This window comes from Astatotilapia calliptera, chromosome 2, assembly GCF_964374335.1.
Source record: "Astatotilapia calliptera chromosome 2, fAstCal68.1, whole genome shotgun sequence".
Taxonomy (NCBI): Eukaryota; Metazoa; Chordata; class Actinopteri; order Cichliformes; family Cichlidae; genus Astatotilapia; species Astatotilapia calliptera.
This window is the reverse complement of record NC_137423.1, coordinates 17,157,093-17,229,181: the sequence shown is the minus strand read 5'-3', so window position 1 is coordinate 17,229,181 and position 72,089 is coordinate 17,157,093. Positions and strand designations below refer to the sequence as shown.

At 40.9% G+C, this 72,089-nt stretch overlaps 1 protein-coding gene, 2 long non-coding RNA genes and 1 other non-coding gene across 6 annotated transcripts; 2 read left to right on the top strand and 2 right to left on the bottom strand.

Moving 5' to 3' along the window:
• Nucleotides 1-33,382: 33,382 nt before the first annotated feature.
• On the bottom strand, nucleotides 33,383-37,704 carry LOC145430527 (uncharacterized). 2 transcript variants are annotated; one of them, XR_013911108.1, is made up of 3 exons: nucleotides 36,996-37,704; nucleotides 36,792-36,909; nucleotides 33,383-36,666 (listed from the first exon to the last, which is right to left on the bottom strand). It is a non-coding gene; the product is annotated as an uncharacterized LOC145430527 (long non-coding RNA). The 2 variants fall into 2 exon arrangements; XR_013911106.1 differs by having other exon boundaries at nucleotides 36,792-37,704.
• A 264-nt stretch (nucleotides 37,705-37,968) lies between these two features.
• Nucleotides 37,969-59,105, top strand: hspa9 (heat shock protein 9). 2 transcript variants are annotated; one of them, XM_026185620.2, is made up of 16 exons: nucleotides 37,969-38,323; nucleotides 39,072-39,130; nucleotides 39,409-39,496; nucleotides 40,042-40,223; nucleotides 40,668-40,792; nucleotides 40,875-40,948; nucleotides 51,650-51,756; nucleotides 51,905-52,067; nucleotides 52,145-52,237; nucleotides 52,666-52,875; nucleotides 56,016-56,243; nucleotides 56,321-56,543; nucleotides 56,884-56,978; nucleotides 57,359-57,451; nucleotides 57,549-57,689; nucleotides 58,021-59,105. In XM_026185620.2, the coding sequence occupies exons 1-16, from the start codon at nucleotides 38,243-38,245 to the stop codon at nucleotides 58,090-58,092; spliced, it is 2,034 nt and encodes a 677-aa protein (XP_026041405.1). In that variant the 5' UTR covers nucleotides 37,969-38,242; the 3' UTR covers nucleotides 58,093-59,105. The 2 variants fall into 2 exon arrangements, with proteins under 2 accessions (XP_026041405.1, XP_080165512.1); XM_080309386.1 differs by lacking the exons at nucleotides 37,969-38,323; nucleotides 39,072-39,130 and having other exon boundaries at nucleotides 39,495-39,614.
• On the top strand, nucleotides 52,389-52,592 carry LOC113009624 (small nucleolar RNA SNORA74). Its single transcript, XR_003270217.1, has one exon. It is a non-coding gene; the product is annotated as a small nucleolar RNA SNORA74 (small nucleolar RNA).
• Nucleotides 59,106-63,222: 4,117 nt separating the features above from the next.
• On the bottom strand, nucleotides 63,223-68,639 carry LOC145430520 (uncharacterized). Its single transcript, XR_013911104.1, has 2 exons — nucleotides 67,637-68,639; nucleotides 63,223-63,482 (listed from the first exon to the last, which is right to left on the bottom strand). It is a non-coding gene; the product is annotated as an uncharacterized LOC145430520 (long non-coding RNA).
• Between the last annotated feature and the right edge of the window lie 3,450 nt (nucleotides 68,640-72,089).

Genomic DNA, 72,089 nt, shown 5'->3' with positions numbered 1-72,089 from the left:
AAAATTATTCACATAATGAAAACCTATACTTTGTTTCAGGCGAGTTTCCCATTCAAATGCATGTAACAGTGAGAAACGCATTGTCTTGGCGAAATAAAGCGTTTTTGAACAACTTCATATAAATCGCTGTAACTTTTGATAGAAGACTCAGACAAACATGTTTATGGCTTTATCTTATAGAACTCAATATCCCCGTGCTGGGCAAACAGGTTTTGCAGCCGTTTGAGCTAAGATTTTAAAATTATTCACATAATGAAAACCTATACTTTGTCTCGGGTGAGTTTCCCATTCAAATGCATGTAACAGTGAGAAATACACTGTCTTGGCGAAATAAAGCGTTTTTCAACCACTTCATATAAATCGCTGTAACTTTTGATAGAAGACTCAGACAAACATGTTTATGGCTTTATCTTATAGAACTCAATATCCCCGTGCTGGGCAAACAGGTTTTGCAGCCGTTTGAGCTAAGATTTTAAAATTATTCACATAATGAAAACCTATACTTTGTTTCAGGCGAGTTTCCCATTCAAATGCATGTAACAGTGAGAAACGCATTGTCTTGGCGAAATAAAGCGTTTTTGAACAACTTCATATAAATCGCTGTAACTTTTGATAGAAGACTCAGACAAACATGTTTATGGCTTTATCTTATAGAACTCAATATCCCCGTGCTGGGCAAACAGAACAGGTTTTGCAGCCGTTTGAGCTAAGATTTTAAAATTATTCACATAATGAAAACCTATACTTTGTTTCAGGCGAGTTTCCCATTCAAATGCATGTAACAGTGAGAAACGCATTGTCTTGGCGAAATAAAGCCTTTTTGAACAACTTCATATAAATCGCTGTAACTTTTGATAGAAGACTCAGACAAACATGTTTATGGCTTTATCTTATAGAACTCAATATCCCCGTGCTGGGCAAACAGGTTTTGCAGCCGTTTGAGCTAAGATTTTAAAATTATTCACATAATGAAAACCTATACTTTGTTTCAGGCGAGTTTCCCATTCAAATGCATGTAACAGTGAGAAACGCATTGTCTTGGCGAAATAAAGCGTTTTTGTACAACTTCATATAAATCGCTGTAACTTTTGATAGAAGACTCAGACAAACATGTTTATGGCTTTATCTTATAGAACTCAATATCCCCGTGCTGGGCAAACAGAACAGGTTTTGCAGCCGTTTGAGCAAAGATTTTAAAATTATTCACATAATGAAAACCTATACTTTGTCTCGGGTGAGTTTCCCATTCAAATGCATGTAACAGTGAGAAATACACTGTCTTGGCGAAATAAAGCGTTTTTCAACCACTTCATATAAATCGCTGTAACTTTTGATAGAAGACTCAGACAAACATGTTTATGGCTTTATCTTATAGAACTCAATATCCCCGTGCTGGGCAAACAGAACAGGTTTTGCAGCCGTTTGAGCAAAGATTTTAAAATTATTCACATAATGAAAACCTATAGTTTGTCTCGGGTGAGTTTCCCATTCAAATGCATGTAACAGTGAGAAATACACTGTCTTGGCGAAATAAAGCGTTTTTCAACCACTTCATATAAATCGCTGTAACTTTTGATAGAAGACTCAGACAAACATGTTTATGGCTTTATCTTATAGAACTCAATATCCCCGTGCTGGGCAAACAGGTTTTGCAGCCGTTTGAGCTAAGATTTTAAAATTATTCACATAATGAAAACCTATACTTTGTCTCGGGTGAGTTTCCCATTCAAATGCATGTAACAGTGAGAAACACACTGTCTTGGCGAAATAAAGCGTTTTTGTACAACTTCATATAAATCGCTGTAACTTTTGATAGAAGACTCAGACAAACATGTTTATGGCTTTATCTTATAGAACTCAATATCCCCGTGCTGGGCAAACAGAACAGGTTTTGCAGCCGTTTGAGCAAAGATTTTAAAATTATTCACATAATGAAAACCTATACTTTGTTTCAGGCGAGTTTCCCATTCAAATGCATGTAACAGTGAGAAACGCATTGTCTTGGCGAAATAAAGCGTTTTTGAACAACTTCATATAAATCGCTGTAACTTTTGATAGAAGACTCAGACAAACATGTTTATGGCTTTATCTTATAGAACTCAATATCCCGTGCTGGGCAAACAGGTTTTGCAGCCGTTTGAGCTAAGATTTTAAAATTATTCACATAATGAAAACCTATACTTTGTTTCAGGCGAGTTTCCCATTCAAATGCATGTAACAGTGAGAAACGCATTGTCTTGGCGAAATAAAGCGTTTTTGTACAACTTCATATAAATCGCTGTAACTTTTGATAGAAGACTCAGACAAACATGTTTATGGCTTTATCTTATAGAACTCAATATCCCCGTGCTGGGCAAACAGGTTTTGCAGCCGTTTGAGCTAAGATTTTAAAATTATTCACATAATGAAAACCTATACTTTGTTTCAGGTGAGTTTCCCATTCAAATGCATGTAACAGTGAGAAACACACTGTCTTGGCGAAATAAAGCGTTTTTGTACAACTTCATATAAATCGCTGTAACTTTTGATAGAAGACTCAGACAAACATGTTTATGGCTTTATCTTATAGAACTCAAAACCCCCGTGCTGGGCAAACAGAACAGGTTTTGCAGCCGTTTGAGCTAAGATTTTAAAATTATTCACATAATGAAAACCTATACTTTGTTTCAGGCGAGTTTCCCATTCAAATGCATGTAACAGTGAGAAACGCATTGTCTTGGCGAAATAAAGCGTTTTTGAACAACTTCATATAAATCGCTGTAACTTTTGATAGAAGACTCAGACAAAGATGTTTATGGCTTTATCTTATAGAACCCAATATCCCCGTGCTGGGCAAACAGGTTTTGCAGCCGTTTGAGCTAAGATTTTAAAATTATTCACATAATGAAAACCTATACTTTGTCTCGGGTGAGTTTCCCATTCAAATGCATGTAACAGTGAGAAATACACTGTCTTGGCGAAATAAAGCGTTTTTCAACCACTTCATATAAATCGCTGTAACTTTTGATAGAAGACTCAGACAAACATGTTTATGTGTTTATCTTATAGAACTCAATATCCCCGTGCTGGGCAAACAGGTTTTGCAGCCGTTTGAGCTAAGATTTTAAAATTATTCACATAATGAAAACCTATACTTTGTCTCGGGTGAGTTTCCCATTCAAATGCATGTAACAGTGAGAAACACACTGTCTTGGCGAAATAAAGCGTTTTTGTACAACTTCATATAAATCGCTATAACTTTTGATAGAAGACTCAGACAAACATGTTTATGGCTTTATCTTATAGAACTCAATATCCCCGTGCTGGGCAAACAGAACAGGTTTTGCAGCCGTTTGAGCAAAGATTTTAAAATTATTCACATAATGAAAACCTATACTTTGTTTCAGGTGAGTTTCCCATTCAAATGCATGTAACAGTGAGAAACACACTGTCTTGGCGAAATAAAGCGTTTTTGTACAACTTCATATAAATCGCTGTAACTTTTGATAGAAGACTCAGACAAACATGTTTATGGCTTTATCTTATAGAACTCAAAACCCCCGTGCTGGGCAAACAGAACAGGTTTTGCAGCCGTTTGAGCTAAGATTTTAAAATTATTCACATAATGAAAACCTATACTTTGTTTCAGGCGAGTTTCCCATTCAAATGCATGTAACAGTGAGAAACGCATTGTCTTGGCGAAATAAAGCGTTTTTGAACAACTTCATATAAATCGCTGTAACTTTTGATAGAAGACTCAGACAAACATGTTTATGGCTTTATCTTATAGAACTCAATATCCCCGTGCTGGGCAAACAGGTTTTGCAGCCGTTTGAGCTAAGATTTTAAAATTATTCACATAATGAAAACCTATACTTTGTCTCGGGTGAGTTTCCCATTCAAATGCATGTAACAGTGAGAAATACACTGTCTTGGCGAAATAAAGCGTTTTTCAACCACTTCATATAAATCGCTGTAACTTTTGATAGAAGACTCAGACAAACATGTTAATGGCTTTATCTTATAGAACTCAATATCCCCGTGCTGGGCAAACAGGTTTTGCAGCCGTTTGAGCTAAGATTTTAAAATTATTCACATAATGAAAACCTATACTTTGTTTCAGGCGAGTTTCCCATTCAAATGCATGTAACAGTGAGAAACGCATTGTCTTGGCGAAATAAAGCGTTTTTGAACAACTTCATATAAATCGCTGTAACTTTTGATAGAAGACTCAGACAAACATGTTTATGGCTTTATCTTATAGAACTCAATATCCCCGTGCTGGGCAAACAGAACAGGTTTTGCAGCCGTTTGAGCTAAGATTTTAAAATTATTCACATAATGAAAACCTATACTTTGTTTCAGGCGAGTTTCCCATTCAAATGCATGTAACAGTGAGAAACGCATTGTCTTGGCGAAATAAAGCGTTTTTGTACAACTTCATATAAATCGCTGTAACTTTTGATAGAAGACTCAGACAAACATGTTTATGGCTTTATCTTATAGAACTCAATATCCCCGTGCTGGGCAAACAGAACAGGTTTTGCAGCCGTTTGAGCAAAGATTTTAAAATTATTCACATAATGAAAACCTATACTTTGTCTCGGGTGAGTTTCCCATTCAAATGCATGTAACAGTGAGAAATACACTGTCTTGGCGAAATAAAGCGTTTTTCAACCACTTCATATAAATCGCTGTAACTTTTGATAGAAGACTCAGACAAACATGTTTATGGCTTTATCTTATAGAACTCAATATCCCCGTGCTGGGCAAACAGAACAGGTTTTGCAGCCGTTTGAGCAAAGATTTTAAAATTATTCACATAATGAAAACCTATACTTTGTTTCAGGCGAGTTTCCCATTCAAATGCATGTAACAGTGAGAAACGCATTGTCTTGGCGAAATAAAGCGTTTTTGAACAACTTCATATAAATCGCTGTAACTTTTGATAGAAGACTCAGACAAACATGTTTATGGCTTTATCTTATAGAACTCAATATCCCGTGCTGGGCAAACAGGTTTTGCAGCCGTTTGAGCTAAGATTTTAAAATTATTCACATAATGAAAACCTATACTTTGTTTCAGGCGAGTTTCCCATTCAAATGCATGTAACAGTGAGAAACGCATTGTCTTGGCGAAATAAAGCCTTTTTGAACAACTTCATATAAATCGCTGTAACTTTTGATAGAAGACTCAGACAAACATGTTTATGGCTTTATCTTATAGAACTCAATATCCCCGTGCTGGGCAAACAGGTTTTGCAGCCGTTTGAGCTAAGATTTTAAAATTATTCACATAATGAAAACCTATACTTTGTTTCAGGCGAGTTTCCCATTCAAATGCATGTAACAGTGAGAAACGCATTGTCTTGGCGAAATAAAGCGTTTTTGTACAACTTCATATAAATCGCTGTAACTTTTGATAGAAGACTCAGACAAACATGTTTATGGCTTTATCTTATAGAACTCAATATCCCCGTGCTGGGCAAACAGAACAGGTTTTGCAGCCGTTTGAGCAAAGATTTTAAAATTATTCACATAATGAAAACCTATACTTTGTCTCGGGTGAGTTTCCCATTCAAATGCATGTAACAGTGAGAAATACACTGTCTTGGCGAAATAAAGCGTTTTTCAACCACTTCATATAAATCGCTGTAACTTTTGATAGAAGACTCAGACAAACATGTTTATGGCTTTATCTTATAGAACTCAATATCCCCGTGCTGGGCAAACAGAACAGGTTTTGCAGCCGTTTGAGCAAAGATTTTAAAATTATTCACATAATGAAAACCTATACTTTGTTTCAGGCGAGTTTCCCATTCAAATGCATGTAACAGTGAGAAACGCATTGTCTTGGCGAAATAAAGCGTTTTTGAACAACTTCATATAAATCGCTGTAACTTTTGATAGAAGACTCAGACAAACATGTTTATGGCTTTATCTTATAGAACTCAATATCCCGTGCTGGGCAAACAGGTTTTGCAGCCGTTTGAGCTAAGATTTTAAAATTATTCACATAATGAAAACCTATACTTTGTCTCGGGTGATTTTCCCATTCAAATGCATGTAACAGTGAGAAACACACTGTCTTGGCGAAATAAAGCGTTTTTGTACAACTTCATATAAATCGCTGTAACTTTTGATAGAAGACTCAGACAAACATGTTTATGGCTTTATCTTATAGAACTCAATATCCCCGTGCTGGGCAAACAGAACAGGTTTTGCAGCCGTTTGAGCTAAGATTTTAAAATTATTCACATAATGAAAACCTATACTTTGTCTCGGGTGAGTTTCCCATTCAAATGCATGTAACAGTGAGAAATACACTGTCTTGGCGAAATAAAGCGTTTTTCAACCACTTCATATAAATCGCTGTAACTTTTGATAGAAGACTCAGACAAACATGTTTATGGCTTTATCTTATAGAACTCAATATCCCGTGCTGGGCAAACAGGTTTTGCAGCCGTTTGAGCTAAGATTTTAAAATTATTCACATAATGAAAACCTATACTTTGTCTCGGGTGAGTTTCCCATTCAAATGCATGTAACAGTGAGAAACACACTGTCTTGGCGAAATAAAGCGTTTTTGTACAACTTCATATAAATCGCTGTAACTTTTGATAGAAGACTCAGACAAACATGTTTATGGCTTTATCTTATAGAACTCAATATCCCCGTGCTGGGCAAACAGGTTTTGCAGCCGTTTGAGCTAAGATTTTAAAATTATTCACATAATGAAAACCTATACTTTGTTTCAGGCGAGTTTCCCATTCAAATGCATGTAACAGTGAGAAACGCATTGTCTTGGCGAAATAAAGCGTTTTTGAACAACTTCATATAAATCGCTGTAACTTTTGATAGAAGACTCAGACAAACATGTTTATGGCTTTATCTTATAGAACTCAATATCCCCGTGCTGGGCAAACAGGTTTTGCAGCCGTTTGAGCTAAGATTTTAAAATTATTCACATAATGAAAACCTATACTTTGTTTCAGGCGAGTTTCCCATTCAAATGCATGTAACAGTGAGAAACGCATTGTCTTGGCGAAATAAAGCGTTTTTGTACAACTTCATATAAATCGCTGTAACTTTTGATAGAAGACTCAGACAAACATGTTTATGGCTTTATCTTATAGAACTCAATATCCCCGTGCTGGGCAAACAGAACAGGTTTTGCAGCCGTTTGAGCAAAGATTTTAAAATTATTCACATAATGAAAACCTATACTTTGTCTCGGGTGAGTTTCCCATTCAAATGCATGTAACAGTGAGAAATACACTGTCTTGGCGAAATAAAGCGTTTTTCAACCACTTCATATAAATCGCTGTAACTTTTGATAGAAGACTCAGACAAACATGTTTATGGCTTTATCTTATAGAACTCAATATCCCTGTGCTGGGCAAACAGGTTTTGCAGCCGTTTGAGCTAAGATTTTAAAATTATTCACATAATGAAAACCTATACTTTGTCTCGGGTGAGTTTCCCATTCAAATGCATGTAACAGTGAGAAACACACTGTCTTGGCGAAATAAAGCGTTTTTGTACAACTTCATATAAATCGCTGTAACTTTTGATAGAAGACTCAGACAAACATGTTTATGGCTTTATCTTATAGAACTCAATATCCCCGTGCTGGGCAAACAGAACAGGTTTTGCAGCCGTTTGAGCAAAGATTTTAAAATTATTCACATAATGAAAACCTATACTTTGTTTCAGGCGAGTTTCCCATTCAAATGCATGTAACAGTGAGAAACGCACTGTCTTGGCGAAATAAAGCGTTTTTGAACAACTTCATATAAATCGCTGTAACTTTTGATAGAAGACTCAGACAAACATGTTTATGGCTTTATCTTATAGAACTCAATATCCCGTGCTGGGCAAACAGGTTTTGAAGCCGTTTGAGCTAAGATTTTAAAATTATTCACATAATGAAAACCTATACTTTGTCTCGGGCGAGTTTCCCATTCAAATGCATGTAACAGTGAGAAACACACTGTCTTGGCGAAATAAAGCGTTTTTGTACAACTTCATATAAATCGCTGTAACTTTTGATAGAAGACTCAGACAAACATGTTTATGGCTTTATCTTATAGAACTCAATATCCCCGTGCTGGGCAAACAGAACAGGTTTTGCAGCCGTTTGAGCAAAGATTTTAAAATTATTCACATAATGAAAACCTATACTTTGTTTCAGGCGAGTTTCCCATTCAAATGCATGTAACAGTGAGAAACGCATTGTCTTGGCGAAATAAAGCGTTTTTGAACAACTTCATATAAATCGCTGTAACTTTTGATAGAAGACTCAGACAAACATGTTTATGGCTTTATCTTATAGAACTCAAAACCCCCGTGCTGGGCAAACAGAACAGGTTTTGCAGCCGTTTGAGCTAAGATTTTAAAATTATTCACATAATGAAAACCTATACTTTGTTTCAGGCGAGTTTCCCATTCAAATGCATGTAACAGTGAGAAACGCATTGTCTTGGCGAAATAAAGCGTTTTTGAACAACTTCATATAAATCGCTGTAACTTTTGATAGAAGACTCAGACAAACATGTTTATGGCTTTATCTTATAGAACTCAAAACCCCCGTGCTGGGCAAACAGAACAGGTTTTGCAGCCGTTTGAGCTAAGATTTTAAAATTATTCACATAATGAAAACCTATACTTTGTCTCGGGTGAGTTTCCCATTCAAATGCATGTAACAGTGAGAAATACACTGTCTTGGCGAAATAAAGCGTTTTTCAACCACTTCATATAAATCGCTGTAACTTTTGATAGAAGACTCAGACAAACATGTTTATGGCTTTATCTTATAGAACTCAATATCCCCGTGCTGGGCAAACAGGTTTTGCAGCCGTTTGAGCTAAGATTTTAAAATTATTCACATAATGAAAACCTATACTTTGTTTCAGGCGAGTTTCCCATTCAAATGCATGTAACAGTGAGAAACGCACTGTCTTGGCGAAAGAAAGCGTTTTTGTACAACTTCATATAAATAGCTGTAACTTTTGATAGACGATTCAGATATACGTATTCCTGGATTTATCGTATAGAATTCAATATCACCGTGCTGGGCAAACAGGTTTTGCAGCTGTTTGAGCTAAGATTTTCAAGTTATTCACATAATGAAAACCTATACTTTGTTTCGGTCGAGTTCCCCATTCAAATGCATGTAACAGTGAGAAACGCACTGTCTTGGCGAAAGAAAGCGTTTTTGTACAACTTCATATAAATAGCTGTAACTTTTGATAGACGATTCAGATATACATATTCCTGGATTTATCGTATAGAATTCAATATCACCGTGCTGGGCAAACAGGTTTTGCAGCCGTTTGAGCTAAGATTTTAAAATTATTCACATAATGAAAACCTATACTTTGTTTCAGGCGAGTTTCCCATTCAAATGCATGTAACAGTGAGAAACGCACTAACTGGTGAAATAAAGCGTTTTAATGGTCTTCATAAAAACAGCTGTAACTTTTGATAGAAGACTCAGAAATATATATTTATGGCTTTATCTTATAGAATTCAATATCCCCGTGCTGGGCAAACAGGTTTTGCAGCTGTTTGAGCTAAGATTTTCAAGTTATTCACATAATGAAAACCTATACTTTGTTTCGTGCGAGAACTCCATTCAAATGCATGTAATAGCGAGACGCACTAACTGGTGAAATAAAGCGTTTTTAATGATCTTCATAAAGACAGCTGTAACTTTTGATAGAAGACTCAGAAATACATATTTTTGGCTTTATCTTATAGAATTCAATATCCCCGTGCTGGGCAAACGGGTTTTGCAGCCGTGTGAGCTAAGATTTCCAAGTTATTCACATAATGAAAACCTATACTTTGTTTCGGTCGAGTTCCCCTTTCAAATGCATGTAACAGTGAGAAATACACTGTCTTGGCGAAAGAAAGCGTTTTTGTACAACTTCATATAAATAGCTGTAACTTTTGATAGACGATTCAGATATACGTATTCCTGGATTTATCGTATAGAATTCAATATCACCGTGCTGGGCAAACAGGTTTTGCAGCTGTTTGAGCTAAGATTTTCAAGTTATTCACATAATGAAAACCTATACTTTGTTTCGGTCGAGTTCCCCATTCAAATGCATGTAACAGTGAGAAACGCACTGTCTTGGCGAAAGAAAGCGTTTTTGTACAACTTCATATAAATAGCTGTAACTTTTGATAGACGATTCAGATATACATATTCCTGGATTTATCGTATAGAATTCAATATCACCGTGCTGGGCAAACAGGTTTTGCAGCCGTTTGAGCTAAGATTTTAAAATTATTCACATAATGAAAACCTATACTTTGTTTCAGGCGAGTTTCCCATTCAAATGCATGTAACAGTGAGAAACGCACTAACTGGTGAAATAAAGCGTTTTAATGGTCTTCATAAAAACAGCTGTAACTTTTGATAGAAGACTCAGAAATATATATTTATGGCTTTATCTTATAGAATTCAATATCCCCGTGCTGGGCAAACAGGTTTTGCAGCTGTTGGAGCTAAGATTTTCAAGTTATTCACATAATGAAAACCTATACTTTGTTTCGTGCAAGAACTCCATTCAAATGCATGTAATAGCGAGAAACGCACTAACTGGTGAAATAAAGCGTTTTAATGGTCTTCATAAAAACAGCTGTAACTTTTGATAGAAGACTCAGAAATACATATTTATGGCTTTATCTTATAGAATTCAATATCCCCGTGCTGGGCAAACGGGTTTTGCAGCTGTGTGAGCTAAGATTTCCAAGTTATTCACATAATGAAAACCTATACTTTGTTTCGGTCGAGTTCCCCTTTCAAATGCATGTAACAGTGAGAAACGCACTGTCTTGGCGAAAGAAAGCGTTTTTGTACAACTTCATATAAATAGCTGTAACTTTTGATAGACGATTCAGATATACGTATTCCTGGATTTATCGTATAGAATTCAATATCACCGTGCTGGGCAAACAGGTTTTGCAGCTGTTTGAGCTAAGATTTTCAAGTTATTCACATAATGAAAACCTATACTTTGTTTCGGTCGAGTTCCCCATTCAAATGCATGTAACAGTGAGAAACGCACTGTCTTGGCGAAAGAAAGCGTTTTTGTACAACTTCATATAAATAGCTGTAACTTTTGATAGACGATTCAGATATACATATTCCTGGATTTATCGTATAGAATTCAATATCACCGTGCTGGGCAAACAGGTTTTGCAGCCGTTTGAGCTAAGATTTTAAAATTATTCACATAATGAAAACCTATACTTTGTTTCAGGCGAGTTTCCCATTCAAATGCATGTAACAGTGAGAAACGCACTAACTGGTGAAATAAAGCGTTTTAATGGTCTTCATAAAAACAGCTGTAACTTTTGATAGAAGACTCAGAAATATATATTTATGGCTTTATCTTATAGAATTCAATATCCCCGTGCTGGGCAAACAGGTTTTGCAGCTGTTTGAGCTAAGATTTTCAAGTTATTCACATAATGAAAACCTATACTTTGTTTCGTGCGAGAACTCCATTCAAATGCATGTAATAGCGAGAAACGCACTAACTGGTGAAATAAAGCGTTTTAATGGTCTTCATAAAAACAGCTGTAACTTTTGATAGAAGACTCAGAAATACATATTTATGGCTTTATCTTATAGAATTCAATATCCCCGTGCTGGGCAAACGGGTTTTGCAGCTGTGTGAGCTAAGATTTCCAAGTTATTCACATAATGAAAACCTGTACTTTGTTTCGGTCGAGTTCCCCTTTCAAATGCATGTAACAGTGAGAAACGCACTGTCTTGGCGAAATAAAGCGTTTTTGTACAACTTCATATAAATAGCTGTAACTTTTGATAGACGATTCAGATATACGTATTCCTGGATTTATCGTATAGAATTCAATATCACCGTGCTGGGCAAACAGGTTTTGCAGCTGTTTGAGCTAAGATTTTCAAGTTATTCACATAATGAAAACCTATACTTTGTTTCGGTCGAGTTCCCCATTCAAATGCATGTAACAGTGAGAAACGCACTGTCTTGGCGAAAGAAAGCGTTTTTGTACAACTTCATATAAATAGCTGTAACTTTTGATAGACGATTCAGATATACGTATTCCTGGATTTATCGTATAGAATTCAATATCACCGTGCTGGGCAAACAGGTTTTGCAGCTGTGTGAGCTAAGATTTTCAAGTTATTCACATAATGAAAACCTATACTTTGTTTCGTGCGAGAACTCCATTCAAATGCATGTAATAGCGAGAAACGCACTAACTGGTGAAATAAAGCGTTTTAATGGTCTTCATAAAAACAGCTGTAACTTTTGATAGAAGACTCAGAAATACATATTTATGGCTTCATCTTATAGAATTCAATATCCCCGTGCTGGGCAAACAGAACAGGTTTTGCAGCCGTTTGAGCTAAGATTTTAAAATTATTCACATAATGAAAACCTATACTTTGTTTCAGGCGAGTTTCCCATTCAAATGCATGTAACAGTGAGAAACGCACTAACTGGTGAAATAAAGCGTTTTAATGGTCTTCATAAAAACAGCTGTAACTTTTGATAGAAGACTCAGAAATATATATTTATGGCTTTATCTTATAGAATTCAATATCCCCGTGCTGGGCAAACAGGTTTTGCAGCTGTTTGAGCTAAGATTTTCAAGTTATTCACATAATGAAAACCTATACTTTGTTTCGTGCGAGAACTCCATTCAAATGCATGTAATAGCGAGACGCACTAACTGGTGAAATAAAGCGTTTTTAATGGTCTTCATAAAGACAGCTGTAACTTTTGATAGAAGACTCAGAAATACATATTTTTGGCTTTATCTTATAGAATTCAATATCCCCGTGCTGGGCAAACGGGTTTTGCAGCTGTGTGAGCTAAGATTTCCAAGTTATTCACATAATGAAAACCTATACTTTGTTTCGGTCGAGTTCCCCTTTCAAATGCATGTAACAGTGAGAAACGCACTGTCTTGGCGAAAGAAAGCGTTTTTGTACAACTTCATATAAATAGCTGTAACTTTTGATAGACGATTCAGATATACGTATTCCTGGATTTATCGTATAGAATTCAATATCACCGTGCTGGGCAAACAGGTTTTGCAGCTGTTTGAGCTAAGATTTTCAAGTTATTCACATAATGAAAACCTATACTTTGTTTCGGTCGAGTTCCCCATTCAAATGCATGTAACAGTGAGAAACGCACTGTCTTGGCGAAAGAAAGCGTTTTTGTACAACTTCATATAAATAGCTGTAACTTTTGATAGACGATTCAGATATACGTATTCCTGGATTTATCGTATAGAATTCAATATCACCGTGCTGGGCAAACAGGTTTTGCAGCTGTGTGAGCTAAGATTTTCAAGTTATTCACATAATGAAAACCTATACTTTGTTTCGTGCGAGAACTCCATTCAAATGCATGTAATAGCGAGAAACGCACTAACTGGTGAAATAAAGCGTTTTAATGGTCTTCATAAAAACAGCTGTAACTTTTGATAGAAGACTCAGAAATACATATTTATGGCTTTATCTTATAGAATTCAATATCCCCGTGCTGGGCAAACAGGTTTTTCAGCTGTTTGAGCTAAGATTTTCAAGTTATTCACATAATGAAAACCTATACTTTGTTTTGGACGAGTTCCCCATTCAAATGCATGTAATAGTGAGAAACGCACTAACGTGGTGAAATAAAGCGTTTTTGTACACCTTCATACAAATAGCTGTAACTTTTGATAGACGCCTCAGACTCACATATTTATGGCTTTATCTTATAGAATTCAATATCCCCGTTTTGAGCAAACAGGTTTTGCAGCTGTTTGAGCTAAGATTTTCAAGTTATTCAAAAGATGAAAACTTATACTCTTTTTTTTAGTCCGAGAAAAGCACAGGCCGCGGTGTAATGTTGATGGAATCAGCCGGCAACGCAGACCCTGGTGTGGTGAAGATGGCCTCACAGGGAGCAGTGGCCCTGGTGCAATGTGGATGGCCTAAGCCAGCAACGCAGGCCCTGGTGTGGTGAAGCTGGCCTCACAGGGAGCTCTGGCCCTGGTGTAATGTTGATGGCTTCAGCCATGAACACAGGCCCTGGTGAAATGTAGATGGCCTCATTTAACAACACTGGCGCTAGTGAAATATGGATGGTATTGGTCAGCACCACACACCCTGGTGTAATGTGGATGGCATCAACGAGCAGCACAAGCCCTGGTGTGGTGATTATGGACTCCCAGGAATCAATTGCCGTGATGTAATGTGGATGGTATAAGCCAGCATCACAGGCTCTGGTGTAATGTGGATGGTAACGTTCAAAACCACAGGCCCTGGTGTAATGTACATGGCATCAACGAGTAGCACAGGCCCTGGTGAAATGTAGTTGGCCTAAACCAGAAAGACAGGGCCCTGGTGAAATGTGGATGGCCTCAGCCAGCAACGCAGGCCCTGGTGTAATGTGGATGGCATGAGCCAGCAACGCAGGCCCTGGTGAAATGTGGATGGTATCAGCCAGCAGCACAGGCCCTGGTGTGGTGTATTGAATATGGCCTCACAGGAAGCACTGGCCCTGGTGTATTGTGGATGGCATCAGCCAGCACCACAGGCCCTGGTGAAATGTAGATGGCCTTAGCCAACACCACAGGCCCTGGTGTAATGTGGATGGCCTCAGCCAACACAACTGGCCCTGGTGTGGTGAAGTTGGCCTCACAGGGAGCACTAGCCCTGCTGCAATGTGTATTACATCAGCCAGTAGCACACTCCGTTGTGTATTGTGGATGGCCTCAGCCAGCAATACAGGCCCTGATGAAATGTGGAGGGCCTAAGCTAAAACCACTGTCCCTGGTGAAAATGTGCATGATATCGGTCAGCACAACAGGCCCTATAGCAGATGGCATCAACAAGCAGCAGAGGACCTGTTGGGGTGAAGATGGCCTAACAGGAAGCCCTGTCCCTGGTGTAATGTGGATGGTAGAAGCCAGCATCACAGTCCCTGGTGAAATGTGGCCTCAGACAGCAGCACTGGCCCTGGTGTAATGTGTATGGGCTTAGCCAACAACAATGGCCCTGGTGTAATGTGGATGGCATCAGCCAGTAGCACAGGTTCTTGTGTATTGTGGATCGCATCAGCCAGTAACACAAGCCCTGGTGAAATGTGGATGTTTTCCGCCAGCACCACAGGCCCTGGTGAAATGTGGATGGAATCAGCCAGCAGCACAAGCCCTGGTCTTTTGAAGCCCTGGTGTGGTGAAGATGGCCTCCCAAGGAGTACTGGCCGTGGTGAAATACGGATGACATCAGCAAGTAGCAGAGGCCCTTGTGTATTGTAGTGTGCCTCAGGCAGCAACACAGGCCCTGGTGAAATGTAGATGGCCTCAGCCAGCAACACAGGCCTTTGTGTATTGTGGATCGCATCAGCCACCAACACAGGCCCTGGTGAAATGTAGTTGGACTCAACCGGCAACATACACCCTGGTGAAATTAATTATCCCCGTGCTGGGCAAACAGGTTTTGCAGTTGTTTAAGCTAAGATTTTCAAGTTATTCACATAATGAAAACCTTTACTTTGTTTCAGGCGAATTCCCCATTCAAATGCATGTAATCATGTCTTGACGAAATAAAGCGTTTTTGTACAACTTCATATAAATAGCTGTAACTTTTGATAGAAGACTCAGGCACACATATTTATGGCTTTATCTTATAGAATTCAATATCCCCATGCTGGGCAAACAGGTTTTGATTTTCAAGTTATTCACAAGATGAAAACTGATACTCTTTTTTTCGTGCAAGAAAAGCTGTGGCCATGGTGTATTGTTGATGGAATCAGCCAGTAACGCAGGCCCTGGTGAAATGCAGATGACCTTAGCTAGCAACATACGCCCTGGTGAAATGTAGTTGGCCTCAGCCAGTAGCACAGGCCCTGGTGTATTGTGGATCGCATCAGCCAGCAACACTGGCTCTGTTGAAATGTGCATGATATCGGTGCATGTAACAGTGAGAAACGCACTGTCTTGACGAAATAAAGCGTTTTTGTACAACTTCATATGGTGAAATGTAGTGGGCCTAAGCCATGAACACAGGCGCTGGTGAAGCTGGCATCACAGTCCCTATTGTAATGTGAATGGCCTCAGACAGCAGTACAGGCCCTGGTGAAATGTGGATGGCATCAAGCAGCAACGCAGGCCCTGGTGAAATGTAGAGGGTGTCAGCAAGCAACACAGGCCCTGGTTTGGTGAAGATGGCCTCACAGGGAGAACTGGCCCTGGTGTAATGTGGAAGGCATCAGCCAGTAGCACAGGCCCTGTTATAATGTCGATGGCCTCATCTACCAACACTGGCTCTGGTGAAATGTGCATGATATCGGTGCATGTAACAGTGAGAAACGCATTGTCTTGAATAAAGTGTTTTTGTACAACTTCATATAAATAGCTTGTGAAATGTAGTGGGACTAAGCCATGAACACAGGCGCTGGTGAGATGTAGATGGCCTCAATTGGCAACATACGCCCTGGTGAAATTCAATATCTCTGTGCTGGGCAAACAGGTTTTGCAGTTTTTTGAGTTAAGATTTTCAAGTTATTCACATAATGAAAACCTATACTTTGTGTTGGGCGAGAACTCAATTCAAATACATGGGATCGTAAGAAACGCACTGTCTTGGCGAATTAAAGTGTTTTTCATCAACTTCATAAGGATAGCTGTAACTTTTGATAGAAGACTCAGGCACACATATTTATGGCTTTGCCTTATAGAATTCAGCATCTCAGTGCTGGGTAAACAGGTTTTGCAGCTGTTTGAGCTAAGATTTTTAAGTTATTCACATAATGAAAACCTGTACCTTGTGTCAGGCGAGAACTCCATTCAAATGCATGGGATCATAACGGTGTGTTCACACCGAACGTGATAGAGTCGGCCAGAGCGTCAGGTTTACATGTAAAGTCAATGGAAAAACGTGATGACACGCGATTGCGGGAATTCGGAATTCGGAAGCAGATTTGCGTCGCGAAAACGCCAAAATGCGGGAAACGCGCGTCAGTGTACCGCGTCTGGCGGGTTTGACACGCGAAAAAAACCATGTCAGTTTTTGTGTTGCATTTTGTGCAACACAAAAAGTGACCGGCAGCCTCGCCTCTGTCAGTGCGCCCCAGGGCAGCTGTGGCTACAATGTAGCTTGCCATTGCCTGTGTGTGAATGTGTGTGTGAATGGGTGAATGACTGAATGTAGTGTAATGGCGCTTTGGGGTCCTTAGGGACTGAGTCAAGCCCTATACAAAGGCAGGCCATTTACCTTTTCTTTTTTTTTACGGGCGTTTCGGGTCTACCTCTTGAGTTGGAAAAATCTGAACTCCAGCGTCAAATCACGCCACCACAACCAATCAGGAGCGTGGTAACGTGGCTGTGACCTAGGTCAAAGGGGCAGATCCAGCTAAAGCCCTTCATTCTTCAATGGAGGGATGGCTAATCAACGCCGTGGTACGCAGTGTCTATGACTTTTATCATTTTTGAAATATTAATATTTTAGTGAAAAATCTCCCGCGCTTATGTGCCGCACAGTTTTGAGACAAGGGTTACATGTGTTATATCATTTTGTGCATCTGGGTCTGGACTAGAATGCTATGACTTTTGGTGTTTATGACTTTTATAGTTTTTTAAATATTTAGATTTTAGTGCAAATTTTGGCCCATTTCTAGGCCCATGAGAAAGATTCAACTTTTGGCCCCATAGAAACAGATTTCAAACTTCATTTGTGGTGTGTTGGCTCTCTCTAGTGGTATGTCGGGAGTGGTACGGCCTGTCTACCCGTATTTGGATTACCGTAATGACGAGAATATCAACGGCGCACACAGCGTCGCTGCTTTCAGGAACCATTGGAAGTTTTAAGGTTGCGCGAACCATTGAATAGTTACGGTAACCGCAAGGGTGTATGCTTGGTGGAAAACTCCATATCCCACAATTCATAGCACGCCTCTACAGAGTCAAACAATGGCGGCCACCACTTCGTTTTATGTCTTTTATTAGTGTTTCTAGGTCACAAAATAAACTTTTAAGATATTTTCAGGTGAGAAAGTAGGTGTGTAAACTTCAAATATATGCTCGTTTTATCAAGAACTCCCAAATTAGCAACCGTTCTCTTACGTGTTGCTGCTAGCCGGCTAGCTACCTAGCGCGGCTAGTGACCCTTCGCTAAAAAGCACATGGGCTTGGCTTTCAATGAGGCTTTCAATGAGGCAACTCCTTTCACCCCCGATCGCTCGCAAACAGTCTTTGTCTTAGCTGGACTTATTTTTCGTTTATATGGGCCGATGATGCTGGTCGATGTGGAAAAAATAATAAATAAATAAATAAATAAATTATCGCGCTAAACAACAACAGCAGCAGCAGTTTAAGCTTGATCAGCTGCTGTTAGCATTTATTTGATATTAATTTCTAGTATCAGCTGATGTTTGCTGGAGTCACAGCTGTAAAGGCGGGTGGTCGGAACCAGGAGATGTCCTTACTGAATCATTAGAGCTGAACTGGTGATGGAGAAACAGGTGACATGAATGAGTTGTAAGAAAGTTATGAACTGTTTCTGAGAGACAACTGGTAACTGTGCAGGGGCAGATCTAGCAAAGCTTTTGCCAGGGGGCCAGGTAGGGCATTAACAGGAAAAGGGGGGCACAAAGATATACTTTTCTTTCTTACTCTCATATAAAATATTTAGCTTTTATTAAATAGTTATCTGAATCTTATAACCAAAGTTTGTATAATAATACACAAGATTGGCTGTAGACCATTGTTAATCATTCAGAACACTGTGTAAAAATAACAAAAAACAAAAAGTGAATGCAAAAGTGCACAAATATTTATTTTACGTGTTTGATGTGTGTGGCAGGGCGTGGTCTGCAGTGCCGCTGCAGGGGAGGTGGACTCACCTCAGCGACATCTGCAATCACGCCTCTCAGGCGTGCTCTCGGCTGTTTTTTTTGGTATGTGTTGGGCTGTGAGATGAAAAGCTACAGCCGGCTGTGTGGGTACAGCAACCATGTGTGAAAAGTGGTCAATAAAGTAATGCTACAAAGCGTGTTCATGCAAACATTGTCGGGTCTGCCGTGGTACAATGGGACTTCTGCTCATGAAGCTCTGCGCACAGCGTCTGCAAATCGGGGCTGTAAAAAGTCACCTCATCTTTACGCAAAACTGTAAGCTGTCATCTGTGAGGCGTGAGCTGTGTTTGGTTTTACCATAGTTGAGAATGGCTGCTCTGCTGAGTTTTGCTCTCTGTAGCCGTATGAATGGCAAACTACACTGATTAGCAGCGGCATAGGCACACTTAAAATTTCTTCTGAAATTTTCACTTTCTAGTTCATCATATACTTTCTTTTTATACTTTCTTTATTTTTCCACCCCCCCCCCTTTTTTTTTTTTTTTTTTTAAAACTGTTCGAAGTTTTTGATAAGACTAATCTACCTCAGTCTCAGAGCAGTTAAGGTGATATGTAGATGTCGGATAATTAGTTTCTGTGTCCTTGTTGCTGCTCCCAGTCTGAGGATCCATTCTCAGACTGGGAGGCCCGGGTTCAAATCCCGCTTATGGCAACATTTCTTTCAGTTAACAGTTATACTTTTTAAACTCTTTTCAACACAAATTTGAGCTTTTTCACCCGTTTTCAGCAGAATTTTCTTTTTTTTTCACCACTTTTCAGCACAAATCCAAGCTTTTTCAGCTGTTTTCAGCAAAAAACCTCTTTTCAGCAGAAATTCTGCTGATTGAACTCTTTTCAGCAGATTTTTCAGAATTTTCACCTCTTTTCTGCCCAAATTCTGCTTTTTCACCTCTTCTGAAAAATTTTCAGCCTTCTCACCTCTTATCAGCACAATTCTCAGGAGCTTCTGCTCATTTCAGCAGAATTGTCAGTCTCTCCCCCTCTTCTTTGTGAGAATGAGTTTGGCTCAGTGAGATGAGTAGCCTCCTTGAGAGCAGAAGGGCCAGGTTCGAATCCTGCTCAGGGCAACATCTTTTTTCAGCAGAAATCTTCAGCGTTAAGGTATCCACACAGCATTTTCGCAGGAAATGCAAATTTTTCTAGTCTTTTCTTCATCTTCAAGTTGCTTCCGTACGTTTTTCAGCACTTAACTGCTTCCTCAGTTTTGTACAAAAGTTAAATTGTTATAGCGGTTGTGTTGTTAAGCTTTGGGCATCTGCATAGACATGTTTCTTTTATTTAAAATAACCGTAAACCAGCTTGTATCGCGGGTCCCGCGGTTCTTCATGTACAGGGAGTGCAGAATTATTAGGCAAATGAGTATTTTGTCCACATCATCCTCTTCATGCATGTTGTCTTACTCCAAGCTGTATAGGCTCGAAAGCCTACTACCAATTAAGCATATTAGGTGATGTGCATCTCTGTAATGAGAAGGGGTGTGGTCTAATGACATCAACACCCTATGTCAGGTGTGCATAATTATTAGGCAACGTCCTTTCCTTTGGCAAAATGGGTCAAAAGAAGGACTTGACAGGCTCAGAAAAGTCAAAAATAGTGAGATATCTTGCAGAGGGATGCAGCAGTCTCAAAATTGCAAAGCTTCTGAAGCGTGATCATCCAACAATCAAGCATTTCATTCAAAATAGTCAACAGGGTCGCAAGAAGCGTGTGGGAAAACCAAGGTGCAAAATAACTGCCCATGAACTGAGAAAAGTCAAGCGTGCAGCTGCCAAGATGCCACTTGCCACCAGTTTGGCCATATTTCAGAGCTGCAACATCACTGGAGTGCCCAAGAGCACAAGGTGTGCAATACTCAGAGACATGGCCAAGGTAAGAAAGGCCGAAAGACGACCACCACTGAACAAGACACACAAGCTGAAACGTCAAGACTGGGCCAAGAAATATCTCAAGACTGATTTTTCTAAGGTTTTATGGACTGATGAAATGAGAGTGAGTCTTGATGGGCCAGATGGCTGGGCCCGTGGCTGGATTGGTAAATCAGAATCAGAATCAGAATACTTTATTGATCCCTGGGGGAAATTATTTTTTGTTACAGTGCTCCATTATAAACCAACATTAAGACAAGACAGACAATATGCTAACTAAGAATAGTACAATATATACATATATATATACATACATACATACATAAGTCACTTATAAATAAATATTTGGAAAAGAAACATGTGTAGCTGTAGCAGCAAACAGTGTGTTAAGTGGATGCGTTGTACAGGGAGATGGCCACAGGCAGGAATGATTTCCTGTGTCGTTCACTGGTGCTTTTCGGTAATCTCAGTCTCTCACTGAACGAGCTCCTGTGACTGACCAGCATGTCATGGAGTGGGTGGGAGGTGTTATCCAACATTGTCTTTATCTTGGACAGCATCCGCCTCTCCGACACCACCTTGAGGGAGTCCAGCTCCATCCCCACAACATTGCTGGCCTTACTGATCAGTTTATTAAGTCTGTTGGCATCTGCGACCCTCAGCCTGCTCCCCCAGCATGCAACAGCATAGAGGATCGCACTGGCCACCACAGACTCATAGAAAATCCTCAGCATTTTCTGGCAGATGTTGAAGGACCTCAGTCGCCTCAAAAAATAGAGACGACTCTGGCCCTTCCTGTAAAGTGCTGTGGTGTTTTTAGCCCAGTCCAGTTTATTGTCAATGTGTACTCCAAGGTATTTATAGTCCTCCACAATGTCAACACTGACCCCCTGGATTGAAACAGGGGTCAAGTGTTTCCTGGTCTTCCTGAAGTCCACGATCAGTTCCTTGGTCTTTGCCACGTTGAGCTGCAGATGATTCTGCTCACACCACGTGACAAAGGAGTCGACCACAGCCCGGTACTCTGTCTCATCATCCCTGCTGATGCATCCAACCACCGCAGAGTCATCAGAAAACTTCTGAAGATGGCAGGTCTCTGTGCAGTGGCTGAAGTCTGTGGTGTAGAGGGTGAAGAGGAAGGGGGAGAGGACAGTCCCCTGTGGTGCCCCTGTGTTGCTAATCACCTTGTCAGACACACACTGTGGGAGACGTACATATTGTGGTCTTCCTGTCAGGTAATCAACAATCCAGGACACCAGAGAAGCATCCACCTGCATCGCTGCTAACTTATCACCCAGGAGGGTCGGCCTGATGGTGTTGAAAGCACTGGAAAAGTCAAAAAACATGACCCTCACAGTGCTCGCCGGCTGGTCCAGATGGGTGTAGACACGATTGAGCAGGTAGATGATGGCGTCCTCTGTTCCGAGACGAGGCTGATAAGCGAACTGAAGGGGATCCAGATGTGGTCTTACTATGGGTCGCAGCTGGTCCAGGATGAGCCTTTCCAAGGTCTTCATGATGTGGGAGGTCAGTGCCACGGGCCTGTAATCCTGGGGGCCACTGGGACGAGGCGTCTTTGGTACAGGGACGAGGCATGATGTCTTCCACATCACCGGGACCCTCTGCAGACTCAGACTCAGCATAAACAGTTTATGAAAGACTCCACACAGCTGGGGGGCACAGGCCTTGAGGACAAGGGGACTCACTCCGTCTGGTCCAGCAGACTTGCCTGAGTGAAGTCTCCTCATTTGCATCTCAACCTGGTATTGAGTGAAGGTGATGGGTGGGGGAGGGGTGTCAGGAATCTCACAGGAGGCAACATGTGAAGAGAGAGCCTGGCACAGTGGTGTGGCTCTGGATTCCAGGCTGACTGCAGGTGAGGTTGTGGGGGTGGGAGCAGACACTGTGGTGTCGAATCTATTGAAAAACAGATTCAACTCGTCGGCTCTATTCTCACCTCCCTCAGCTCCCCTGCTGTTGGTTGGCCTGAATCCAGTGATGGTCTTCATGCCCCTCCACACCTCTCTCATGCTGTTCTGCTGGAGTTTCCACTCCAGCTTCCTCCTGTAATTGTCCTTAGCCTCTCTGATCTTGTCCTTTAGTAACACCTGGACCTTCCTCACCTCCTCTTTGTTGCCCCTTCTGAAAGCCCTCTTCTTGTTGTTGAGGAGGGCTTTGATGTCCTTAGTCACCCACGGCTTGTTATTTGGGTAACAATGAACAGTCTGAGCTGGAACAATGGAGTCGGTGCAGAAAGTTATGTAGTCTGTGATACACTCAGTAAGCACTCAGTACACTCAGTAAGTAAAGGGCAGAGAGCTCCAGTCCGACTCAGACGCCAGCAAGGTGGAGGTGGAGTACTGGTTTGGGCTGGTATCATCAAAGATGAGCTTGTGGGGCCTTTTCGGGTTGAGGATGGAGTCAAGCTCAACTCCCAGTCCTACTGCCAGTTTCTGGAAGACACCTTCTTCAAGCAGTGGTACAGGAAGAAGTCTGCATCCTTCAAGAAAAACATGATTTTCATGCAGGACAATGCTCCATCACACGCGTCCAATTACTCCACAGCATGGCTGACAAGAAAGGGTATAAAAGAAGAAAAACTAATGACATGGCCACCTTGTTCACCTGATCTGAACCCCATTGAGAACCTGTGGTCCATCATCAAATGTGAGATTTACAAGCAGGGAAAACAGTACACCTCTCTGAACAGTGTCTGGGAGGCTGTGGTTGCTGCTGCACGCAATGTTGATGGTGAACAGATCAAAACACTGACAGAATCCATGGATGGCAGGCTTTTGAGCAGGGCTGCCCAATCCCAGTCCTCGAGAGCTACTATCCTGCAGCTTTTAGATGCATCCCTACTCCAACACAGCTGAATCAAATGGTTTGATTACCTCTTCAGCATGCCATCATGTTTGGCAAAGGCCTGATAACAAGCCATTCATTTGATTCAGGTGTGTGGGAACAAGGATGCATCTAAAAGCTGCAGGACGGTAGCTCTCGAGGACCGGGATTGGGCAGCCCTGCTTTTGAGTGTCCTTGCAAAGAAAGGTGGCTATATTGGTCGCTGATTTGTTTTTGTTTTGTTTTTGAATGTCAGAAATGTATATTTGTGAATGTGGAGGTGTTATATTGGTTTCACTGGTAAAAATAAATAATTGAAATGGGTATATATTTGTTTTTTGTTAAGTTGCCTAATAATTATGCACAGTAATAGTCACCTGCACACACAGATATCCCCCTAAAATAGCTAAAACTAAAAACAAACTAAAAACTACTTCCAAAAACATTAAGCTTTGATATTAATGAGTTTTTTAGGTTCATTGAGAACATGGTTGTTGTTCAATAATAAAATTATTCCTCAAAAATACAACTTGCCTAATAATTCTGCACTCCCTGTATTGCCGCTTACATACAGCTAATTTAGATTTTTTCGAATTGGTGATATGTTGCGGGGAACAAAGACCAAACGACTTAATTTATTAAAACGCAGAGAAAACGATCACCTCTTCACTGGGGTGAAGAATTGGGCCGCTACGGCCTGGATGTACAAGAATAAATAAATTTACACATCATATTCATATGAGTGCAGTCCTATTAACCCTCATGCTGTACAGCAGCAGTCCCCAACCTTTTTTGCACCACAGACATATTATGTCAGACACAGAGCGACCTTTAAGGTATCGCGGATGAATACAACCACATAAAATGATCCGACCAAGACAAAAACTGTGGTACTTTGTAAATATAATAATAAACGTGAATGTACTGTGTAATTGTGTAACTTTATTAGCAGCGTCCTCCTGAAAATGCGCCAACATTGACAGTAACATTCTCCTCTCTGCCGCTTCATGCTCTCTGGTCGCTATGGTAATGTGTAAATATTTCTTTCAAAATAAGACACACAGCTACAACAAGGGAAAAGACCCAGGGAAACCGTGTCAACAATAATAACCCAGAAAACCATAAATTTCACAGGCTCGAGCCTCAACTCTCGTGGCCCGGTACCAAACAACTCACGGACCGCTGCTGTACAGAACCTGTGATGTCCAGACGATGTTCTGCTGTAAAAACTTTTGGGTTTAGGGATTAACATAGTTGCCATGGTTTCCTTTCTTCTCTTATTTGTTGTGTGTGATCAGGACAATTCTGGAGAAGATGGGCCTGCAGGGGTAAGTCACCCCCTTGCAGGCCAGAAGACATGAGATAACTTTAAAGAATACAAAGTACGTATTAGAGATGGCACGATACCACTTTTTTATGTCCGATACCGATACCGATATCATAAATTTGGATATCTGCCGATACCGACATGAATCCGATATAGTGTGTTTTAATCAACAAAACTGTTTTTTAAATATCTTGCTGCATTTTGTATAACTTCATACTCAAGTTTAAAACAACAACTACACTTAAGCTATTCTGTTATACCTGTATGCAAAAAAAAATATTTCATAGTTCAGCAATACTGATCAATCTAATAAACTTAAACCTACACCATCCTCCCTATTCTGGTATTTTAAAGAGTACTTAGCATAAATATTAAGCAACCTAACTAATAGGGTTCCAACTCCCAGCAACAACAAAAATAAATAAATAAAAAATAGGGAACCACCCCTCACGCTCCACCTCATGATGCTTAATCGACGTAATCAACCTTAATTTGATGCAGTGTGAAAAAAAATGCACAGAAATCAATTATTTTTCAAGAAATATTAAATAGATTCAACATCTTTCTTCAACAAAATTGCAGACTGCACAGATGGTACCTTCCCAAAGGAAAAAGTACTATAGCTTACTAGGGTATATATATATATATTAGACTTAATAGTTACTATATACAGTAATGTACTTCTATTCATTTTGCATCAAATTTTGGCTGTCAGATAATTATTTATTAAAAGCTAGACATTTTAAATGAGAATAAGAAAGAAAAGTATGTCTTTGTGCCCCCTTTTCCCTGTTAATGCCCTATCGGCCCCCCTGGCTAAACTTTGCTAGATCCGCCCCTGCACAGTTACCAGCGTCAGCTACGTAGAAAAAGATCCTGCTGTAGAAAGTAATATTAAATAAATTCTAACAACAGATTATCAAGCTTCAACGTGCTGCTGTTGTTCAGCCGCTGGTTTCCTCTTTCTGGTGCAAAGTGGGCCAAAAGCAAACTAGAGACACGGACTCGCACAGAAAAGCCGATCAGCTGATCGTTAAGCAGTTTCATGATTGAAGTAGCAGCAAGAAGACGCAGTCGTTTGTTAAGCTTAACGCAGGAATGCTTTACAAACATTCAGAGATGGACTTACACACTTGCTTTACTTCTCTCGGGATAACTTTGTCAGAGATGAAATGCCGGGTTGGTAGCGAAGCTCCACATGCTATCCAGACCACCAACAGGTCCTGCATGCCACAGCCGCTCTATCACGTGATGCATACTGCTCCGACGTGCTAACGTTCTGAGGTGAGTTAAGGCGTGTTGCAAGTTTTGTGAGGTGCTTTCGTGATATTTAATGGATCGGATTACATTTTTTATTTTTCTCCGATATCCGATCCAGTAATTTAGGTCAGCATCGGACCGATACCGATACGTAATATCGGATCGGTCCATCTCTAGTACGTATGTGTGTTATCAAGAAGATAATTCTTAAGAACACAAGTTATGAAATGTGCAATTACTAAGAGTTGTTGTGGTGTTTTTATTTGCCTGCTGTCATTTTTGATTTCCTCTGCCTTTAGAATTGCAAGTATCCAGGCTCAGGAGAGGCCCTGGTTTGCCCTCATCGATGAGGTCATCGATGAGGACAGATGTCTTCCATTAAGCCTCCTGTCCTAATGTCCTCTCTCCCTGAGGACACCCCAGGGCCAAGCACAGCAGTGGGTGACCAAAACAACAGCGATGACGAAGCGGCTCAGCCACCTACGACAGGGAGAAAGAGGAAGAGACAGGGATGATGAGCTGCTAGACCTCATCAGAGAGGACATGAGGCAGCAAAGAGAGGCTGAGGAGAGGAGAGCAGGGAGAGGATGGACAGACTGTTTTCACTTCTAGAAAGATTTGTTCCAAAATGAGTTATGTATGGAGGAATTTATTTATTTGAATATATTTGTTACATTGTTATATGTGTTGCATTAGTTTAAAGGTTTTATGTTATTAATAAATTGATTCAAACAAACAGTAATTGTCACTGAACTCAATTTGATTTACAGGCATTTTTAACATGTATGAACATGACGCTAACTTTGAACAATATTACTTGTATATTTATTTGATAGCAATAAAGTAAATAACAATAACAATTAAACAAGAATATTTCAAATACACAGTATGTAAAGATGGAAAAACAATATTTTCAGTTGTTCACACAGGATTAAGCTGAGTGACCTGTTCCTGGACCGTTTCTTTTACAACTGTAATAGATTACAGGAAGTCTCTGGCAGTGTTGTTGAATCTGCCCGAGCAAAATTAGACATGGATGGGGTGCTGCAACTGAGACCTGCGGTTTGTCTTTTCTGGTTGGCGAGTGGAGAATCACACAGGGTGGTCTGCAAGGAGAGCTGTAGGATGCTTCCTCCCACTGTCCACTGCATCGTCCATCCACAGAGTTTGCAGGGCTGGCTCAATCACGGCTGCCACACCACTAAGATGTTTTCAGAAATATGCAAGCAAGAGATGGTGGATGCTATATTATATATATATATATTATATATATGTATAATACTTGTAACTCTGTAGCAGACAACCGTTTGATAAAGTGCTATGTAAAAAAACAAACGAACAAAAGATTAGATTCTATACGTTTCTAAGATATTTAGTTTATATATGTTATATGATACAGTACGTGTGTAAGAATGACTAATGTTGTGCCAAAAAATGATCGTCTGCCAAAAACTGATTTCTGGTTTTTGCCCTAAACTGATTGCTCATATTTAACCTGCTATAAATAACTTGTTGTTCTATAATACGTGAAACATGTGTCAAATGTTTCCCTCACTAATGGTATCAAGTTACTTTGAGCCACCAGCAACATTCCTGTAACAAGGTAGAAGCTGCAATCAGTTTTTGGCAGTGACTTTTGTATATCCTTTATTTATCCAGTTCAAAAACAATCTTGTTGACATTACAAATTTATTTTTTAAGAGTAATCTGGTAAAGAGGACAGCAGACATCGCAACAGATATATCAATTGTACCTACATTAGAACCAGAGTTATGAAGACACTTGAACAACAGGTAATTATTGTATATATAAAACTCCTTTGTAAACCATGTTCACCGAAGTCTATTTACCAACATACATGAAGATGTTACACACAGAAACATTGGAAATCAGTTTTGGCAGGCGAACACTTTTTGGCACAACGCTGGCAATAATTCAATTATCCATGTAATTAGCTAAGTAATTCCTAATTGCGTGTAGATTAAAGGAAATTATTTTACCTGGATATGATTGTCTCTGACGAGCCTAAGGTACAAAACGTGCAGGCGACAACGATAAGGTTTTTCTAGCTCCTCAAGAAATGAAATTGTCCACACAACGGAGCAACATTTGTGGGTCCATTTTAAAGTTTTCGCGCTGTGGCGCTAGCGACGGAAAAACATGCAAGTAAGGGCGGAGTTGAAGACTAGGAGGCTGTCCACAGCCCGTCTGTTATGTTGGATACTCATTGTTTGTTCAATAAAGTTTCTATGGTGTTGTGAAATCTGTTTATGTTGTCCTAGTAAGGCTACCATGGGGGCAGCCACTAGAGGTCGCTAGAATACTGGTGTGTATATGTGTTTTCCAGAAATAGAGGTAGGCACGTACACTGCTGCTACAATTCAATAAAAAGCGGTTCGTGCTTGAGAACCCTGCGTCTTATTGCCTCCGATCATGACATGGTGTCAGAATTGAGGACTTCATGCCAAGTTACACGAAGAAATGGTTAAATTTGGACCTCCGGAGCCGTTCGACTTTACACAGAGTGGCCGATATGGCGGCAGAGATTCTCCCGTTTTCGAGTGGCGTCCAAGCTAGGGATGGAGAGCGGCGAAGTGCAGGTGAACTCGCTTCTTTACTCCATGGGGAGAGATGCCGAACCAATATAAGGCTCATTTGTGTTTCCCACTGCTACGGAGGCCAGGCCAACTCTGCAGTTTGAGTATGATCTGGTTATACAAAAGTTCGATGAGCACTTTGTCCCAAAGAGAAACGTTACGGAGCCAGAGGGCCGGGGAGACGGTCGAGGCTTTCGTGCGGAGCCTGTACGAGCTCACGCAGCACTGCGAGTTTGCCGGCAGTAAAGACGAGCAGATCCAGGATCGTATCGTCATTGGATTAATTGACAAAGATGTTTCACAAAAACTCGAGGCGCACTTAACTCTGGATAGAGCCATTCAACTAGCACGCCAGAGTGAACAAGTCAAACAGCAAAGTGCAGACCGAGTGGAAAGCACAGTGAATGAGGTGAAACAGAGGCATTATAACAGCATGAGAAGGAGTTACTACCAACCTCATCAGGTACGTGAGCAACAACATGGTGAGAGTAAACCAAAATGCCAAAGATGCAACAGGGTGCATGACAAAAGAGAAAACTGCCCAGCCCGCAATAAAAGATGCAGAAAGTGCAATAAGTTGGGACACTTTGAAGTTGTATGCAAAACCAAAATGCTAAAAGAGGTCAGGGCTGAGGCTGTAGAGGACTCAGATGAGGATTCATTCTTCATAGGGGAGCTTTTCCTGGGAGCAGTAACTGAGCCTAAAACAACAGTCATCGAGGAGTCAGGCTCAGATGCCGACTGGGACATTGAGCTACTGGTGTAGCTGGCAGTCCAGTTGATTTCAAAATTGATACAGGCGCAGACACCACTGTAATGACAGAAGCGACCCTTAATAAGCTACAGCAGAGACCCAAACTTATCCAGTGTAAGCCAACTGTGTACAGCCCTGGTGGAAAAGTCAAGTGCATGGGTAAATTCCTTGCTACTACAGTGTACAAAGGCCAAAAGTACCACTACTGGATTACAGTTATAAAAGGGCAATATGCAAGTAACCTACTGGGGAAGACAGTGGCAAAGCGCATGGGGTGAGGTCAGGGTGTGTGTGGACTTAAAACGTCTGAATAAGGGAATAAAGCGTGAACGGTACATCTTGCCCACATTGGATGACATAACTCCCAAGTTAGCAGGGGCTAAAGTTTTCTCCACTTTGGATGCCTCCAGTGGGTTCTGGCAAATACCACTGGATCCCAGCTGCCAAAAACTAACCACGTTCATAACTCCCATGGACAGGTTTTGCTTCAGATGCCTGCCATTTGGCATAGCTTCAGCACCCGAGATCTTCCAGCGGCTCATGAGCACCTTGCTCAAGGGCCTAGATGGGACTGTTGTCGTGATGGACGACATATTGGTTTTCAGGGCTAACAAAGAGGAGCATGACCAATGCTTAGATGCAATATTACAGACAATCAAAGCATCAGGACTTAAGCTCAACAGATCCAAGTGCCACTTTGGAAAAAACGAACTACAGTTCTTCAGTCACATCATCAGTGCGGATGGTGTGAAACCTGATGATGGCAAGGTGGAGGCAATTGCCAGGATGCCCAGCACCACCAATGTAGAACAACTCAGGCAGGTACTTGGATTAATAAACTATGTCGGAAAATTCCTGCCAGGCCTGTCCACGGTGCTGCACCCCCTCTCCAACCTACTCAAAAAAGAGACTGTATGGGTGTGGGGCGAGCCTCAGGAGCAAGCATTCAATAAAGCAAAAGCAATGCTCGTGGCTGCACCAGCACTTTGTTATTATGATGCAGGCCAATCAACAGTTGTCAGTGCGGACGCCAGCAGCTATGGCCTGGGTGCTGCACTGTTATAGGACAATGACGGGGAGTTACGGCCCATTGCTTTTTGTTCTTGCACGCTCACAGACGCAGAGAAAAGATATTCGCAGATCGAAAAAGAGTGTCTGGGCATCTGTCTGGGCCTGCAAACGTTTTACCCGCTACATCCAAGGCATGGGTCATGTACGTCTACAAACTGACCATAAGCCCTTGGTGCTTTTGATCAACTCATATGACCTTGATAAAACGCCACTGAGATGTCAGAGACTGCTGATGCGACTGATGCGATTCAATGTCACTGCTGAGCATGTTCCCGGTAAACAGTTAGTGGTGGCGGACGCACTCTCCAGACATCCACTGCACGGATGCTACCCGTCCGAGACAGACAGCCAGGTCAAGGCATATGTGAGCAACGCAGTGACAAGCAAACCTATCAAGTCACATAAGTTGGAGGAAATTCGTAGAGCTACACAGAGGGACCCAGAGCTTCAAAAAGCAATCATCTTCATCAGACAAGGGTGGCCTCGGAGAATGGCAAAGAGCTCACCACTGCAAGGCTTTTATGCAGCCAGAAGCCACCTTTCAGAATCAGATGGTCTAGTGCTCTACCACGATCGCATCGTAATTCCCACAGCACTCAGACCCAGTGTCCTTGACCAATTACATGAAGGCCACCAAGGACTAACTAAATGTAGAGAGCGAGCAAGATCAACAGTGTGGTGGTCCAACATTGGACTTCAAATAACACATAAGGTAAGGTCATGCAACTTTTGCAGAGAGCACAAGCCTACACAGCGACGGGAACCTCTCGTGACTACTCCTCTGCCCAATGGCCCCTGGCAAAAGATTGCGAGTGATCTTTGTGGGCTTGAGGGTAAGAACTTTCTTGTCGTTGTTGACTATTTTTCAAGAGACGTTGAGATTGCTTCCCTCACTACAACAACCAGCAGACAGGTCATTAACAAGCTTAAACACATGTTCGTTAGATGGGGCATCCCGTTAGAACTGGTCAGTGATAATGGGACGCAGTTCACATCATCAGAGTTCCAAGACTTCAAACTGAGTTATGGCTTCACCCACACTACGTCGAGCCCTTATTACCCCCAGTCAAATGGAGCTGCTGAAAGAGCTGTCCAAATGGCCAAGTACATTCTCAAGCAGCCTGACCCCTGTTTAGCCTTAATGAGTTTCCGCTCTACACCAATTGCAGCAACCGGTGCAACTTATGACAGGACGTCAAATCCGCACCACCGTCCCAGTACTCGAAAAGACATTGCTGCCCAGTCCAGTCAATAGGGACACGGTGTGCCAAAGAGATGTTGCAGCTAAGGACTCTTACAGATTCTTCTACAACCGCAGACATTCAGCTCGTCCACTTCCTGAGCCAGGATGTTGTAGCGAAGCTTGACGGGGAAAAGGGGTGGACGACTCCAGCCAGGGTCATCAGTAAGTCTAAGGAGCCGAGATCCTACTTGGTGGAGATGGCGAATGGGAACGTGACTCGCCGCAACAGACGACACCTTCAGCCTGTCCCAGGCACCGCTGATCCTGAGGAGCAGCAGCAGAGCACTGTTCCAGCTACACCGACTACTCCAACTAAAGGGGCGGCTGCTTCCCAAGAACCACCAGTAAGGCAGGCATTGCCAATCCCTGTCCTGGGGTATCCTCTCCACCCTACCACACCTGTGAGAGTGACTTCCAGGGGGCGGGAGATTAAAGTACCTCTCAGATTCAGAGACTGAGGACTATCTCCTTTCTATGTTCTAAGGGCAGAATAATCCCTTATCAGGACTGAGGGTAGTCTACCCCCGTGATTTCCTGCGTTCTGACAACACTCAATGGTCAATGGTCAATGGTAACTTTATTGTCCCTGATGGGAAATTGATTCGCAGTATGTCAAAACAAACAACAAACATACAACCAACACATCACGTACACTCATTAAAAAAATACTATAATATAATATAAGCCTGATAAAACAACCTAGATATTCCATCGAAAAAAGTGCAATGTGCAATGGCAACAACACTTACAATTTAGTGTTGTTAATTAAGATAATAGCACTAGGTACAAACGACAATTTGTGTCGCTTTGTCTTCACTGCAGTCATTTTATAACGACGACCTGATGGAAGCAGTTGAAAATCGTTAAAGAGAGGATGATCTGAACACAACAGGACAGAAGTTGCCTTCCTCAGCACCTGCCTGTTATAAAAGTCCACAAGCTGGACCTGAGACCTCCCTGAAATCTTGCCCGCCACTTTAACCAGATTGTTAAGTCTGGTCTTATTATCCATGGACATACTACCGTACCAAGCAATGATACAGAAAGTTAAAACAGATTCAATAAAACATTTATAAAAGAGAGTCATCATTTCAGATGAAACATTAAAACCTCTCAACCTCCTTAAAAAGTACAGTCTTTGTTGGGCCTTTTTCACTGTAGCAGCAAGATGTGACTCAAAGGACAGGGTCTTATCAAGAACAACCCCCAAGTACTTGTAACTATCCACCATTTCAATGACTGCACCATTTACCACTGTAAGCGCAGGATGAGGGGATGACTTCCTGAAATCAATAACCATGTCCTTGGTTTTCAAGGTGTTAATCATTAAGAAGGACTGATCACACCATGAAACAAACTCCTCCACAACAGGCCCATGGGAATCCTCTTCACCATGAAGGAGGCTTACAATGACTGTGTCATCTGCGTATTTGATGAAATGCCTATTGGCCTGTGTGCTGCGACAGTCATTAGTGTGCAAAATATACAAAAGAGGAGAGAGACAACAACCTTGTGGTGAGCCAGTAGAAGAGTTCAGCTGTTTGGAAAAACAGCCGTTTATTCTCACACACTGTGATCTATCAGTTAAGAAGTCTAAGATCCAACCAACGAGATTAAAATTAAGTTTAAATTGGTTAAGAAGCTTGTCCACTAAAAGATGTGGCTGGATAGTATTAAAAGCAGAAGAAAAATCGATAAATAAAAGCCGAGCATGAGCTTTGGCGCCATCAAGATGGCGATAAAGGAAGTTCAACAGAGTGACCACTGCATCATCCACACCTCTACAAGGCCTGTATGCAAATTGTAGTGGATCTATCAGCTTCTCTACTTGCTGCAGGATCTCCTTCCTGAAAAGTTTTTCGAAGGACTTCAACACTAAAGATGTAAGAGCAACAGGCCTAAAATCCTTTAATGATGTAGGTTTTGTGGTCTTAGCAAATGGAGAAATAATTGATTTTTTCCATACCTCTGGAACCTTCTGTTGCTGAAGAGATAAAAGAAAGATGTGATAAAAAATACCACATAATTGCTCAGCGCATGTTCTAAGCATCTGGCCACATATATTATCAGGACCTGGACTTTTATTAGTCTTACTCATTTTAAAAAGATTTCCCACCCTTCTTTCATCAAAGAACAAAACTGGGGGGCCTCTGGTGCTCTCTATTAAGGAATCAAGTGTATTCCTTGGAATATAGTTATCATTAAATCTCGAATAAAATCTGTTCAGCTCATTGGCTAACTGAAAATCTGAACTAAAACCAGGGAGACTTATCTTATTACAGTCACTGAGACAGTGACCAGTCATGTGTTTCATGCCAGCCCAAGCCACCCTTAAGTTATTGCTACCCATCTCCGCCTCTACCTTATCCTTGTATTTTATTTTAGCTTTTTTAATTTCTGATCTAATCTCCTTCCTAATTTCTCTGACTTTCAAGGTATTCCCTTCAGTAAAAGCTTTATTCCTTTCGTAAATCAGCCTCGTAAGAACTTTAGAGGACCATGGTTTGTTATTAGGGAAAGAATTCACAACCTTTGAGGGAATAATCATGTCTCTACAAAAGGATATATATCCGCAGACAACGTCAGTGAGTTCATTAATGTCTCTACATGATTCTATAAACACCGACCAGTCTGTACAGTCAAAGCAGCCCTGCAGGGCTAAAGAGGCATCATCACTCCAAACCTTTATGCGGTGTTTCCTCACTTTCTCTCTTCTCAGTACAGTCTTGTAAACTGGCAGAAGATGCACTGTGTTGTGATCCGAGGATCCGAGGGCGGGGCCAGCCACAGATGTATACGCACCTTTTATGGAGCCATAACATAAATCCAGAGTCTTATTGAAGCGAGTGGGACAGTGCACATACTGATAAAAACTGCTCAGTGTTTTCTTCAAGTCGCAGCGATTAAAGTCCCCAAGAACAATATTAGGGGCTTCAGGACAGAGAGATTGTAGAGAGTGGATAGCATTGGAGATGGTGTCAGTCGCATTCTTAGGATTCGCTTTGGGGTGGATGTAAACGACGGTGACGTTGATCTGTGGGAATTCCCTCGGCAGATAAAACGGCCTCAAAGACACAGAGAGGAGCTCAATGTCAGGCAGACACACTTGTCTACGAACGGTCACGTTTTTACACCATTTCTGATTTATATACAAACACACCCCTCCTCCTTGCGATTTCTGGGTAGCTCCGGGGTCTCGATCCAAACGTATGGGAACCCCGAAGCCATTTAATTCCAGAGAACAATCAGAGTCAGAATCCTTGAGCCAAGTCTCTGTGAATGCCATTAGACATGCATCCCTGTAGTCACGTAAATGTGCAACATTCAAATGCAGTTCATCTAATTTACTCCTCAGAGACTGCACATTAGCCAGGATTATTGATGGTAAAGGAATACGGTTGTACCGTATTTGCTTCCGCAATCGCTGACGTAGGCCTCCCTTCTTACCCCGCTTCCTTGCTTTGACTCTGTTAAAAACAAAAGTGCCCCTTTGATTACTGGATAATCCAGAGCTGGAAAACACTGGAGGGTGAAAAGAGTCCAAAGACGGGCCTGTCCACCGAAGATCCAGAAGAAACTCCCGTGAGTATGTAATTGTGTGGGAGTAGCACTGACTCCAAACAACCGTCAGGATTGCCAATAAAACCAAGCGAAATAAAAAACCCATCTTCAACAAAAGAAGTTCCACAAAGCACAAGCCGATGCTGTAGGATTTCCTCAGGCAAAAAAAAGAAAGAAAAATAAGATAAAATAAAGGAATAAAAAATAAGTTAAGACACTGACACTGACAGACAGAGACAACCTGCTGGTCGCCGCAAGAGCAGCGCCACTGTTTTATGTTTAAAGTACTTTTGTTAAAGGGGGAGATGTTGTGAAATCTGTTTATGTTGTCCTAGTAAGGCTACCATGGGGGCAGCCACTAGAGGTCACTAGAATACTGGTTTGTATATGTGTTTTCCAGAAATTGATGTAGCCACGTACACTGCTGCTACAATTCAATAAAAAGCGGTTCGTGCTTGAGAACCCTGCGTCTTATTGCCTCCGATCATGACATATGGAGAATAGAAGGGGGCTGTCCACAGCTGCTCCCTTCCTGACTACCCGTCCGTCTAAGGACACCTTGTGACGTAGGTAGGTAGTGTCCTTATGAGCATCCTTCCCCTGAATTTGGACACAGCCTTTTATTCCTCTACTCTCTAGAGAAGAGTGAACTCCACCTCACTAGGTCCTCTAACTAGTGATGGGCAGATGAAGCTTCATGAAGCACTGAAGCTTTTCATCCAATTGGTTCACCCCAGCGCAAAGCTTCTTGAAGCTTCATTTGCTCTAGTAGGACATCTACTGGACGTAAAAATATTAGTTGGCATGAATTTGAAGAGTGTGGCATTTTGCACACAGCCTGTAAATGTCAACAACAAAAGGAGTGTGTAAAACATGTATATTGTAGTGATAGCAGTATACTGTGTATATTTATACTGGCAGTATGGAAAATTATCATTTGGAAATGCTTAAAATGGAAATGATCATTTACTGTGAGGTGAGGTGTGGTTGGGGTGCGGACAGTGGTTGTGCTTTTGTAACGTTCAGGTATGGACAGCTACACACTGAGGCTTTGAGCCACAGTCCTGCCCACATTTTATTCTGTAAAAACTAAATTTTCACTGCTTTTATGACCTTTTTAGTGGGGAGAACATAGCTAGGATTTAATGATTTAACAAATCTTTTAAATTCTTTGTCCTCCACAATGCTAAATGGCTGGGAGTCCTCAATCACCATGCTAACCAGGTCTTCATCTATTTGAGATTGTTCTCCTGAGGAAAGACAATAAAAACAAAGCACAAATATCACACACGTAACTTATAACAGTCGTATAATATTGTTATATCATTTAGTAACATTACTGCATGCTATATTATCATGGCATTTGATGGCTCACCTGGTCTTGCTCCACAATCAGTGTTCCCCTTATTCTCATGCAAAGCTCTGTAGTGCCTAAGCATGGATGAGGCGTTGTTGTTATATCCCAGCTCCCTGGCACATAGCAAACACTTCACCTTGTACAAAAGTAACGACAGCTTAACATAAATTGTATTGCACCATCAGTATTATGAAAATACATCTTCTGTAGAAATTTACATACCTTGTTGGGAGGAAAAAAAACAATGTTCCCACACAGGGGAGGACATCCTCCTCTTCTTAGGTGGCTCCATTCTCTCCTGACTTTCTCTCCTCACTCTCATAAACCTCCAAACTCTCTCCAAATTGTCTCCAAAGTCTCACTAACCGCAACTCTCCATCAAACACCCACATTTTGAATGAAGTCTGAGGGGTTTATATCGCTGTCATAGCTCGCGGCAAAGTTCGAACCACTTCATGAACCAGTCACGTGGTACAGCCGGGCAGCGAGGCTTCGGACGTCATCATTTTCAGCTCCTCCCATAAATAAAGCAAGCCTCGATACGCGCGTCGCGGAAACGCCCCCTCCATTACTCGACACAAGCTTTGAAGGCTCCACAAAGAGTCCTGTCTGACCTCATCTGTTAACCTGTCTGTCACAAGATGGGGATCAGAGCCGATCACTGATGTAACCTCGCCCCGGCCTTGAGCCTGTTACTCCTACCACACAGCTCAGTACCACTCTAGCTGTTCTCGTCCCACCTAACACCAAACTCACATACTTCTCTGCCACTCCTGACTTCCTCACACAGTGCGACACTTATTACCCTATCACATTGTTGGCAAATGTGTGTATGGATACATATCTAAATGCTGCTCGTGTCATATCGGCGAATAAACTAACAGAGCAGTGAGAATAGCTAAATTACAGCTGATAAATTCTTCCAGCATCCGTGATGTAACACACGTGAAACTCTTCAATACCCCACGTTACATCATGACCTTCACAGGCCCACTAAATGCGTCTGCCCTACCCGTGCCAAAACCGCGAACATCCAAAAACCACCGGTATATATTTGATCTTTATATCAGACAGCTTTATTCTTTAATTAATGTCAGTTTTTCCAATTGATTTGCATATTCGATTTTAAACTGTTGTTTTAGGCATTTTACTATCGATGAAAAAAAAACAGGCAGTCATTGTAGAGCCCATTTTTGGGGTCCTTGAGCGGTGCATGGTGCAACATGTGTTGGATAATTCGAGAAGAAGCTTCGCAGGTCTTTTGCCGTTGCAGTCCAGAGGCGAGCAGTCTTGTCGCAGCTGAGCTCTATGCGGTTTTCTGAGGAGACGCTGCGTTAAAGTCTGAAGAGGCTCGGAAAGCTGAAATATTTTAGCATTCCTTCGCTGCCGAACTATCTGAAGAGTGTGCTTTTACTTAAAAGCTGTAGTTTAAAATCGAAGTTAGCAAGCCTGTTAGCTGAGTTGTGAAAATGTTGAGCGTCGCCCGAAGCGTTTCAAGGACTCTTCCCACGAAGAGTAATATCAGAAGCGTTTCGTCCTTGATTAAAAAGGTAAATGTCAAACAGTTAAGTAGATGCATTACGATGTGGCCATTAGCTTCCTAGCTTTAGATGCTAACAGCGTAAGCTTGAGGACAGCATATGTAGTCGTGGTTAGATCATTACTGTGTCACTAACAATGAGCACAGTCCAGCAGACACTGTAATAAATGTGTGTCACGAGAAGAGATGTGCAATAACAACATAGTATTGAGCCGCCGCTCTAGCATTCGATGTGCTGGTGTGTTTCATATCTGTGGGGCTAAGCTAATGCGTGCTAGCTCACTTCATTTGATACCGGACCTACTTGGCAGCTGTTTTTCAAAGTGCGGTCATTAGAGAAGCAAGTACTACTTGCTTCGTCATCTACTGAAATATTTTACTTTGGTGTGTGAGTTTTAATGTTCGTTTTGAGCTAGTTCCAAGGCTGTAGCAGAGCTGTGGGTCTGTGATCTTCGGTGAGGCGTCCCCTCCTCCAGCACGCTGCTCCACAGTTTAAGTAACACATTTAGAGCTCGATCTTCTACAGGCTTCGCTTAGCTGGATCCCACTATTAAGAATGGTTTCTTGTCACATGTGCTTGTTTGTGACTCCGATAATGTTATCTATGCTTTGGTTCTTCCAATTTTCATCCTGTTTTATTTTTTTTAAATATACTTGGATCTTTCCTTTTGAGGTTCAAAATGTCGAATTTTGTGAGTTCATCGCAAATATTTTGTCTGAGTTAACAGCTGTGTAACTGCGTTGTTCTGTATTATCAGGCATGCTGGACCGGCTTCCAACCAGATGCTCTTAGAGCCCTCTCCAGGAGAGACTATGCGTGAGTATCAACATTAAAGTGCCTGCGTTATATGAACGTGCACTAACAGCATGACGTTGGTGCTGGTTTAGCAATTTTTGTTTGTCGTTTAGAGGTAAAACTATACATTCACTTCCTAATGGCTGTGATTCATATTCACAATTTAAAATACTTTTTTGTCACCAAACAGAATGCCATATTCTGTATTGGTATTTCTAAATAGAAGTCTGAGAAATTTGGATCTTTTGGTGTAAACATGAGGTCTGCTGAGTTTGTCACTATCATTGTATGTGCTGCAGGTCTGAAGCCGTCAAAGGTGCAGTCATTGGGATTGACCTGGGAACCACAAACTCATGTGTTGCAGTCATGGAGGGCAAACAGGCCAAGGTGATGCTTTAGATGATTCACATGTTTGTTTGTTTGTTTAATCCCCTATCTTTAATCTAGCAGTATCTATGGAAATGGAACCCATCCTGAGTGCTGATACTAGAGAACTTCTAAGCGGGTAAACTAAATGTTGTGTTAATTAACTTAATGGAAGTTTGTTACTGTATGTGTAAGTAAACCAGAACAGGAAAAAAAATCAGACTGGCCAAATAGATGGGATCGTAGACACTGATGCAGCATTACTCAAAAGCCTCACTGCCCCAGGATATGATTAATAACAAAAGTTAAACATCACATCAGTGCATCCCTGGTAAAGAAATGGGTAACTTTGTGTAAACAGAATCCAAAGTTGTTTTTTTTTTCTCTGTAGTTTTTCTACCGTTTTGAGAAAAAAAACTGAAAAATGTTAACACTCATTAATTGAGGTTTTTGGTTCTTGGTCTTTTTTTTTCTCTTCTACCTCCAACTTTAAAAACTGGGGTTGATTGATGAATCTGATGAAACAATGATTCCTCCAATCTAAATGTTTTCTTATTTATGTTCAGGTGCTGGAGAACGCAGAGGGAGCGAGGACAACTCCTTCAGTCATTGCTTTCACAGCAGATGGTGAGCGTCTGGTGGGCATGCCTGCTAAACGCCAGGCTGTTACCAACCCTCAGAACACATTGTATGCTACCAAAAGACTGATTGGACGGCGCTTTGAAGACCCAGAGGTCCAGAAAGATCTGTGAGTTCATTTCTGGCCTTTAAAAAGATTCCGGGGTGGCTGTAGCTCAGGAGGTAGAGCAGGTCACCTACTGATCGGAAGGTTGGAGATTTGATCCCAGGCTCCTCCAGTCTGCATGCAAAGTATCCTTGGGCAAGATACTAACACCAAGTTGCTCTCCGATGCATCCATCGGAGTATGAATGTGTGTGAGTGTAGTTAGGAAGCACTCAGTATAGAGGTAGTGCTTGTGAGAATGGGTGTGACTGGGTGAATGTGGCGTGTTGTATAGAGCGCTTTGAGTACTCCGGGAGAGTAGAAAAGCGCTATATAAGAATCGGTCCATTTACCATTCTCAGTTATTGCATTTAAATCTCAAATCCGAGGTTTATTTTTTTAAATGTTGGATATAATGAAAGAAATAAACTTAGCTGGGTAAAAAAAACTACCTTTTTTCCATCAACAGGAAGAATGTTCCCTACAAAATTGTGCGTGCATCAAATGGTGATGCTTGGGTTGAGGCTCATGGCAAAATGTACTCCCCTAGCCAGGCAGGAGCCTTTGTTCTTATGAAGATGAAAGAGACTGCAGGTATAGTTGTGCAGACAGTCAAAAGATAATTTAAATGTTTTGCACATGTGAGCATTAGTTTTGCTTCATATTCATGTTGTAGAGAGCTACCTGGGAAGCACGGTGAAGAATGCTGTGGTCACTGTTCCAGCCTACTTCAATGACTCTCAGAGACAGGTATGCACACACAGGCTTTCTATTGAAGGAAACGTTGCTAAACGTTTTCGCACGAGCACCAAGATATGAATGTTTAAAAGCAGATGTCAGGCCTCCACCAGGGTCTTTTAAGAAAAGCTCAGCTTTTGAGAAGTGAATTATTGTTTTCCTGCTGTGACACTGAGAAGATTCAGAGGTTACTAACTGTAGCAGACTGTATCATGTTTCCACTAGAGTGGAGCAACTTGCAATACATTCAACTGCTTTAAAGACATTTTACTTAACTCTATTTAAACCTCCAAAAACATGTTTAACTGATGCATACATAAAGTATAGTTTTAAATTCAGTTAGAATGTGATTTATAAATTGTATTGTCCCTATGATACTGATATTTTATCCCCTTCACAGATTTGTATTATGCACTATGCCTTCATTGTTTAACTGATGCTATTTTTGGAACATAAAAATGATTCAGACATCCAGACAGGAGAGCACCGAATCACTGTTAACCCAATTCACACAGGATAGAATAATTTGGCCAAGTTCATGTTCAAATCGCCAACCTGATTTATAATCAATATATATATTTTAAGGTATAGTGTAATTAAGTGTGCCTATGCCAAGAGGCACACTTATTACTATTCATTGGATTTATTGTGTGGATGCCCTCAAGGGCATCCACACTATTGAGATCCTGTTTCTCTTTATTCTTTATTCCACTATTTGTGTGGATGCTTTAAGCATCCACACTATTGAGTTCCTGTTTCTCTTTCTTCTTTATTATTATTATTCCGGGTGTTTCCGTACACTTTTAGCCGTAGAACTACTTCCACAATTTTCAGCCGATTTTCACCGTTCAAATTTTAAACTATTCTGCTATTTTTGCTCTTTCCGGCTATGACTTTTGCTATTTTTTGCTATTATACTTTTTAAAATATTCCACTTTTTTCCTTTAATTTGTCCCATTGAAATGAATGGGAAACTTCTGCAATTCTGCTAAAATTTGCTTGTTTTTGAAACTTAACTACTTCCTCATATTTTCACGTAGAACAACCATTCAAACTTTAAAATGTTCTCAAATTATTGGGCTATTCAGGTATGATTCAGCTTTTTCAAATCTTTTACTGTTTTACTTTTATGCCTCTTAAAGTTTTGAGTTGCAAAATTGTGATTTTTCACAAAATACATGCGTTGTTATGGTTGCTATGCTCTTGGCTTCCAGTGTGCCACTGAAGCTTTTGCAGTCTTCTCTTCATGTCCGAACAACTGTTTGCTACTTGCTCAATTTTCACTCAACTTCCACAAATTATACATCAAAACGTAGGTATTTTTGCTGGCTTTCAGAAAATGTCACCATCATTGTTGTGGGGTTTATAGAATTTTGGCAAATCTCCTCAGACCAACACAAGGTCAGAAAACTCTCCATATAAAGTCAATGGAGAGTTTGTTCAAAATCACCGCTGCATTTCTGTAATGAGAGGCATATTCGAATCGTCATATCTCCTTAACGAAGCAAAGTTAAGACATGAGGCTTGTCCCGGTATATCTTCAGACACTCCTGATGCTCACAATTCAAGAATTTTTTTTCCTCACCTATTACCGTTCTGAGATGAGTTAGACTTGTTTGAGGGTAGGAAATTTGTCCCTTGCTCAGATTTCATCAGATTTCAAATTCTGGAAATTAGGCACTTTTTTTCTCTCATCATATCTTTCTGATGGATTTCCACAGAGCCCTGAAAAATTCCATGACTGTTCACCAAAGGCTGCTGTTTCTTACGGTGAAAGAATGATTTTGATGCTCCATATAGATTTAGAGTTACCAAAGGTTGTTTGAGAGCAAGTCAAGGCAGTTTTTGCTTCGCCTCTACTCGGTTACAGTGTATTACAAGTCATATATCTTTAATAATTTATATTTTATCTCTGAATTATGAAGACCTGAAGATTCCCCCCTCTCTTCTGAACAAAACGATGTCTGAATGACCGTTCTAGCCTCTACGGTTAGGAAATTATGGCCATTTGTTCGAGGGGAATCCTGAATGTCAGAAATACACTGAAGAAAACTCACACCTCTCTCTGTGTCTGTAAGGGCTGACTACAGCAGGTGCAGCTAATTTAACTGACCTACATATACCAAGCCCAGACTCTCAACAGCTCCTGTTCCTTTTACTCTCTGTGTATGTGTGTCTGTGTATCAATATTTCTCCTATGTTTAAGTATTACTCCTCAATCATAGTATTTCTGCTAAAGCAAAGTACTTCTACTACATCTTAGTACTTCTACTACATCTTAGTACTTCTGCTAAATCATAGTACTTCTGCTAAATCATAGTACTTCTGCTAAATCATGGTTTTGGGGCCAAATCATAATATTTCTGTTATTTTATAATATATGTGCTGAATATATTATATGTGCCAAATCATAGTATTTATCCCAAATTATAGTATTTATGCCAAATTACAGTATTTCTGCTAAAAAGAAGAAATGGTCCTTTTTAGCAGGAATTTCTGCCAAAAGATGGTATTGATGTTAAAACATAGTATTTCTGCTAAATCAGAGTATTCCTGCCAAATCATAGTATTTGTACTAAATGATAGTACTTGTGCCAAATCATAGTATTTGTGACAAAGCATCGTATTTGTATGGAGTCATAGTATTTCTTCTAAATCATAGTATTTCAATCAAATCTCATTAGTTGTTGTTAAAACGCAGTATTATTGCCAAATCATAGTATTTGTACCCAATCATAGTATTTCTGCTAAATCATAGCATTTGTGCCAAATCATGGTATTTGTGCAAAAACATAGTATGTCTGCAAAACCATAGTATATCTCTTATGTTATAGTATTACTACTAAGGCATAGTATTTCTGCCAAATCATAGTATTTGTACTAAATCATAGTACTTGTGCCAAATCATAGTATTTGTTGCACATCATAGTATTGGAACCAAAACATAGTATTTGTCCCAAAGCATCGTATTTGTATGGAGTAATAGTATTTCAATCAAAAGTAGTTGTGTTAAAACGCAGTATTATTGCCAAATCATAGTATTTCTGCCAAATCATAGTATTTGTACCCAATCCTAGTATTTTTGCCATGTCGTATTTGTGCCGAATCATGGTATTTTTGCCAAATCGTGGTATTTGTGCCCAATTAATAATTCTGTTATGTTATAGTATTACTACTAAGTCGTAGAATATCTGTTATGTTATAATGCATCTGCGGAATATAGTATGTGTGCCAAATCATAGTATTTATACCAAATCACAGTATTGCTGCTAAAACATAGTATTTCTGCCATATTGTGGTATTTGTGCAAGAATATTGAACTGTTATGTTATAGTACTAATGTTACTACTAAGTCATAGTATTTCTGCGTTGTTATAGTATTTGTGCTAAAACGTAGTATCTCTGCCAAGTCATAGAATTACTGCAATTTCATAGTTTTTTTTTTTCTAGGAAATCTGTTATGTTATAGTATTACTACTCAGTCATAGTATTTCTGCCAAATCATAGTATTTGTGTGAATTTGTATACTGTAATATCACTGTATTATGTAGTGGCTAAGTAGGGGCTGTTAACTAAGTGCATCAGTGTAAATAGGTCATCACTTGTGTTGGAGTGCCCTCTTGTGGCGCCTTTTGGGTAGTGCCTTAGTAAACGTGAACCCTGTAAAAAGTGGCATCAGACTGATTTGTAGTGGAGGAATTTGTTGCCAGTTTTCTTAATCTTTAATCTGTATGCATATTGTAATGCATACCCTGTTCTTAATCATAGAAACCACACCATATCACCTCTCCACATCCTCCTACTTGTATGCCATACCTCCCTGTACCATCCATCTGACCGCAATAAACTCCACCTGTGGCAATCTAATCCCTGGGTGTCAGCCTCTCCTTCTGACCGAGGATAGTTACTATTGCAGCACCACCCAGCATTAAACTGACGTACACCATTCTGTACAATAGTATTTGTGCTAAAAAGTAGTATTTCTGCCAAATCATAGTATTACTGCTATTTCATACTATTTAAGCGAAATTACAGTGTTTCTGCAAAAACATTGCATTTCTGCTAAATCATAGTATTTCTGTAATCTTATAGTACTTGTACTCAATTATAGTATTTGTGACAAAGTGTAGTATTTGTACCAAAACATAGTATTACTGGTAAATCATAGTATTTGAGCCAAATCATAGTATTTGTGCCAAAGCATAGTATTTCTTCCAAATCATAGTATAACTGCATAATAAAGGTTCTTGAGCCACATCAGTGTTTGTGCCAAATCTTAGTATTTCTTCTAAATCCTTGTAATTCTGCTCAATGATAGAATTTCTGCTATGCTGTAGTACTTTTTTTTCCTGGATTGTAGTACTTCTGCTAAGTCAAAGTATTTCATGTAAATCATAGTATTTCTACCAAGTCCCAGTGTTTCTGCTAAATCATAAATAATGTTTTACCACAAATTGTATGATTTGGGGGCGAGAGGCAGGGTACACCCTGGACAGGTTGCCAGTCTGTCGGGGATAGGCTCCAACGCCCCCCACGACCCTGAAAAGGGTAAGCGGATGGATGGATGTATGATTTGGCTCAAATACTATGATTTGGCAGAATTTTCTGTGTTCCAGCACAAATGCTATGATTTGGCAGGAAAAAAATATTATTTAGTATTTCTGCTAAAACTTAGTATTTATACTATGTTTAAACTTTAAAAATTCTGCTATTTCTGCTGATGTGTGTTATGACTTTTGACCATTTAAATGAATGGAACACATTATCAATGTGGTCACTGATTTTGCATGCTGGGCTGAGCTGTGTTTTAGCTCAGTGAGATAAGCATCCGTTCTCAGACTGGGAGGCCTGGGTTCAAATCCAGCTTATGGCAACATTTCTTTCAGCTAACAGTTAAACTTTTTTTTTAACTCTTTTCAACACAAATTTCATCTTTTTAACCCCTTTTCAGCACAAATCCAAACTTTTTCAGCTCTTTTTAGCAAAAACCTCTTTTCAGTAGAATTCTGCTCATTCAACTCTTTTCAGCAGCAATTCTGATAGAAATCTTTTAAGCAAAATTTTCAGTTTTTTCTGCTGTTTTCAGAAAAAAACTCTTTTCAGCAGAAATTCTGCTCTTTCACCTCTTTTCAGCAGAATTTTCACTTTCTTTTTTTTTTTTTTTTTTTTCTCCCCATCCATCCATCCATTCGCTTCCGCTTATCCTTTTCAGGGTCGCGGGGGGCGCTGGAGCCTATCCCAGCTGTCATAGGGCGAGAGGCAGGGTACACCCTGGACAGGTCGCCATTCTGTCGCAGGGCTAACACACAGGGACAGACAACCATTCACTCGCACATTCACACCTAGTGACAATTTGGATTAATCAATTAACCTATCCCCACAAGCTGCATGTCTTTGGACGGTGGGAGGAAGCCGGAGTACCCGGAGAGAACCCACGCAAACACGGGGAGAACATGCAAACTCCACACAGAAAGACCCCGGCCTGATGGTGGAATTGAACTCAGGACCTTCTTGCTGTGCGGCAACAGTGCTAGCCACCGTGCTGCTTTTTTTTTTTTTTTTTTTTTTGGCCCAAATTCTGCTTACTCACCTCTTCTGAAAAATTTTCAGCCTTTCCACCTCTTATCAGCACAATTCTCAGCAGCTTCTGCTCATTTCAGCACAATTGTCAATCTCTCCACCTCTTCTTTGTGAGAAAGAGTTTGGCTCAGTGAGCTAAATAGCTGCCCTTAGACCAGGATGGCCAGGTTCGAATCCTGCTCAGGGCAGCATTTTTTTTTTTTTTCCAACTTTCAATTTTTTCAGCTTTTTTCAACAAACATCTTCAGCGTTAAGGCATCCACACAGCATTTTTGCAGGAAATGCAAATTTTTCTAGTTATTCTGGTTGCTCCTGTACGTTTTTCGCCACTTAACTACTCCCACAATTTTTGTCCGATTTTTACCATTCAAATTTTAAACTATTCAGCTATTTCTGCTAACGATTGCTATGACTTTTGGTATTTTCTGTTATTATACTTTTAAAAATATTACACTTTTTTCCTTTAATTTGTCCCATTGAAACGAATGGGAAACTTCCACAATTCTGCTAAAACTTGCTTGTTGTTGAAACTTAACTACTTCCTCATACTTTCACCTAGAAACTCCATGCAAACTTTAAAATGTTCTCTGATTATTGGGCTATTCCTGTGTGATTCAGCTTTTTCAGATCTGTTACCGTTTTCATTTAATGCCTCTTTAAGTTTCAGTTGCAGCTTTGTGATTTTTTTTTTTTCTTTTTTTTTTTTCAGAAAATACACGCGTTGCTATGGTTGCTATGCAATTAACTCAGAGTGAGTGCTGGTCTGATCTGAATTTTCTCTTCATGTCTGAACAACTTCTTGCTACTCGCTCAATTTCCACTCACCCCCCACAAATTATACATCAAAATGTAGGTATTTTTGCTGGCTTTAAGACAGTGTCACTATAATTATTGTGCGAGTTACGGTTTTTTCACAATTTGCCTCGAAGTGACACAAGGTCTCAAAACTCCCCATTCAAAGTCTATGGGGAGGTTGTGAAACTCAGAGCTGAAATACTGAAACTGAAGGCATTTTCAAATCGTCATATCTACTTAACGAAGCGAAGTTAAGACATGAGGCTTGTGCCAATTCATCTTCAGACACTGCTGACACTCGCGGTCGAAGCAGTTTTTACAGTCATCTTACCATTGAGCCATAAATTACGTTTGTTTGAGGGGTGGAAATCTGTCCTCCTCTCATTTTTCAAACTCCAAAAATGAAGCCGTTTCTTCTCTTGTCATATCTCCGCGACGGAGGTACAAAGATCTATGTAAATCGCAGTCAAAGTTCACCAAAGTCCGCTGATTCACCCAGTGTAAGAATGCTTCTATCCCACCTAGTTTTTGAGTTACACGACGTTTTGTAACTCCAAAAAACTGAGTTTTTTTTCGCCTCTCACCGCGATCTAATTCTGACTGCTCATCACCCTGTTTTCCAGGCGCCCGCTCTCTTTGCCAGTGGCGCGATTGGTAAGGAAACGGCTCTTCAGACCAAAGTTCATGGGTTCAGTTCCACCTTGGCCCACATGTTTGTTTATGTTTGTTTGTTTGTTTGTTTTTCACTACAAATTCATATTGATAATTTATTACAATTCGGCAACGTTTTATGATTTTTGGCAGCCTCTTCTGCTGTTTTCATTAGAATTGTAAGCTTTTTCACCTTTTTTCAGTTACGTGAGAACCAGTTTGGCTCAATGAGTAGCTGAAAAATATCAGCCTCTTCTGCTGTTTTAGCAGGATTTCAGAGTTCAGCTTTTTCACTTGTTTTAAGCACAAATTTCAGTTTCTTTACCTCATTTCAGAACAAAATTCTTCCTCTTCCCCTCTTTTCTGCTAATTTGAGCTTCTGCTCCACAGTGCACATTTTCCCTCTCATCATATCTTTGTTTGTGACCAGAACTCATTTGGCTCAGAGGGTTGAGCAGCTGCCGTGAGACCCGGTGGCAGAGGTTCGAATCCTGCCTGTGACAGTTGCTACACATGTTCCCTGCTTGCATGCGCTCTGCTTTCTTGACACTCCCCAGTGTATCATTACACATACAGCCATCTTCAGCAAGCACCTCTGCTTCCACACCTCTTTTCAGCAGATAATTCTGCTTTTTCAGCTTTTTTTTTCAGCAGACATCTTCAGCGTTAAGGCATCCACACAGCATTTTCGCAGGAAATGCAAATTTTTTTTCTAGTTATTCTTCAAGTTGCCACTTTCTTTGCCGCTTAACTACTCCGTCAGTTTTCAGCCGATTTTCTCAGTTCAAACTCTAAACTGTTCTGCTCTTTCTGCTAATTCCTGCTATGACTTTTGGTACTTATAACTATTATACTTTTTAAAATATTACACTTTTTTCCTTTAATTTGTCCCATTGAAATGAATGGGAAACTTCCACAATTCTGCTAAAACTTGCTTGTTGTTGAAACTTAACTACTTCCTCATACTTTCACCTAGAAACTCCATTCAAACTTTAAAATGTTCTCAGATCATTGGGCTATTCCTGTGTGATTCAGCTTTTTTATTTTTTATTTTTATTTTTATTTTTTTTAAATATCTTTTACCATTTTAATTAAATCCTTTAAGTTTTCAGTTGCAGCTTTGTGATTTTTGAGAAAATACATGCGTTGTTATGGTTGCTATGCAATTAACTCAGAGTGAGCACTTGTTCAGACATGAAGAGAAAACTGAAAAAGGACAACTTCTTGCTACTCACTCAATTTTCACTCAACCTCCACAAATTATACATCAAAACGTAGGTATTTTTACTGGCTTTCAGAAAATGTCACTATCACTGTTGTGGAAGTTACAGATTTTTATCAAATCGCCTCAGAGCAACACAATGTTTGAAATATGAATGTCTCCATAGAAAGTGAATGGGGACTTTGTTCAAAATCACCGCTGGAACTCTCTGAGAGGCATTTTCAAATCATCATATCTCTTTAACAAAGCAAAGTTAAGACATGAGGCTTGTGCCAATTCATCTTCAGACCCTGCTGACACTCACGGTCGACGCAGTTTTTACAGTCATCTTACCGTTGAGCCATAAATTAGCTTCAACAAAGGGCAGCTAGCCACCGGTGTATTTACATGCGGGAAAAAGACACATGCGAGGTGGCTAACGCGGAGCTCAAACAGATGGCAGCCATGGATCAGGGAAATTGAAGGCAGGAGAAGCAGGTTAACTGAATTTCAGGTAAGAAGTTATGAACTGCACTCTATTTGGGTCGGATATAAACAGAGTTTAGGTGTAGTTTATTTTCGTTGTGTTAACTTTTTACAATCAGTTACAATAAGTCGTACTGCGTGCTAGCTGGCATGACGCAGTTTCTATACAGCTGTGTGCGCGCTAAGTTACTGATGAATTGAATTGAATTTTATTTTATTCATAAGGGTTAGTTCGTAGAGTTGCAAACCGTTCCGTACAAACTGAATCGTCCCGCATTCAGAGAAAATATTACGCGTTTCGTATTGAGCTGAAAAGGAACACAGTTTGTCCCGTACTTCAGGTAGAACGGAAGAAGACACAAAGCTGGATTTATTCTGTCGTTACGCAGCCTCCCCTGTCATTCTCTCGCCTGTTGCAACTTCAATCATGAAACTGATCAATGATCGGCTTTTCTCTCTTGTTTATCGCGCTAAACAACAGCAGCACGTTTAAGCTTGATCAGCTGTTGTTAAATTCATTTGATTTTAATTTCTAGTATCAGCTGATGTTTGCTGGAGCCACAGCTGTAAAAACGGCTGGTCCAAACCAGGAGATGTCCTTACTGAATCATCAGAGCTGAACTGGTGATGGAGAAACGGGTTTACCTTTTAGGTGACATGAATGAGTTGAAGGGAAGTCATGAACTGTTTCTGACAGACAAATAACACCAATATCCTTTTTTGTGTAGCTGACAACTGGTAACTGTGCAGGGGCGGATCTAGCAAAGCTTTTGCCAGGGAGCCAGGTAGGGCATTAACAGGGAAAGGGGGACACAAAGATATACTTTTCTTTCTTACTCTCATATAAAATATTTAGCTTTTATTAAATAGTTATTTGAATCTTATAACCAAAGTTTGTATAATAATACACAAGATTGGCTGTAGATCATTGTTAATCATTCAGAACACTGTAAAAATAACAAAAAACAAAAAGTGAATGCAAAAGTGCATAAATATTTATTTTACGTGTTTGATGTGTGTGGCAGGGCGTGGTATGCAGTGCCGCTGCAGGGGAGGTGGACCCACGGGCGTAAAGTCTGTGATCTCTCGGCTGTTTTTTGGGTGTGTGTTGGGCTGTGAGATGAAAAGCTACAGCCGGCTGTGTGGGTACACCAACCATGTGAAAAAAGTGGTCCATAACGTAATGCTTCCTGTAAAATAGTCAGATGTCTATTCATATTAATGTACAGAATTCACCTGCTTACTGCTACTACTGCACATTCACTCAGTGTGTGTGTGTGTGTGTGTGTGTGTGTGTGTATATGTATATACACAAATATATGTGTGTGCTTCCTCTACACCCCCCCCCCTCAATTTTTTTGCACATGTCGAGGAGCGTGTCAGGCTACATTTCACTGTGTGTTATACTTGTATAACTTTGCATGTGACAAATAAAGAACCTTGAACTTAAACTTCAAAGCGTGTTTATGCAAACATTGTCGGGTCTGCCGTGGTACAATGGGACTGCTCATGAACCTCTGTGCACAGCGTCTGCAAATCGGGGCTGTACGAAGTCACCTCATCTTTACACAAAACTGTAAGCTGTCATCTGTGAGGCGCGAGTGGTGTTTGTTTTTTACCATAGTTCATGGTGGAGAATGGCTGCTCTGCTGAGTTTTGCTCTCTGTAGCCGTATGAATGGCAAACTACACTGATTAGCAGCGGCATAGGCACACTTAAAATTTCTTCCGAAATTTTCGCTTTCTAGTTCATCATATACTTTCTTTTTATACTTTCTTTTTCTTCCAACCCCCCCCCCCCCCCCCTTTTTTTTTTTTTTTTTTTTATAAAACTGTTCGAAGTTTTTGATAAGACTAATCTACCTCAGTCTCAGAGCAGTTAAGGTGATATGTAGATGTCGAATAATTAGCTTCTGTGTCCTTGTTGCTGCTTTGGAATGCACTTGATGATTGAAGTAACGATTCATCTTCGATACTTGTGTCAACTTGTTTCTTTGACAGGCCACCAAAGATGCTGGGCAGATCGCTGGTCTGAGCGTCCTGCGTGTGATTAACGAGCCAACTGCTGCTGCTCTGGCCTATGGCCTGGACAAGACCCAAGATAAGATGTGTGTAGATGACAAAAAACCACCTGATGTTTACTGCTATGCTTAGGAGTATCAGTACTTGCTAAGAAAGATGATAGATGATCCTGTACATAGAAGAATACAACTACTCGCTCTGTTGTTGTGTTAACCTCTATGAATGTGTTTCCAGTATTGCTGTGTATGATCTAGGTGGAGGTACGTTTGACATCTCAATCCTGGAGATCCAGAAGGGAGTTTTTGAGGTGAAGTCCACAAATGGTGACACCTTCCTTGGAGGAGAGGACTTTGATCAGCACCTCCTCAGACACATTGTCAAGGAGTTCAAGAGAGAGGTGGGTATTCTAACAGTCTTTAAGCCTTGATCTATTTGTGAAGTTTTGCGTTTTCAACCTGCGCTGTTTCTTTTCAGTCCGGTGTAGACCTGACGAAGGACAACATGGCTCTTCAGAGAGTCAGAGAGGCTGCGGAGAAGGCAAAGTGTGAGCTGTCCTCTTCACTGCAGGTACTCCTAGCTTTTATCCTCATGGGAAGCTAATGAGTTTGTGTAGTTGTATAAAAAGGTGACACTGAATGGCTGATGTATCACAGATGCTTTAGGGTGTTTTGATTTTGGTTGTACTGCTTGTCATCACATGTCTCAGTGCATGTTGTGTGCCAGCTCTCAGTCAGCTGTCCAGATAATCTGTGTCTGGCTCAGTGTTACAGTGCTGGTAGACGAAGCTCCTGTTTTTTTTGCTTCAGTGCAGCAGGTTCTGTTTTAGAATCCGCTGCTGCTGTGCTGCTACAGGACTTGGCCCAGTGAGAGTGGACTGTCCTGATTCTGACCGCAGGCCAGGCCTAGTACAGGGTCACACAAAATGAACCACAGTGCTGAGTTAAAAGCATTTTGTAACTGTTTAAATACTCAGTGATTGTCCTTCTGTTTTACAGACTGACATCAACCTCCCCTACCTGACTATGGATGCCTCCGGTCCCAAACATCTTAACATGAAGCTAACCCGTGCTCAGTTTGAAGGTATTGTTGCTGACCTTATCCGCCGCACCGTGTCTCCTTGCCAGAAGGCCATGCAGGATGCTGAAGTGTCCAAGGGAGACATCGGAGAGGTGCTGCTGGTGGGAGGCATGACACGCATGCCCAAGGTACACAAGACAGATGTTTAAAACCACCAAAGTGCATGAAATAACTCAGGGTGCACATACTTTATACTTGTGGGACTAGATGGAGTAAACGAGTAAGTTCTGCAGCTTCCATACTGTTAACTATTCGTTGCGAATAGTTAACAGTAGACAAAGTGGTACACACCACAAATGTGTGGTCTGGTTTGGGGACATAATGACATTTACAGTGGCTTGCAAAAGTATTCGGCCCCCTTGAACCTTTCCATATTTTGTCACATTACAGCCTCAAACATCAATCAATTTTATTAGAATTCCACATGAAAGACCAATACAAAGTGATGTACACGTGAGAAGTGGAACAAAAATCATACATGATTCCAAACATTTTTTTACAAATAAATAACTGAAAAGTGGGGTGTGCATAATTATTCAGCCCCCTGAGTCAATACTTTGTAGAACCACCTTTTGCTTCAATTACAGCTGCCAGTCTTTTAGGGTATGTTTCTACCAGCTTTACACATCTAGAGACTGAAATCCTTGCCCATTCTTCTTTGCAAAACAGCTCCAGCTCAGTCAGATTAGATGGACAGTGTTTGTGAACAGCAGTTTTTGAGATCTTGCCACAGATTCTCAATTGGATTTAGATGTGGACTTTGACTGGGCCATTCTAACACATGGATATGGTTTTTTTTTTTTTTTTTTTTTTTTTTTTTAAACCATTCCATTGTTGCCCTGGCTTTATGTTTAGGGTTGTTGTCCTGCTGGAAGGTGAACGTCCACCCCAGTCTCAAGTCTTTTGCAGACTCCAAGAGGTTTTCTTCCAAGATTGCCCTGTATTTGGCTCCATCCATCTTCCCATCAACTCTGACCAGCTTCCCTGTCCCTGCTGAAGAGAAGCACCCCCAGAGGATGATGCTGCCACCACCATATTTGACAGTGGGATGGTTTGTTCAGAGTGATGTGCAGTGTTAGTTTTCCGCCACACATAGCATTTTACATTTTGGACAGAAAGTTCCATTTTGGTCTCATCTGACCAGAGCAGCTTCTTCCACATGTTTGCCGTGTCCCCCACATGGCTTGTCGCAAACTGCAAAGTGGACTTCTTATGGTTTTCTGTTAACAATGGCTTTCTTCTTGCCACTCTTCCATAAAGGCCAACTTTGTGCAGTGCACGACTAATAGTTGTCCTATGGACAGATTCCCCCACCTGAGCTGTAGATCTCTGCAGCTCGTCCAGAGTCACCATGGGCCTCTTGGCTGCATTTCTGATCAGCGATCTCCTTGTTCGGCCTGTGAGTTTAGGTGGACGGCCTTGTCTTGGTAGGTTTACAGTTGTGCCATACTCCTTCCATTTCTTAATGATCGCTTGAACAGTGCTCCATGGGATGTTCAAGGCTTGGGAAATCTTTTTGTAACCTAAGCCTGCTTTAAATTTCTTAATAACTTTATCCCTGACCTGTCTGGTGTGTTCTTTGGACTTCATGGTGTTGTTGCTCCCAATATTCTCTTAGACAACCTCTGAGGCCGTCAAAGAGCAGCTGTATTTGTACTAGGGCTGCCACAAACGATTATTTTGATAGTTGACTAGTCACCGATTATTTTTGCGATTAGTCGACTAATCAGATCATGCATCCATTGGAGTAAAACGTACATCTTATTGCACCAGCATGCATCTACTCTTATGTAACTATCATTAGCTTACAGCTTTAAGTGTTTAAGGTATGTGCTAACTAAAAATAAAGACAAGGTGATAGTTTATTAAATTTTAATGAAATTTGCAGATTGTTTCGGTGAAGTTTAAACTCCTTGCTATCTAAAATATAACAGGACACCGGAGTATATTCTCGAGCATTTCACACTTCTGATAATCAGTTGTCTTCTTGACGTTTATTCAGCTGTGTAAAAACTAAAACTTCAATCTCAGCCAAACCGATTTACTCAGGAACAAATAAAATACTAAAAAAAAGCAAAACAATAACATTTTGAAGTTATCGAAGTGACTTATATATGTTTTACCTGAGTAGCGAAAGACGGCAGTGGGTTTGAAAACGATTTGCCGGGAGTCCGGTGTTCTCACGGGCTCTAGTGAGCCTTGCCCCCGACTAGCTATCGAGCTAGTGGGTAACAGACGTCTCCGAAAACGTCAGAACGCCTTTGAAAATATGTGGTGTCTTGATAAACTGAGCAGATATTTGAGGTTTATACAGCTACATTCTCACCTGAAAATATGTTAAACGTTTATTTTGTGACCCAGAAAGAATAATAAGAGTAATATTAAAACTAACTAGCTGCCGCCATTGTTGTAAACTGAACTGAGCTGCGCTATGAATTCTGGGACACAGCTTCTTCTTCGGGTTTAACGGCAGCTGGCATCTATGTACATGCAGTGCTGCAATCTTTTGTTTCAGTCTGTTATTACACTCTTAAATCCTACTACTTATTCCTGCGTCTTTTGTGATCTTACAAAGCTTCGAACGACGCGTCGACTATTAAATCAGTCATCGACGATTTTGATAGTCGACGTAATCGTGACTAGTCGACTAATTGTGGCAGCCCTAATTTGTACTGACATTAGATTACACATAGGTACACTCTATTTAGTCATTAGCACTCATCAGGCAATGTCTATGGGCAACTGACTGCACTCAGACCAAAGGGGGCTGAATAATTACACACACACACCACTTTTCAGTTATTTATTTGTAAAAAATGTTTGGAATCATGTATGATTTTTGTTCCACTTCTCAAGTGTACACCACTTTGTGTTGGTCTTTCACGTGGAATTCCAATAAAATTGATTCATGTTTGAGGCTGTAATGTGACAAAATGTGGAAAAGTTCAAGGGCGCCGAATACTTTTGCAAACCACTGTATACATTGCAAACAGGTGTATTTTTTTCGTAGTTGAGCTAACATGCAGTGCACTTTAGTTTTCGGCAGCTTGACAGTTGAATTGTTGGCTCATTACTGGCTCATTAACTTTGACGTGATCTCTATCTGCACAACCCTAGTGCACAGACAATAAGAAGAACATAGATTTGTACAGTGCTTTTACAAAAGAGTAAAACAATGTTTTCTGCATTTTGAATATGATTTTTATAATGCTGATTTTAATGCATGCATAACTCGTAATTAACACCCCCCACCACATCCGCACTGCAGGTTCAGCAGACAGTCCAGGATCTGTTTGGCCGAGCCCCCAGCAAGTCTGTGAACCCTGATGAAGCTGTCGCTATTGGGGCAGCCATCCAGGGTGGCGTTCTGGCTGGCGATGTAACCGATGTGCTGCTTTTGGATGTGACTCCACTGTCGCTGGGTATCGAGACTCTGGGTGGTGTCTTTACCAAACTCATCAATAGGAACACCACAATTCCCACCAAGAAGAGCCAGGTATTTAAAGCAGGACTGCAGTCCCACAGTCTCAGTGAAGCCCCATGTGATCTACAGTGTCACATGTTCCCCTCCAGGTGTTCTCCACAGCAGCTGATGGACAGACTCAGGTGGAGATCAAAGTGTGCCAGGGTGAGAGAGAGATGGCGACAGACAACAAGTTGCTGGGTCAGTTTACTCTGGTAGGAATCCCTCCAGCCCCTCGTGGAGTCCCTCAGATCGAGGTCACATTCGACATCGACGCCAACGGCATCGTCCATGTGTCGGCCAAGGACAAAGGCACAGGCCGCGAGCAGCAGAGTCAGTGCACACAGTAAACCAGTCTGAAAGCTGAGAACTTTGTTTTTTTTCCCACTTCGTGTGTTAGCAAGTCAAGCTAAAAGACATTTCAAACTGCTGAAAATAATCTGCATTTTTAGATAAATGTTAACACTTAACTTGGTTGACTTTTACAGTTGTTGTTAAGACAGACTAGATAGGGAGGTTAATATTTATGCATGTTGCTGTAATCACTTGGCCCTTACTCAGTCTTGTTTCAGACAACTGTTTTTTGTTTTTTTCCCTGCATTACGACTCTGTTTGAATTGGTATCTGTAAAAGTCAAAGTGCACATATAAATATCTCATTTCCTCCTTTACAGTTGTGATCCAGTCATCAGGAGGTCTCAGTAAAGATGACATTGAGAATATGATCAAGAATGCTGAGAAGTATGCAGAGGAGGACCGGAGGAGGAAGGTAACAGTCAAACTGTAAAGACAAAAGTCGGGGGTGAAATCTCACCGTCTTGATTGATGGGCACTTTATTGTCATCATAACTCAGTGCAACACAGAAAATGTTCATCTTAAAACACAGAAATCAGTTCACACTTATTTATACAAGGCTCATTCCTAATGGGTCATCTCAAGACACTTTATGTTGAACAGACTTGAAACTAGCTGCAAACAAAGGACTCAATGCCGTTTCACCCACAGTTACATCTGTTCAGTTGGTTTACAGGCATTTCCACATTGGCTTTTTAGGCCTAGAAGTTGCACGTCTTACACACAGATGATGGTTCACCACTGTGTTGTCTGTGGTTTTAGTATCTGGTAAATACTGAGTTGTCTTGCTGCAGGACCGTGTGGAAGCTGTCAACATGGCTGAGGGCATCATCCATGACACAGAATCCAAGATGGAAGAGTTTAAAGACCAGCTCCCTGCTGATGAGGTAATGCTCTAAACTTTGTTGTAATTTACTGAGATTAAATTAATGTTTTGTGCTTGATTTTTGTCTTATTTTTTCCCCCCTATTTTTGTGAAATCAGTGCACCAAGCTGAAGGAGGAGATTTCAAAGGTCAGGAATCTGTTGACCAATAAGGACTCTGAGACAGGCGAGAACATCAAGCAGGCCGCAACCAACTTGCAGCAGGCATCACTCAAACTGTTTGAAATGGCCTACAAGAAGGTAGGCCTTGAAACTGTGTATATCAGTGTGTGCTGTACTGTAAAAGTCTTGACCAGACCCTCATTTTATTACATTTTGCTTCCAAGAATCTTTTGAATCAGAAAAATGCTAACTGTAAAAGAAATAAGAATATTTTTGTACAAACAAGTTGACTACCAAAGAGCTATTTGCTGAAAACGAGGCATATCTTAGAATGTGCAATTTCCATAAAAATTAGGGAAAACTAGAGGTGAACAAACCCAAAAGAAGTAAAAGGTCACACAGATTAAAGCGGTTTTGTAGAATTCTGCTCAGTGTTTGTGAAAGTCTTTAATTCCTTTTGTTCCTGCAGATGGCAGCAGAGCGGGATAGCAGCAGCAGTTCCAGTTCTTCAGAAGGAGAGAAGAAAGAAGGCCAACAGTAGATCTTATTAGTACTTGGCTGTCATGAGATGACCATGACAGCAGAGGACTGTTGGGCTTGTGTGGTGGACTAGGCGGAAGGATGATCGCCAGAGTCATTCTTGCATAACACAACATTCTACTGTGTTTTGGCAGTAAAATAGAAAAGATAAATGTCAGTGTATGTTCCTCCATGTCCCATGATATCCTATTTCTAATTTAACTGTCTGGAACAAAAAGTTGTTTATTTTTACAAAGATGTTAATTTCCATTCTGAGGTAGTGAAACATTTTCTTGTTGAAGATATCACATTTCTTTTGTTCAGTTTCGGAAAGCGGGATGCTCGTTCATAGCACTTATTTGTACCGGTTCACTCTGAGAGGTGTGGTACAGAGGATGTACAACTGCAGAGTGCTGAATAAGAAAAGTCTCCTTTTGGTGTACTCTATTAACATCTCGGAGGCTGCCAGTCCCCCTCTCTGTTATCCTGAGTGCACTCCATTGACTTGCATTCATTTAGTCTCTTGTAAGAACTGGTTTGTGATCATGTGGTCACATTTTCTGGCATCACGCCAATTCCTTAAACAGTAAATTCAAAGTATGTCTGTGAGATGAGAATTTTAAGAATATAATAAGTATGTGAGAAACTCCCTTTTGGCTCTTAAAAATGCACTTCTTTGGTCACCTTAAACCGAGCATGGGTTGAACTCAACACAACACATGATGGGACAGCTAACTAGATGACATCATGGTTCACTTCTGACAGACAACAGGAGAAAGAAGAGTCATGCATGAGGAGTGTGGAGCAACTGTGTCATTCATTGACGGCCAGAAACTACTCTGTGTACAGTGACTTGCTGTGTTGAGCACTCTACTTTAAAAAGAAGCATGAAGTAGTGTATTGAATTGAAAGTTCTGTTTATTGTGAGAGTATGGGATGGGTGATTATATTAATGAAGTGAAAACTGAGAATCATAGTAACTTGCCTTTTTTCTTTTTTTTTCTTTTTTTTTTAAATAAAAAAATATGAAATATGTGAGTGTTGTGGGGGTTTTTTTTTCTTTTCTTCATGTGTTTTATTCTTTCTAGTATTTGAAAAACTTCCTGATTTTATTTTCTTGCGCATTTGTGATACTTGCTTGTTTCAGATAATGAAACTTTAATATTGGACAAAGACGGTGTGAGCAAAGAAATCAGTTTTTGAAAAAACCGTGCCATTAAGGGAGAAAAGAGAGCCAGGTAGGCTTGGTTCTATGCGTTAAAGTTGTTGCTCCAGAAAGTTCCCTGCTTACCAGCAAAAACCGCAATCAAGCATTAGTGATGACTATCAATGAGCCTTTCATACCACTGTGAAGGAATTTTGGACCACCCTTCTTTACAGAATTGTTTTAATTCAGCATGAGTTGCCTGTTTAAGGGATGCGTCCCAATAGGCTTTAAGTTCATACTTTTGAGTAGGCTCAAAACTAAGAATCCTTTGTGTTTTTTTTTTTTTTGTTTTTTTTGTTTTTTTAAGCCTTTCAGAAATGGACTTGTTTGGTGTATTTGAGATCATTGTATTTCTGTATAATCCAAGCGTTCTGGAATCATAACCCGGTCTGTGGCGCACAAAAGGTTGGGGACTGCTGCACTAAAGGATGTTGGACCTTTATGCCAACCTCTTAGTTCTTGGTGAGAAATATGCCTGAGTAGCTCACTGGAGGTCATTTTATAGGGCTCTGACAGTGTTTCCCATGTTCCTACTTGCACAAGAAATCATCTACAGGACTAGGTTGATGCCCTTCTGCAACCCTGTTGCAACCCTGTTGCAGAAGGCCCTTCTGCAACAGGGTTGTTATGGCCCATCTTTCTGTATCTCCTCCACACTCCTGAGACTGTGCTAGGAAACACTGCGAACCTTCTCGTGATGGCTTGTATTGATGTGCCATCCTGGAGGAGCTGGACTACTTATGCAACTGGAATGGGATGCACTGGCAAAAAAAAAAGTAAAACTAGTGAAAAATCAGCCCTTGACCACCACTTTATTCCCACAGCATTACAACTGAATGCACAATTGTGAGAATACGTGTATTTGCTTAGGAAATACATATTTAACTAATTTCACTTGGTCAACCCAGTGAAAAGTCATGTTTTCAAGCTTTTTTCCATGATGTTGGATGAAATACCTGAGACATTTACAATAAATTAGTTACCATTTTGTGTTTGATGAGCTAACGTGTTCAAAAAATAATTCTTTGTGCATAATCCCCTAACATGTTTTAATACGCAAGTAAATTTGAGTTGTGCATGCTTAGAACATCCAGATGCGTTATTTTTAAAACGTGTTAAAAATGCATCTCAAACCTCTGTGCTGTTGTACCTCTATGGTTTCACTAGCATATGTTGTTAAATTCCAGAAACTTACCACTGCTCTAAAAAAAATAAATCAACCACATATAAAGGGGATATTATATCTTTAATATTGTCATCTCAGGCACAAAGTGTTGGCTGTTAGCATAAAGCTTGTTTTAAGCAAAAGATGAGCTGTGGGGCTGTGGTAAAGGATAAAAAATAATTGTTTTGAATTGTGTCTCAAGCAAAGCTCCTGTAGTAGTACACAAGAATCAAAACACAAAGCAGAATGTTTCTATGAAACTGATGCAGCCCTGACATATCACCTTTGATTGCTGATTGGAATGAAAGAGGGGATTAATAGTAGTCCTTATTCTACAGGGTGGGCCATTTATATGAATACACTGTAATAAAATGGGAATGGTTGGTGATATTAAAGTCCTGTTTGTGGCACATTAGTATATGTGAGGGGGCAAACTCCTCAAGATGGGTGGTGACCATGGTGGCCATTTAGAAGTGTGAAGATACGAGATGTGCAGCACCTGAAACTACGGACATTGGATGCCTGTGCTGGCATTTCTCCTGCGGTGTTGCTATCAGTATGTGAAGAGTGGGAGAAGAGGGTTGGATTGATAATCCAACACATTGAACACATTTTATAAGTGGTCAGAAACTTGTAAATAACTCATGAAAAAATAGTTACGTTGAAACCAAGCACACCATTGTTTTTCTTGTGACATTACCAATAAGTTTGATGTGTCACATGGCCCTCTTCCTATTGAAAAAACAAAAGTTGTATCCAAGATGGCCAACTTCTAAATGGCCACCATGGTCACCACCCATCTTGAGGAGTTTGCCCCCTCACATATACTAATGTGCCACAAACAGGACTTTAATATCACCAACCATTCCCATTTTATTACAGTGTATTCATATAAATGGCCCACCCTGTACATTCAGTGTAATCAGAGTTAGACTAAAAGCGACTTCTTCATGTTGTCCAAACAGCTCTGTGACTCATCAATTCACACTGGAATCCAGCAGGGGGAAGCAGTGCATCATGAAGCAGGCAGACTGCCTCAGCATGCTTGAGGTCACTAAGGCTGTATCCCAATTCAGGGTCTGCAGCCTTAAAGGCCGCATTTTAAGGCCGATTACGTCACAGCGACGCGACGAAGGCTGTCCCAATTCGAAGGCTGCTCGAAATGCGGCCCTCAAATGCGTCCTTCATTCCCCTGAATTTTAAGGACGTGGCGGTGTAGACTTCATGGCCCAATATATCCCAGAATGCATAGGGTGGATATTGGTAGGTGTGGATAATTTTGCTGAAAAAAACGGCGGATGAGGGGCGCCCGAAGAGTAAACTTTAAGTAAGTACTGAATATGATGCCACTTATTTATGTGCAAATGTTTAATAACGAAGAACATTAAAACATTACTGTTGGCCACATGTCGGCAAAGTTATGTGACATTAGTGATGTTTGTACTAACTTGGTTTTAAAGCCTTTGCTTTAAAATATACGCCGTTCAATAGCTGACCTTAATCTTACAGAGAATGATCAAAGCTCATGTAGAAACAAACAAACAAACGAACAAATGATTTTCTCTTTCATTTCTGTCAAACAAAGCTGTATGAAACATTTCCAGCTGTTAGTATCATGGTTGCTAGGCAACCTGGGCAGCGCAACCGAGGCTAGACCATCCCATTTCACAAGCCTCGCACTTCCGGCCTTAGCGGTCTTTAAGTACGCGGCCCTTGAGGATCGTACTTTAAGGCTGCAGACCCTGAATTGGGATACAGCCTAAGTCACGCTGCAGGTTTTATGATTTGAATGATATAGCTGGTTCTATGAAGTATTAGAAAATTGGAGGTAAATTTTAGGTGTTATATATATATATATATATATATATATATATATATATATATATATATATATATATATATATATATATATATCATAATAATCTGACAATACTATAATATTGGCCATATTATATTTACATTACCACAGTGAGATGACTTTAGTCTCATGAACAACATTAGCTAATTTTTATTTACTAACTGATCTTGAAATGACTGTTCAGTACAGAAATGAAGCCCAACAATCATGTTTTACAGTCCTGTGGTCTCAGCCTCAGATACTCAACTAATTAAAGTGATGTCATGACAAAAATGAATGACCAACAAAACATTTTTTCTCCTTCATTTGTCACACAATCTCGCGTTTCTCGCGGTTAGTATCGTGGTTGCTAGGCAACCTGAACAGCGCAACGAAGGCTAGACCGTCCCATTTCACAAGCCTCTCACTTCCGCACTTCTCGTACTTATAGTACGCACCATACGTAGTGCGGGTAGTCCGGGTACTTTAAACGTGCAGACTCTGAATTGGGACACAGCCAGAGACTGTCACTTCCCGGGAGGATCTAAGATGGTGGAATGAGAAGCACCCTTTTTGCAGGCTCTGTTAATAATAAGACTATTTTGTCCCTAGTTGGGGTATTTATACGCAGCAATCTACAAATTCCACTAGGATTAAACTGCATTAATCCTTTTTCCTTTTGCCGGAATTTTTTTTTCTCGTTTTTTGAGGCTTTTTTTCCTCCTGAGAACGAAGTGGTTTACAACATGGCTGACCATGACTACAACTTAACTGCCCTCCGCGAGGCTTGTGAAGACAGCGACATGGAAGACATCGAGGTGGACGAGAGTTCTTCCAAAGAAAGTAAAATCGACCCGAATCATACACCTACTAAAAGCCCGAACCCAAAGAAAATGAAGGGTAAGGACAACAGAAAATGATGATAATATCGGCTCAATTCAGGTTCAATTCAATTCAATTCAATTTTATTTATATAGTGCCAAATCACAACAAAAGTCGCCTCAAGGCGCTTCATAGATACAGAGAAAAACCCAACAATCATATGACCCCCCTATGAGCAAGCACTTTGGCGACAGTGGGAAGGAAAAACTCCCTTTTATAACAGGAAGAAACCTCCGGCAGAACCAGGCGGCGGCCTGGGAGGGGGCGGCCATCTGCTGCGACCGGTTGGGGTGAGAGAAGGAAGACAGGATAAAAGACATGCTGTGGAAGAGAGACAGAGGTTAATAACAGACATGATTCAATGCAGAGAGGTCTATTAATACATAGTGAGTGAGAAAGGTGACTGGAAAGGAAAAACTCAATGCATCATGGGAATCCCCCGGCAGCCTACGTCTATTGCAGCATAACTAAGGGAGGATTCAGGGTCACCTGGTCCAGCCCTAACTATATGCTTTAGCAAAAAGGAAAGTTTTAAGCCTAATCTTAAAAGTAGAGATAGTGTCTGTCTCCCGAATCCAAACTGGAAGCTGGTTCCACAGAAGAAGGGCCTGAAAACTGAAGGCTCTCCCTCCCATTCTACTTTTAAATACTCTAGGAACAACAAGTAGGCCTGCAGAGCGAGAGCGAAGTGCTCTAATAGGGTGATATGGTACTACAAGGACATTAAGATAAGATGGGGCCTGATTATTTAAGACCTTATACAGTGGGGCAAAAAAGTATTTAGTCAGCCACCGATTGTGCAAGTTCCCCCACCTAAAATGATGACAGGGGTCAGTAATTTGCACCAGAGGTACACTTCAACTGTGAGAGACAGAATGTGAAAAAAAAATCCATGAATCCACATGGTAGGATTTGTAAAGAATTTATTCGTAAATCAGGGTGGAAAATAAGTATTTGGTCAATAACAAAAATACAACTCAATACTTTGTAACATAACCTTTGTTGGCAATAACAGAGGTCAAACGTTTACTATAGGTCTTTACCAGGTTTGCACACACAGTAGCTGGTATTTTGGCCCATTCCTCCATGCAGATCTTCTCGAGAGCAGTGATGTTTTGGGGCTGTCGCCGAGCAACACGGACTTTCAACTCCCGCCACAGATTTTCTATGGGGTTGAGGTCTGGAGACTGGCTAGGCCACTCCAGGACTTTCAAATGCTTCTTATGGAGCCACTCCTTTGTTGCCCGGGCGGTGTGTTTTGGATCATTGTCATGTTGGAAGACCCAGCCTCGTTTCATCTTCAAAGTTCTCACTGATGGAAGGAGGTTTTGGCTCAAAATCTCACGATACATGGCCCCATTCATTCTGTCCTTAACACGGATCAGTCGTCCTGTCCCCTTGGCAGAAAAACAGCCCTATAGCATGATGTTTCCACCCCCATGCTTCACAGTAGGTATGGTGTTCTTGGGATGCAACTCAGTATTCTTCTTCCTCCAAACACGACGAGTTGAGTTTATACCAAAAAGTTCTACTTTGGTTTCATCTCACCACATGACATTCTCCCAATCCTCTGCTGTATCATCCATGTGCTCTCTGGCAAACTTCAGACGGGCCTGGACATGCACTGGCTTCAGCAGCGGAACACGTCTGGCACTGCGGGATTTGATTCCCTGCCGTTGTAGTGTGTTACTGATGGTGACCTTTGTTACTTTGGTCCCAGCTCTCTGCAGGTCATTCACCAGGTCCCCCCGTGTGGTTCTGGGATCTTTGCTCACCGTTCTCATGATCATTTTGACCCCACGGGATGAGATCTTGCGTGGAGCACCAGATCGAGGGAGATTATCAGTGGTCTTGTATGTCTTCCATTTTCTGATGATTGCTCCCACAGTTGATTTTTTCACACCAAGCTGCTTGCCTATTGTAGATTCACTCTTCCCAGTCTGGTGCAGGTCTACAATACTTTTCCTGGTGTCCTTCGAAAGCTCTTTGGTCTTGGCCATGGCGGAGTTTGGAGTCTGACTGTTTGAGGCTGTGGACAGGTGTCTTTTATACAGATGATGAGTTCAAACAGGTGCCATTCATACAGGTAACGAGTGGGGGACAGAAAAGCTTCTTACAGAAGACGTTACAGGTCTGTGGGAAATGAGGAAATAGAACATTTCTATAAGAAATTATATGAATCTAACTTTTCAATCGATGATTGTCAAACATTTTTTGAAATAATTAGGCCATGTAGTACAATTATTGACGAGTCTTTTAGGCAACATATGGAAGATAAACTTGAAGAGAATTGAAGAGTTAGATAAAGTAATTGGGCATATGTCAAATAAAAAGTGCAATAATAAATTTATTACTAGAAAGCGAAAATTTCTGAAGAAATTTTAAGTGTGCCTATACCGCCGCTAATCAGTATAGTTTGCCATTCAAACGGCTACAGAGAGCAAAACTCAGCAGAGCAGCCATTCTCCACCATGAACTATGGTAAAACCAAACACCGCTCGCGCCTCACAGATGACAGCTTACAGTTTTGTGTAAAGATGAGGTGACTTCGTACAGCCCCGATTTGTAGACGCTGTGCGCAGAGGTTCATAAGCAGACCCGACAATGTTTGCATGAACACACTTCAAAGCGTGTTCATTCAAAGCATTACGTTATGGACAACTTTTCACACATAGTTGCTGTACCCACAGAGCCGGCTGTAGCTTTTCATCTCACGGCCCGACACATAGATTGATTACAGATGTCGCTGAGGTGGGTCCACCTCCCCTGCAGCGGCACTGCAGACCACGCCCTGCCACACACATCAAACACGTAAAATAAATATTTATGCACTTTTGCATTCACTTTTTGTTTTTTGTTATTTTTACACAGTGTTCTGAATGATTAACAATGGTCTACAGCCAATCTTGTGTATTATTATACAAACTTTGGTTGTAAGATTCAGATAACTATTTAATAAAAGCTAAATATTTTATATGAAAGTAAGAAAGAAAAGTATATCTTTGTGTCCCCCTCTCCCTGTTAATGCCCTACCTGGCCCCCTGGCAAAAGCTGTGCTAGATCTGCCCCTGCACAGTTACCAGCTGTCAGCTACACAAAAAAAGGAGCTTGGTGTTAGTTGTCTCTCAGAAATAGTTCATAACTTCCCTTCAACTCATTCATGTCACCTAAAAGGTAAACCTGTTTCTCCATCACCAGTTCAGCTCTGATGACTCAGTAAGGACATCTCATGGTTAGGACCAGCCCTTTTTTTTCAGCTGTGGCTCCATCAAACATCAGCTGATACTAGAAATTAAAATCAAATGAATTTAACAACAGCTGATCAAGCTTAAACGTGCTGCTGTTGTTTAGCGCGATAAACAAACAAGAGAGAAAAGCCGATCATTGATCAGTTTCATGATTGAAGTTGCAACAGGCGAGAGAATGACAGGGGAGCCTGAGTAACGACAGAATAAATCCAGCTTTGTGTCTTCTTCCATTCTACCTGAAGTATGGGACAAACTGTGTTCCTTTTCAGCTCAATACGAAACGCGTAATATTTTCTCTGAATGCGGGACGATTTCGTTTGCACGGGGCGGTTGACAACCCAATAACTAACCTTATGAATACAATAAAGTTCACCATCAGTAACACAGCACCCACCCAGCTGTACGACTTGTCCAAATTCATGGGCTGCATCCTCCTGAGGCCCCATTTGTAGACCGATTACATCATGGCGCGGCCCAGCCAAACTCCAGTTTCCAGCAATGGCGGCCGCTACTAAGTTTTAAAATTACTCTTACTAATCTTTCTGGGTCACAAAATAAACTTTTAACATATTTTCAGGCGAGAAAGTAGCTGTGTAAACATCAAATATCTGCTCGGTTTATCAAGATATCGCATATTTGCCAAAGTGCTTCGACGTTTTCGGAGACGTCTGCTACCCACCAGCTCGACAGCTAGCCAGGAGCTCGAGGGTTACTGATGCGGCCGAGAACGGCACAACATTTTCAGATCATCGCGGACTTTCGCTACTTGGGTTAAACGTAATATATAATTCACTTAGACAACCTACAAATGTTATTGTTGGGCTTTTTTCAGTGTTTTGTTTGTTCGTGAGTAAATCGGTTTGGCTGAGATTAAAGTTATTAGATTAGATTAGATAAAGTAAAACTTTATTAATCCCCCTCCTCCTTGGTTTTTACACAGCTGACTAAAGGTCAAACAGAAACCTGATTAAACATAAGTATGAGCCAGTCGAGAATTTACGCCAGTGTCCTGTTATATTTTAGATAGCAAGGAGCAGACGGCTGAGTTTATTAAACTCCACCGAGACAGCGGCGACGCTAATCTGAAGGCTAGACCGTCCAATTTCCCCAGTCGTTTACTTCCAGCCTACCCGACCTTCTGAGGAGGATGCAGCCCATGAATTTGGACACGACCAGTGTAACTGATTGTAAAAAGTCAGCACAACGAAAATATACATAACGTCTTACCTGACATTCAGTTCACCGGACACTCGTACCGGCGGCGTGAGGGTGAGGGGGGGGGGGGGGTGAGGGGGGTGAAACCAGACAGAGAACCGCTCTCGGTGTAAGCCAGGGCCAGTCGCTTGGCGGCCGCCTCGCATCTCTCTTTTTCCCCATCTCCTTTCTGTCATACACCGCTGCCCTCCGTTGTAGCTCCGCGTTAGCCACCACCAAACAACCGAGTTATTTTTTCCACATCGAACAGCATCTGGACAATCCACCACCTTTCACTGTTTTTACCGTTACTAAAATGAATAAATGAATCACCAGCCCATATAAATGAAAAATAAATCCAGCAGCCAACCAAGAGTCATCAAGAAAGACTAGGGGATGGAACGAGAGCGTGAGCCGGCCTATGTGTGAGCCAGCCCGGCCTGAGTGTCACACAAGCCGCGCTAGCCAGCTAGCTGCCATGCGGCGCTAGCAGTAACATCGTGAGAGATATGGGACTTCTTGATAAAATATGGAACTTCTTGATAAAACGAGCAGATATTTGAAGTTTACACACCTACATTCTCGCCTGAAAACCGGTCGATCAGTGGCCGCCTCGCATGTTTCTTTCCCCACATACGAGGGGAAAGAGACACATACCGGTGGCTAGCTAGCTCCGCGTTAGCCACCACCAAACAACTCAGTTAGTTTTTCCTCATCGACCAGCATCATCGGCCCATATAAACGAAAAATAAGTCCAGCTAAGACAAAGACTGTTTAAGGAGCGATCGGGGATGAAAGGAGTTAGAGACGCCTCACTGAAAGCCAAGCCTGGGTGCTTTTGAGTGAAGCGGCGCTAGCCGGCTAGCTAGACAACATCGTGAAAAATCTGTTGCCAATATGGGATGTTTTGACAAAACAAGCAGATATTTGACGTTTACACACCTGAAAATATCTTAAAAGTTTACTTTGTGACCTAGAAACACGAATAAGAGGAATATATTAAACGAAGTGGCAGCCGCCATTGTTTGACTGGGTAGAGGAGTGCTATGAATTGTGGGATATGCAGTTTTCCACCAAGCATACACCCTTGCCGTTACCGTAACTATTCAATGCTTTGCGCAACCTTAAGAATTCCAATGGTTCCTGAAAGCACCGACGCTGTGCGCGCCGTTGATATTGTCGTCATTATGGTAATCCAAATACGGGGACATACCACTAGAGTGAGCCAACACACCAAAAATTAAGTTTCACTTAAGTTTCACTTTACTTCCCATTCATTTCAATGGGCAAAAACTTGCATTAAAATATTCATATTTAAAAAACTATAGAAGTAATAAACACCAAAAGTCATAGCACACTATTCCTGATCCAGCCGCACAAAATGATATAGCTTGTGTCAAAACTGTGGGATGAGTTACGCGCGAAAATTTCAGGCTGAAAAAGGAAAATAATAATAATAATAAGAAGAAGAATAAGAATAAGAATAATAAATCCGAGCAATAGTAATAAGTGTGCCTTTTGGCATAGGCACACTTAATAATAATAATAAGAATAATAAATCCGAGCAATAGTAATAAGTATGCCTTTTGGTATAGGCACACTTAATAATAATAAGAATAAGAATAATAAATCTGAGCAATAGTAATAAGTGTGCCTTTTGGCATAGGCACACTTAATAAATCCGAGCAATAGTAATAAGTGTGCCTTTTGGCATAGGCACACTTAATAAGAATAAGAATAATAAATCCGAGCAATAGTAATAAGTGTGCCTTTTGGCATAGGCACACTTAATTAGTCTCTTTAAAGATAAAATATTCCATAGTTATGATAGAATGGTTACTTGGAATGGTTCAAGTTTAATTACTTCAAATATATTAGATAAAGCTTACTCGAAATTTATGAAATGGCCTATTCTACCTAAAGTTAAAGAAACACACTTTAAAATCATAAATAAAATTATCCTGTGGCAGAATCTCTAAAAAAGAGATTTGGCTTTGAGGTGGATCAGTGTTCCTTTTGTACTGTCGAAAATGAAACTTTAGAACATCCTTTTTTTACATGCCCTATCACACAACGTTTTTGGTGTGATATAATAAATTGGATTTCTTTAAAAATTCATGATGTGCCACCATTTGAACTATATCATATTATTTTTTATATGGAACATCTAGCTTTGGATGTCTCTGACATTATTAACATCATCATACTATTGGGTAAATATCATATCCATTGTGCTAAATGGAAGAACTCTAACGGTGTGTTCACACCGAACAGGCTTACATGTAAAGTCAATGGAAAGGCGCGATGACCCGCGATTGCGGCTCCTGCGAAAATTCGGAAGCAGATTTGCATCGCGAAAACGCGAAAACGCCTGAAACGCGCTACACTCACGCGCGTTTCAGGCGTTTGACTCGCGAAAAAAGCCACGCGCGTGAGTTTTTGTGTTGCATTTTGTGCATACACGCGTTTCGCGTCCACCGCTCGAGTTGGAAAAATCTGAACTCCAGCGTCAAATCGCGCCGCGACAAGGAGCCTGGTGACGTGGCTGTTACCTAGTTCAAAGGGGCAGATCCAGCCAAAGCCCTTTATTCTTCAATAGAAGGAAGGCTAATCAATGCCGTAGCAAACACAGAATGTGAAAAAAAAATCCATGAATTCACATGGTAGGATTTGTAAAGAATTTATTCGTAAATTAGGGTGGAAAATAAGTATTTGGTCACCTCAAACAAGGAAAATCTCTGGCTCTCACAGACCTGTAACATCTTCTGTAAGAAGCTTTTCTGTCCCCCACTCGTTACCTGTATGAATGGCACCTGTTTGAACTCATCATCTGTTAAAAGACACCTGTCCACAGCCTCAAACAGTCAGACTCCAAACTCCGCCATGGCCAAGACCAAAGAGCTTTCGAAGGACACCAGGAAAAGTATTGTAGACCTGCACCAGACTGGGAAGAGTGAATCTACAATAGGCAAGCAGCTTGGTGTGAAAAAATCAACTGTGGGAGCAATCATTAGAAAATGGAAGACATACAAGACCACTGATAATCTCCCTCGATCTGGGGCTCCACGCAAGATCTCATCCCGTGGGGTCAAAATGATCATGAGAACGGTGAGCAAAGATCCCAGAACCACACGGGGGGACCTGGTGAATGACCTGCAGAGAGCTGGGACCAAAGTAACAAAGGTCACCATCAGTAACACACTACAACGGCAGGGAATCAAATCCTGCAGTGCCAGACGTGTTCCGCTGCTGAAGCCAGTGGATGTCCAGGCCCGTCTGAAGTTTGCCAGAGAGCACATGGATGATACAGCAGAGGATTGGGAGAATGTCATGTGGTCAGATGAAACCAAAGTAGAACTTTTTGGTATAAACTCAACTCGTCGTGTTTGGAGGAAGAAGAAGACTGAGTTGCATCCCAAGAACACCATACCTACTGTGAAGCATGGGGGTGGAAACATCATGCTATGGGGCTGTTTTTCTGCCAAGGGGACAGGACGACTGATCCGTGTTGAGGACAGAATGAATGGGGCCATGTATCGTGAGATTTTGAGCCAAAACCTCCTTCCATCAGTGAGAACTTTGAAGATGAAACGAGGCTAGGTCTTCCAACATGACAATGATCCAAAACACACCGCCCGGGCAACAAAGGAGTGGCTCCATAAGAAGCATTTGAAAGTCCTGGAGTGGCCTAGCCAGTCTCCAGACCTCAACCCCATAGAAAATCTGTGGCGGGAGTTGAAAGTCCGTGTTGCTCGGCGACAGCCCCAAAACATCACTGCTCTCGAGAAGATCTGCATGGAGGAATGGGCCAAAATACCAGCTACTGTGTGTGCAAACCTGGTAAAGACCTATAGTAAACGTTTGACCTCTGTTATTGCCAACAAAGGTTATGTTACAAAGTATTGAGTTGTATTTTTGTTATTGACCAAATACTTATTTTCCACCCTGATTTACGAATAAATTCTTTACAAATCCTACCATGTGGATTCATGGATTTTTTTTTCACATTCTGTCTCTCACAGTTGAAGTGTACCTCTGGTGCAAATTACTGACCTCTGTCATCATTTTAGGTGGGGGAACTTGCACAATCGGTGGCTGACTAAATACTTTTTTGCCCCACTGTAGCTTATCAAGATAGAACCATGTAACTAAAGATGAACCAAACTGTTCAGTTTTATCTAACTCTGTTTTAATAAAGGCTGGTGACCCCTGCTATACAGTCTGACAGCTGCAGGGATTATATACAAATATTCAACTATCCCAGAATTAAACCAGTTCTAAATAAAAAGGAGTGAGTATCACTACAAAGGTTAACTCAGTGGTCCTAATGCTGCAGTTTGATATCAGCAAACACCGAGCGCATACATTGATATGACACCACAGCCATGCTATCATCGCAAACACTGATAACAGCATAAATCGAATTAAATCGGGACTTGATGAACCCTTTATAATATTTCTAGTGATACTCAAAACAGTCATCTCT

Coding starts and splice junctions, on each gene's coding strand:
- hspa9 (XM_026185620.2), top strand. CDS start 38,243: ATGTTGAGCGTCGCCCGAAGCGTTTCAAGGACTCTTCCCACGAAGAGT. Junction 39,131..39,408: donor CTCTCCAGGAGAGACTATGC/GTGAGTATCAAC, acceptor TATGTGCTGCAG/GTCTGAAGCCGTCAAAGGTG. Junction 57,452..57,548: donor ACCAGCTCCCTGCTGATGAG/GTAATGCTCTAA, acceptor TTGTGAAATCAG/TGCACCAAGCTGAAGGAGGA.